A 72,089-nucleotide genomic window follows, 5' to 3' on the forward strand; every position below is an offset into this window, starting at 1 on the left:
GGTGATGATCTTCTAAAATCTACAACAAGTTTGCATGAATGGGAACTCGAAAGTAACATCCTTCTTCACTCAGATTAGCGACGACCGGGGAAAATTAAAGGGAAGAGGAAGGGTTAGCGGTGGAGCTTAGGGTTAGAGGGGAGAGTGGTAGAAAGGTTGAAGCGGAAAAGGGGAGAAGAAGAAGCAGCTTAGGGTTAGCGGGGCAAAGGGGAGAAGAAGAAGTGGCGGTGGAAATCAGGGTTAGAGGGGAAAGTGGTAGAAAGATTATAATGAAATTAGGTTTTCTTTTTTAAATAGGGTGGAAAATAAAAAGCTTGTGAAAAAAATTAGGGAGGGAAATTGACACGCTCTCAATTAATCTAATATCTAATACTTGCAATTAGAAAAGAAAAATAATTAACAAGAGGAAAATAAATAAAAAAGAGGGAAATTCGGACGAGGTATATATTTTTGAGTTTGGGCCACTGTTTGAAGTGAAAATTATAATGTCGCGGTTTTTCTTTGCAACTTAAAATATCTACAGTTTGTTAACCGTGGAAAAATACAGAAAAGACCACAGTTTTACACTCTGGATTCAATTTTTCAAAACTTATGTCTACGATTTGAAAATCCTGGCCAAAACTTGTATGTGGCCACAGTTTTTGAGTTGTGGAAAAATTTTGCGTGGCTGTAGGTCAAAAATGTTGTAGCGAGACAAAGATTTTGACGTAGGCGAAATCTTGAGAATAAAATAAAAGAAATATAATAAAGGTGCAATAACTGCAAAAAGACTTTGGCAGTGGTTGAAGTTAAAAGGACTGAAATTAAATGCAGAAAAGTAATTTAAAGGTAAAATAATTGGAATTAAATAAAATGGTGTTTGCATACATACACTGCCCTCAATCATCCTCATTTCTCATTTCACACAGATACTTTGAGTATATTGAGTTTTATAGTAAAAGTGAGTTACAAAGGATGTGATGAAACTCAACTCCTTGCAGTATAAGAGGGAGAAAAATCAATTACATTGGAAACTTGAGACAACGGTCAATAATTAGTGAATATTTAGCATTTATAGGAGCAAAGTTGAACAGTCAATAATTATTTGCAGACGAATTCCCAACACATTTTGTCTCTAATTTGCATTTTTTCTTCCATGAATCATACACACATACTAACTTATGAACAATATAATTATTACCTTAGAGGATTTTAGAATGATTTTGGTTCACATACTCTTTCCTACTACAAAAAATATACTCTTAATTGAGCTCCCAAATTGTGTTGGAACAACATGATAAGCATTTATAGACACTTCATACCTATCTTTCATGAGAAATTTTAGTGTAATAAGCTTTCAATAATCACAAGGTTTATTAGCCATCGAGTTTTGGTTTTAATCATCGACAAGGGCATTAACCAGAAATTTATTTTCACCAACAAGATCAACCTCACTTTCGTTAATGGTGACGCGTACTATCTGTCAAACTCGTTATGCTAATGCTAGCTAGCTTATGTGGAGAAGAAGATCGACAACACTCACAATGACAAGATCCTTATTTCAATATATGTACCTATTCATATGCCACCATTGTAATAATATGATACCTCCAATGTAAAGCTGTAATATGAAATAAAATGAAGCACAAAGAAAATATCTTTAGACTTAATTATGCAAAAATAATGTTCGACATGAAGCTGTAGGAATCCTGAGAAGCTGTTCAGAACTAGCAATTGGACGATATCCATGGATTCGAATGTTCAACCAATGATGCAAGAGTTGGCTTGATCGACGAGGCCGTGGTGAGTGGTCCTTAGTCTTGGAAGGAGGAGCGAGCTCGACAGCGGGCAGAATCGTTGGCGACCTTCCTGCCCTTGAGCGATTAGGCCAGGGTCATTGGGTCATCAAAGAGTAGACATGAATTTGACCGTTCCTAGTCATTGGTCCAATCCAAAACGAATATAATGAATATAAATATAAATATAAATATTTATCCATATCTCCTTTTGTGAATGTTAAATTTATAAAGATAGATATTTATTCAAATATCCATAAATGTAATGTATATTTATATATTTTTAGAATCTTTTAAATACATAATACAAGTATAAATATAGATAATTGTCCATGTAATTGTAATATATATATATATATATATATATATATATATATATATATATATATATATATATATATATATATATATATATATATTTATATATATATATATATATATATATATATATATATATATATATATATATATATATATATTTATATATATATTGAATACATTCTATATAAATGTACATAATATATTTTATACATTTAATATATATATATATATATATATATATATATATATATATATATATATATATATAAATATATATATATATATATATATTTATATATATATATATATATATATATATATATATATATATATATAAATATTTAAATTTATCCATATTTCCTTTTATGTTATTTTTATTTATATAGATAATTTTTTATATATGAACATATAGTTATATATATCCATATATTATATATAGGATATATATTATATTATATTATATTATATATATATATATATATATATATATATATTGTAACACTCGATATTATGTTTATTCAATCTTTATTAGTACTAATATGATTGGTATAAGATAAGATGGATAAATATGATATATATTTCCACTAACTAGTCTTTGAGATTAACTAAAGCTATTAGTGGCAATAAGAGGGGCATATTGGTAACTTCACCCTTAAATAGAACTTGGAACATGTTTGGTTGATCACTCTTTCTTCTTTCAAAAACCAGAATTTTGTTTTAAGAAGAAAAAGAAGAAACAAAACGTGGGAAGGGAAAGGAGGAGGAGAAAGTCCCAAACTTGGTTCAAAGCTCTTGCATGCAACAGATTCTGATCCAATCCTTGCTTCTACCTTCTAGCTTCAGCATCTTCATCATCACCATCTTCCTTCTTCTTTGAGGTGAGTCCTTTAGATAGAAACTTTGGGTTTTGCATGTGAGGGTTCTTATTTGGGGAAATTGGGAATGTGAGTAATATATATATGAATCAAATGCTAATACTTGTTGGATTCTGATTAATTCCTCATCTACTGCTGATTTTAATTGTGGTTGTGTACCCTAAATTCGTTGGAACTGAGTTGGTAGTGTAGGGATTATTTTAGAAGCTCTTTTGGGGACTGTCTTGGACTGTATAAAACTCAGAAAATGGTTCTGGTTCAGTGTAACCGGTTACGGGTTTTGGTGTAACCGGTTACGCTGTTAAAAATCAGACAATCTGGACATTTTGCGTGACCGTAACCGGTTACGGGTCCTGGTGTAACCGGTTACACTGGGCGCAGAGGGAAAAATTCAGAACTTGGGAAATTCGTAACTCCCGCTTCGTACGTCCGTTTGACGCGTACTTTATACCGTTAGATAGCTTATTAAACGTACTATCTAGGAAAATTAGCCTCAGTGTTCAAATGTTAATTTTTGGCATATCAGATGAACCTGTAGCGAAGAGCGACATGTATAATATATGGAAATATGATGCTATAGTGAATTTTTCTCTTCAAACACTGTACTATATTGTTGTATGCTATGCTGGTAGTATGAAACTCCGTCGTCTTGGTTGAACGATCGGATTGCTTGTTTTGTTTGTGATCATGACTTTATGTCATATTTTGTATGCTTGAATCGAAGTGGCCGGCAGGCTAGATAGGGACGCGCTCTGACCGTGTAGTCTACGAGCCCTCCCGGACCATGTAGTCCAATGGAATAACCCGTTCATGTGTATTGTCCGATATGGTGTGCATCTGAGCTACCGTTGCAGTGTGCTCGTGAGTTTCCGTATGGGGTTTTACTCACCTGGCATTAACACACGTGCGTGCTCGGTATGGTGGGGTTATGCGGCCAAGTAGGCTAATGCATAATGAGATAACTCACCTCTAGTATAGTCACGTAGACTAATACTAGGCTTTCGCCCGATAGGCTCAGGCGTCAAGGTGGCGGTTTGTACTCGGCGTAACTCACTAGCGTGAAGGAGGTTAACGGGATAATGACGCCAATTAGGCCAGGTCATGGTACGGCCATTTAGGCTTGTGGACCCGTTTAACCATCCTGCAGTGTGCTTGTACAAGTCCCTTGACAAATAGGCAGGAGGTTACTCATCGAGGATGCATTTATTCCATAATCCTAGCCGGGGTTATTTACACTTCTGGATTCCCCGTAAGTGGATGCGGGTTTGCATACTTGTTTGTTATACAATGTGTGATTGCTTGAGATAAGTCCAATGGTGGACAAGTCGCCTTGTTTACTCCGTATTTGTACCGGAAGCGAGAATGACCCCGAATCCATGGTGGATTCGCTTATTTTTGTATGATCCCTTTAGACCCGAGTGGACTAATAGGATAGGTGGACTCACTGAGATTTAGTAATCTCATCCCATTCCAATTATTTTATTTTCAGGTGGCTCGAGGCAAGATCGCGGTAAGGGAAAAGTGGATTAGATCTCTTGGCGATGCTTGGATGTTTCTTTTGTTCTATCGTGCTAGCTATCTTGTGTATTTTGTACTTGTACTATTATGATGTACTTATGTTTTGGCCATGATACATTCGGCTTGTATTCGTGCACTTCTACTTTCCGCTGCAAACGTTATGTAATATTGTCTTATGTACTAAATTTAATACTTTATGCATATTATTCTAGACAAATATGTGTGGGGTGTTACATATATATATATATATATATATATATATATATATATATATATATATATATATATATATATATATATATATATATATATATAGAATATTCTATTTATATATATAAATATAGATATATATATATACATACATATAATATATTTTCCGGATTTAATATTTTTATATATATATATATATATATATATATATAGATTATATTCTATAAATTTATTTAATATATTATATATAATTTTATATAGAATATATCTTGGTATTTATAAAATATATTTAAGATATTTGTATATATTATAATACCTGCCTAAATTTTTCTATATATCTATGAAATTTTATATGTAATGTATAAAACTACCCTTCTAAATTTGCATATAAATAGAGGAAAGCTTATCATTTGTAAACCAATCAATTAAATTGAATACACAATGGGTTACAAAAAAAAAGAAGATGAATTTCATGCTCCAAGGTTGGCAATTGTTGACATGCATCAATTATTGTGTTGTAAGTGATCACATTTGCCTTGATTCCTTTATCTCTCATTAGAATAAGAAACAAAATAGAAGACACTACTAAACCAATTTTGAGTAGTGTATCTTTGATTGTACATTTGATTGTCAAACGAGCAATCATAGATGCACTATTCAAAAATTGTTCTGTAGCATTTTTTATTATGTTTCTTATTGAAATGATAGTTAAAGGATTCGAGTCAAATGAAGTCACTTTTTGCTCTATTTTAGCTCTACAATTGATGTATGTCAACAATCACTAACTTTGGAATACAAAATTCCAAACCATTGAATATCAAATTAAAAAATTGTCAACTACGCTGAATGATGATTCTATTTCAGATAAATTTGGTGACAACCTTAATTTTTAAATATTCATGTTCGATATAATATTCTAAGTCTTTCTCAATGTGCCAGTCCATCACATAATTATCCAGCTCCTAGCTAGTAGATTGATTGAAGCTTTGTAGCACCAATTGATTGAATGTATGTTTGATGTCTTACATCTCCCGGTGTTCAACACCATTACATTTTTTTTAACTTATTTTTAAAATGATTTATTAATGTTAGCATATTGCATTTGATGTCCATGTTCGTGTCTGTTTTCTTGGGATACATTTCTCTTGTTACTTTCATGTATTTTCCTTTTATAGAAGAAACAGAAAAAATGTATTGAGTGATACTAGTTTGCTCCATTGATCGAGGTTCTTATTTCCATTGCACTACATTGAAATAAAGAAGCACAAGAAATCTAAGAATGTGTATATTTCAAAAATTCTTATGTTACAAGTGGACAGTGGTGTTAAAATCGAAACTTAATTTATAAAATTGTTAGAATCTACTACTAATAATTTAGCAAAATATGGGGTTTATAATGATACGACATACCAACTTTACAAAATGTCCTATAAGAATCATCACTCTTCTACTAATTGGTGCTAGCGAAAATTTATTTTTAAATAAATGATTATTTTGTTCCCACTTGTATAAATATAAAAACTTCGTCAAAATGTGTATGTGTGATTTTTTTACAAGAAAAATTCTTGCTAGTTACACAAGGGAGCAGATATTTTTAAAGTTTTACAAAACATGTTGGTAAATTTTATTTATATAATTTATTTTTATTTCTCTTAAATATGTGTCTATTATAGATAAAACATTAAATATTTAATTTTTTATTTTAAAAATTTAAGAAATTAAAAGAAAAAATTAATAGTACAAGAGATACTTGACACTTTAAAGAAAAAGATGAATGGGGGGAAGAGAAGTGAAGTGAATAAAAAATAAATTAAAAAAAATATATCAAATTCATATTCCAATAGAAAAGAGAAGAGAAATAGAAGTATAACGGGACCAAACTAAAACTACTAAGAAGAAAGCTTACATTTAGGAACGCCTGGCTTAGTAGGTTTGGTTTGGTCCCGTAATGCTCCTATTTCTCTTCTCTTTTTCTATTGGATTGTGAATTTGATTCTTTTAAAAGGAGAAGTCGTTAGTAAAGCTTTGCCGGATAGACGGGACGAGTCAAGAGTCACTTTGAAAGGTTTTTTTAAAGAAGAAGACGTTAGTAGAGCTATATTGGAAGGACTAGTATTCTTTAAAACTTTGAGTGATTTTGATAGAGGGTGGATCGAAAGACCGTTTATGGAGGAAGAGGTGAAGCTAGCGATATGGTTGTGTGATGGTAATAAAAGTGCTGGCCCGGATGGTTACTTGCTTGAATTATTTCAACAAAATTGGGAAGTTGTCAAGGAGGATGTTGTGATATTTGTCTCAGATTTCTATGATAGGTCTAGGCTTACGAAGCTTGTACTTCTTCTTTCATCACTCTCGTCCCAAAAATTAAAAATCCGCAAGCCTTAAACGATTATAGGCCTATTTGCCTTGTGGGAAGGTTTTACAAGATCCTAGCCAAACTCTTAGCTTTAAGGTTAAGATGTGTCATAAGAAAGTTGGTGTTGAAGAAATAAACGGCTTTTGTCTCGGGTAGAAGTATTGCAGACGGTGTGCTTGTAGTTAATAAAGTGCTGGATTTGGCACTACCTGAAAATTTGTCTTAAAGAAGACTACCTGAAAAGGTTCTTTAGAAAGGATAAAATTTGTCTTAAAGAAGACCACCTGGAAAGGCTTAAAGATGTCTTAAAAAAGACTACCTAAAAAGGTTCTTGGAAAAGACGATGAATGTCTTAGAAAAGACTACCTAGAAAGGTTCTTAGAAAAAGAATGTCTTAAAGAAGACTACCTGAAGAGGTTCCTGGAAAGGATGACAATTCGTCTTAAAGAAGACTACCTGAAAAGGTTCCTAGAAAGGATCGTAAGATTTGTCTTAAAGAAGACTACCTAAAAAAGGTGTGGTGTAATGTATCAACCAATGTATGTAATTGTATTTGTGTTTTGATGTACGTAATGTTTTAACTAATGTATGTAATGCGTGACTTGGGCATGGATATTGAAGTGCCGATAAAGATTTGGGCTCTACGAAGTTAGGTTTATGCTATATCAGATGAATGAAATGATATGTATGACTTGACGCAAGGGCGAAGTGCTTTGATGAATGCATGATTGAAGTATGTTTGAATGATGCCCCAATGATGGGTCGTGGATAACGAAGGCGTAGAGAGGTTACTAATGTAACAAGGTTGTTTGTCATACGATGGTAGGGTGTTATGCTAGCATGATTTCCTGATACTCGTTTTAAACTCGAAGATCATAGATGTAAGAGAGAGATTTACTGGGGATTGTAAAAAATATGAGGATAGCTTTCCCTTTTGCGGTATGTCTTGCCCCAATTTATTGGGTATTTGCAGAGATTTGTTTTGATATGAGCTTGGACGTAGTTTTTATTGTTGTATGCACTTGAGATGTCTAGCCCATTATTTTGATTTTTGAGATACTCCACGCCTTTGACTTAGAATCACTTATCATACGAATTTGATATGCATTGCCCCAACATTTGATAGTTGAAAGGCCTGCCCTCGATCTCCAGGATATGGAAGGCGTGATATCAATTCGATACGGATTGCTCTAACATTCTTGAAAATTTGTACTCGAAGTTGCTTCAAAATGGAACTCGGGTCCACCATTGAGATATGAACTGCCCCAATATTTGAATTTTGAAGGATATGCCCCTGATTGTTATTTCTTCAAGATGTGACCCAAGTTGATTGACTCTTAGAATGAATGCCCCTAGTCAATAGGATCTTTTGATTATGCGCCCTTATGATCATTGGGATTTTGCCCATGCTTAGGAGAAACTTTTCCCCTAGTTAGAAGCTTCTTGAAATGATTCACCAATGTCAAAATCTCCTTGATGCTAAGTATTGATTTGATAGTAAAGTTGTACCCTTTGAAAAGTAATTATTAGTTATGCACATGCCATTTTTGAAATTGAAGTTTGTTATGAAATAGAAATGGATGATAAGATATGGAAGATGCGAAGAATCAATATGGATAGTCATTGACAAACAATAGGAGTTAGTTTAACCAATTTTACGCCAAGTATGCTTTCATAGTTAACCTTGCTTCAATTAGGACTTTTAAAGGTTGTATCGTGGCCATGGTTCATGGTTTAAGAAATAAAGGATATATGGCTTAAAATTTATTTAGCCCACCCCATTCTCCTTGATATTCTCCAATCCTAAATCCGATTAATCCAATAAATGTATTTAGTTTGCAAGAGAGTTTTTGTTCTGATGATGAGCAGAAGCATTAGTGAAGATTCAAGCGCCAATGAAGAATGTTATTAAGATCCAAGCGTTGATGGGAAGCTTTAATGATTTAGCAGTCACAAGATTATCCTCCATTTTTTGTTTTTGTCTTTTATCCCTTATTTTTTGCATGGACCAATTCTTTTGAATTTGATCTATTGGGATGATGCCCTAACTTTTGCCTAAGTCACGTTTATTTTACTTTATGGAATTTTCCATTTGGCTTAGCGGACCCTCTTTTTCTTAAAATTGTTCTTTCGAAACTTTGCTCTTTGGATTTTGAACGTTATGACTGCCATGTTCGATCTTGATTTGTGAACTTCACCTTTGTTGCTTCCTCGATTTTGAATGCCGAATGTGATGAAGATGATGTGCTTGAACCTCTTTCTTAAATTGACTTGATTCTCTTGAGAATAGAATACACCATTGAATCAATCGAAGTCTACCCTGCCCTAGGTTAAGAATAAGGTTAATTTTGAAAAATAGAAACAACTCCAACTTCTGGCTCGAGGGGGTTGACTACGGATTATCTCCTTATTTCTCCACTGTTTAGGATTGAGACAATGCCTTACATCATCAGCTCGATTTTATATTGAAAGCATATGTTTAGCGAAAGTTAGTTAGTTGTTCTCCCTTAAGTTTGTTAATAATTAAAAATGTCAAATCGAAATGGAATCAAAGAGTGAATATGGAAATTTGTAGAAATGAAAAAGCAAATGAATTATCTCCCAAACGTGCATGACTTTTTATTGAATTACTAATCGAAAGGTACAAAATTTACACCAAATACAACTTACCAACTAGGAATTTACAATTCGAAATGATAAAAGCTATTGATCCTAGGGACAATCTCCTTTGTTGATCCAATAACTTTGTTTTACTTCTCAGTTCTCTGACTTGTAGAAGTAAAGGGTGATTTTTGATTCTCCTTGGGCATACCAATCTTATTGATAAGGCAGTTGATCTCGATGTAGGTGATCTCCAATGATAATTGAATTTAAGGCGTAAGCGCAGGCGTAGGTACGTAGCTTGTTTAGTGAAGGGTAGCCTTTTCTCCTTTTAGGACCAAGCTCATTCGAATCTCCAATGATAAATCTTCTCTCCACATTTTAGGGCTCTTTGTGAGTCTCAGGAAATCAGCTAGTGTAGTTGTTGATTGGATAAAGTCGAAGGTGGAAATGCAAATGCAAATGCATGAATGTATGACAATGCGTGGGTACGAGGAAAGACATCCCTGCAGATTATGGATTATGACACAATAAAGGAAATCCCTACAGGTTAGGGAATGCGTAGAAGAGAGCACATGGTGACCATTCAACAGTCACCAGATCCCATGGCCGTCGGGAGGCCATGTGACGTGCATTAACGAAGATGTCCTTCGTGGGAAGAACAAGATCTTCAAAAAGGAATCCTTATAGGCTAGGGATTGCAATAAACAAAGGAAATCACTACAGGCTAGAGAATGCGTGGGAAAGAACACATGATGACCGTTCAAGATGGTCACCAGATCTCATGAGCCGTTCGCTTCAAATATAATGGCACTCCGAATAGATATCCGAGGGCATAGATTCAAAGTTTAATAACGGATGACTAGGATTGAATACTGATTGAGGATGTACGGTATGCGAGCATTCAGGGATTCATCAAGAGTCTCCTCATCACGTGGCCATCAAGAGGCCATATGTTGCACATTCGGGGACAGAGGGATGTCCACTTAAACTGAAATCTGAGAGGTCTTATAGACAATGTCAGATTAAAAGGGAATCCCTAGAGGCTAGGGATCCAGGTTAAGCGAAATAATACCTTTATGAGTCTAAGGGATGATAATCGTGGGAGGTGATCCTACGTAGACTTAGCCTTACAAAATAATGTCCTTTTCGGGAAGGCTTCCCATGGAGGATGTGATGATATAATTACCTTAGTACGTAGGTTCATAAGTTCGTCCTACGTATCTTTTACCCTTCCCAAAGGTGGTTTGAATTCTAAAGGTCTCATGGTGCTCTTTCATACCCTCCAAAACTTTCTGTTTCGTCGGATTTTTTTGAAAGGGCCTTTTTGTCCATGAGGTTCGAATTTTAGGGGTAGGTTCCCAGAGAGATCAGCCAAATTCCGCATCCTACCCTCGACAAAGTCTAGCCTCGTCTAAGATATTTCTCGGAGTTCAGCCCACTCTGAGTGGAATTGTCACTAAAGCTCGTAGGCGATGCAAGTCTCCTCTTACTTAGTGACAATTCCCACACTTAAGGTTTTACAAACATTCATATAATAATTTCCCAATATATAAAAAAAATAATATAAACATAAGCAATTAATTATGAAACAAAATATAATAGAGATATATTTATTTTGCCAAATAACAATAAAATAAACCATAAAATAAATACCCTCATAAACTCAAAAAAAACAAAAAGAGACCTGCCCCAAACCTTAAGTGCTTCTCTGCCCTAAGGGTCCCCAGCAGAGTCGCCAGCTGTTACGACCGGCTTTAAATTTTAAGTTTTTAAACTTAAACTACAGAGTCGCCACCTATGTTTTATTTTATCCTAAGATAAGGGTAAACATGGGATAAAAACCTAAATAAGATTTTCTAGGTAAGTTGAGAAATTAGGGTCAAGGGAAGGTGTTAGGCACCCTTAACCCTTCCTTAAGGTTTTCTAAATGTCTCTAAGGGTTCGTAAGAGTATTATAGTAAGGTTTATAAAAGGTTATGGTTAAAAGTGCGTAGTAGGGTAGAGAATAAAATCTCAAACCTACTTAAATTTAAGGGAAGGGGAACTCGTTCTGGTTGCCCAGATGCCTACGTACCTCCTTGATGGAGGATCAGAGTCAACGTAGTTCGTCGTTTTGTTGGTGTTTTTTATGGGATTATATGCATTTATTTTTTTTTGAATTGTTATGGTGTTTTGAAATGTACGCAGTTTGTAGTTTACGTAGGTTCGTAGTTTGCGTAGGTTCGTAGTTAATAAAATAAATTCATTCGCATATAACCCCTTTTTTATATTTTTTTGTTAAATAATATTAGTGCTTTAATAAATGGAATTTTGAATTATGTTAAAAAGTTTGAATTGTTGGTTAGTTGTTTTAGGTTGGTTTTGAATCGTTGAATGAGAATTGTGATCTTCATTAGAATTAAGTCGCGCTAAGCGGCGAAATAATTGATTCAATTGAGTCTTGATAAAGAATTTAAATCTTTATCAGAATTAATTCGTTCGAGGCGAAAAAATTTGACTTTGTTCATTTATCGCTTTGAGCGATAGCGTTTGATTATTGCTCTAGGCATACACCAAATTTCGCATGAATTTTAATCGTTTCGAATTGAATAATAAATCGACAAGGTGTTAAGCCGACCTATTAGTTACCCGTGGAGGTGGTGGAATATCTGTTTATTCTATTATTTGCGAGGAATTATAGTAACTAATAGAATTATATAAAAAAAAATGAATAAGGTTTGTAAGTGTTTATAAAATAAGGTTAGAGATTTTGAAATTTAATTATTATTATAAATATCATTCAAGTAATTATAATATGCCATCTATTTAATTATTATATACTTCATTATCTATTTTTGATATTTTTTATTTACAAAACTAGATAACTATAGGAAAAAAAATTAACCTAATAAATTAGATAAGAGCTAATTGAATTAAACCAAAAAAAATGGTGCATATGGTACAGTACGTGAAAGAATATGAGAAAGTCATGCATACATCTCTATCTTTTTCCCTTTTTTATCTAATGGTATCAAACAGCCACACGCATAGTGACACGTGGCGGTGTTTTAGCTTTAAATAAAAACAATAAATAAATAAAAAAACATGGCAACATATCATTATCAGGAAACAGAGAGAAAAAACAAACTTAGACTCAAAATACTCTCACTTATCCTCTTTTCTCTCCAATCTCTTTTTCAGTTCAAACAACAAAATAAAAGACAACAGATCCATGAATATATGTGCATCACCAAAATCACATCAAAAGAAATATAACTACATACCGATCTTGGAGATGGCAACCAGATGACGGTATCGAGAGGTCCCCGACGGTGCACTGTTGGGGGCGTTCGTCGCCTGTGCGGAGAGCCGCTGACGGTGCAGCGACGTGATGCATCAGCGGCCAAAATATTCATGGGTGGCACGACGTTGGGTTGTTCACGGCGGCTTTCGGCATCAGAGTCGGAGGTGGAAGGGCCCGTTGATGCGTCTTGTCGGATTCGTGCGGCTGTGCGGTTGAGGGGTTTCTATTTCATTGTTTTTTTTTCTGCTTTTTGATTGTTAGATTTTTTGCTGTGTTGTAACTGTGATGTTGTTGTTGTTGTTTATGGTGTAGGACAGTGTATTATATGAGCATCGATTTTGGATGAATATTCTAATGTTGTGTTTCTCGATCTCCCCCCTTTTCCTTGTGAATTCGACTAGTTTTTATAGTGAAAAATTAGGGTGGAATCTTGTTAATGTGAATTGATGTTGAAGATCGAAATTTGATTTGGGATTTTGTTTTGTGACCAAGTAAGAATGTAACAATAAATTGATATGAGTGGAGATTGAATTTTCTTGATTTTGTGACAGTTTTGGAGATGATTTGGATAAACTTTGCAGATTTGAAATTGATGAGTATTGAAACGTGTAATTGATGAGTATTGAATTTTCTTAGAATTTATGTTTTTGCTGAGAAAATATTGATTCGGTCCTTCAATGGTTGATTCGTATGTTTTCTTTGAAAAGGAAATTATTTTGTTTTTATTATTTTTTTTAAGTAACAATTATAATAACTATTCAAACTAATATAAAAATTAGTGTTAAAAACTAATAAAGAAATAACATCTAATAAATATTTTTTGATTAAATATTGTAAATAATAAGATTAGAACTAAAGATTAATATTAATACTTAAGAACTAAATATAATGATAAAAAAAAAATCAAAAGGAATTAAGAATCTGAAATTAATAATAATAAAATTAAAATAGTAAAAATAAATAAATAGAAAAATTTTTATAAAGAAAAGAGATAAAACATCAAAAAAGGAACGGTGGGATTTGAACTTGCAACCTTATACATGCAAAGCTTATCTCCTTACCAATTGTACTAATTCATTTATTCAAAATTAAATGACACTTGAAAACATATGAAGGAACAAACAAATATTTATTTAAAGTAAACTATATATTTTTAAATAAACCAAATAAATTAATATCAACATGTTAGTAAAATTGAATAAAAACTTATAAAAATCATAATTAAAAATTATTTAAAGGTTAGAATTAAGGCGGGCAAATTTTGGGGTATGACACGCTCCTTGAGTAGAAGTCGAAACATGCGTAGAATTTTCCGCTCCTGTTCCTGACCCTTGTGGGGGATCTTGATCTCCCCCTGCACTGGTCGTAACGACCATTTTCTTGTTGTACCTTCGTTTGAGAATCGGTTGTGCACTGTTTGTTAATTTACCGTTCCTAAGATTCATACAAGGTCTTGATATTTTCTAGACAAAACAAAACAATCGATTAATAACAATCTGCTTGACACTGTCCCACTGGGCGTGCCAATTTGTTTACGGTGATTTCCGGTAAACAACTGCTAGTCTTCCAAACTATAATAAATATGATTTGGTTACTCGCAGGATCGACTAGATTGATCCTAGGACATAGTCAAAAAGGTTGTTATTCCTGATAGTTCGAATTATGTCTATGGTTGGTGTGTCTCGAAATAAGAAATACTTTAAATCAAAGAAATAAGGATTAGCAATCACTTTGTTAAACACGTAAATATAACATCAGCGAAGGGTAAGTTAAAGATAAAATATAAGACAAAACTGTAAAAGTGCAAGAATCTTAAAGTGCAGAAAAGTTAAATGCTTCGAAGATAAATAACATGAAAATAAAGAGTGCAGGAATGTAAATGGCAGAAAGTAAATGGAATGCAGTAATATCGAAAGATACTTGAATAAAGGAAAATACACATGTATTTAAAATGGTGTTGGTGTCATACGTACATTTCTCAGCGAACTCGTTCTCTTAACACTTGATACTTGAGTAATATGTGAGTGATTTGTACAAAATGAACACACGGAATCCTAATACTAAGACCCTTATTTATACTAAATTTGACCCTAACGGTCCTACACTAATCTGATGCCAAGTTACTTTTTGAGAATCCCTGGGATGCCATCTGTCTTTGTGCAGTTATATAAACTACTTAATCAGAATCGAGAATGCCACGAAAACAAGCTAAGCTTCAATACTTCGCATATTTCGCAAAAACGTCTAAGTCCCAAAGAACACTCTTTTCGAATTTAGCTTCGGCGCTCACTATCTTTGTTCCAACTTAAACATCATTCTCGAAGCATGGCCATCAGTAGCCATTTTCTATCTTCAAAGATGGTCATTAGTAACCATCTCCTTCGAATTTCAGACCTTCGAAGGACATTCTTCCCAAACGAAATCTTCAGCTAACAATGTAATGATAATATATTTATATAGAATATATTTAATTAATATATATTATATAATATATATATATATATATATATATATATATATATATATTGAATATATATATATATATATATATATAATATATATATATATATATATATATATATAATATATATATATATATATATATATATATATATAGGGATAGGATCAAATGACACCAAGGTGTCAAATTTTAATTTGACACCAAAATTTCAACCGTTAGATCAATTCTTTTAACGGTTGAGATTTTGGTGTCAAATCAAACTTTGACACCTTGGTGTCATTTGATCATATCCCATATATATATATATATATATATATATATATATATATATATATATATATATATATATATATTTCGGATTTATTATATTATATATAAGATTATATTCTATAAATTTATTGAATATATTATATATAATTTTATATAGAATATATCTTGGTATTTATAATATATATTTAAGATATTTGTATATATTATAATACCTGCCTAAAATTTTCTATATATCTAAGAAATTTTATATATAAAATATAAAACTACCCTTCTAAATTTTCATATAAATAGAGGCAAACTTATCATTTGTAAACCAATCAATTAAATTGAATACACAATGGGTTACAAAAAAAAGAAGATGAATTTCATACTCTAAGGTTGGCAATTGTTGACATGCATCAATTATTGTGTTGTAAGTGATCACATTTGGCTTAATTTCTTTACCTCTCATTGGAATAAGAAACAAAATAGAAGACACTACTAAACCAATTTTTAGTAGTGTATCTGTGATTGTACATTTGTTTGTCAAACGAGCAATCATAGATGCACTATTCAAAATTTCTTCAGTAGAATCTTTTATTATGTTTCTTATTGAAATGAGAGTTAAAGGATTCGAGTCAAATGATGTCACTTTTTGCTCTATTTTAGCTCTATAATTGATGTATGTCAACAATCACTAACTTTGGAATACAAAATTCCAAACTATTGAATATCAAATTCAAAAATTGTCAACTACGCTGAATGATGGTTCTATTTCAGATAAATTGGGTGACAACCTTAATTTTTAAATATTCATGTTCGATATAATATTCTAAGTCTTTCTCAATGTATCAGTCCATAACATAATTATCCATCTCCCAACTAGTAGATTGATTGAAGCTTTGTAGCACCAATTGATTGAATGTATGTTTGATGTCTTACATCTCCCGGTGTTCAACACCATTACATTTATTTTTTTAACTTATTTTTCAAATGATTTATTAATGTTAGCATATTGCATTTGATGTCCATGTCCGTGTCTGTTTTCTTGGGATACATTTCTCTTGTTACTTTCAAGTATTTTCCTTTTATTAAAGAAACGGAAAAAATGTATTGAATGATATTAGTTTGCTCCATTGATCGAGGTTCTTATTTCCATTGCACTACATTGAAATAAAGAAGCACAAGAAAGCTAAGAGTGTGTTTCTTTCAAAGTTTCTAACATTACAAGTGGACAGTGGTGTTTAAATCGAAACTTAATTTATAAAATTGTTAGAATCTACTACTAATAATTTAGCAAAATATGGGGTTTATAATGATGGCGCATACCAACTTTACAAAATGTCCTATAAGAATCATCACTCTTCTACTAATTGGTGCTAACGAAAATTTATTTTTAAATAATGATTTTTTTTGTTCCCACTTGTATAAATATAAAAACTTCGTCAAAATGTGTATGTCTGATTTTTTTTACAAGAAAAAAAATTCTTGCTAGTTACACAAGGGAGCAGATATTTTTAATGTTTTACAAAATATGTTGGGAAATTTTATTTATATAATTTATTTTTATTTCTCTTAAATATGTGTCTATTATAGATAAAACATTAAATATTTAATTTTTTATTTTAAAAATTTAAGAAATTAAAAGAAAAAAAATTAATAGTACAAGAGATACTTGACACTTTAAAGAAAAAGATGAATGGGGGAGAAGAGAAGTGAAGTGAATAAAAATTAAATTAAAAAAATATATCAAATTCATAATCCAATAGAAAAAGAGAAGAGAAATAGAAGTATAACGGGACCAAACTAAACCCACTAAGAAGAAGCTTACATTTAGGAACACCTGACTTAGTAGGTTTGGTTTGGTCCCGTAATGCTCCTATTTCTCTTCTCTTTTTCTATTGTATTATGAATTTGATTCTTTTAAAATGAGAAGTCGTTAGTAAAGCTTTGTCGGATAGACGGGAACAGTCAAGAGTCACTTTGAAAGGTTTTTTAAAGAATAAGACATTAGTAGAGCTAGATTGAAAGGACTAGTCTTTAAAATTTTGAGTTATTTTGATAGAGGGTGGATCGAAAGACCGTTTATGGAGGAGGAGGTGAAGCTAGTGATATGGTTGTGTGATGGTAATAGAAGTGCCGACCCGGATGGTTACTTTCTTGAATTATTTCAACAAAATTGGGAAGTAGTCAAGGAGGATGTTGTGATATTTGTCTCAGATTTTTATGATAGGTCTAGGCTTACGAAGCTTGTACTTCTTCTTTCATCACTCTCGTCCCAAAAATTAAAAATCCGCAAGCCTTAAACAATTACAGGCCTATTTGCATTGTGGGAAGTTTTTACAAGATCCTAGCCAAACTCTTAGCTTTAAGGTTAAGATGTGTAATAATAAAGTTGGTGTTGAAGAATCAAACGACTTTTGTCTCGGGTAGAAGTATTGCAGACGGTGTGCTCGTAGTCAATGAAGTGATGGACTTTGCAAAAAGAGCCAAAAGCAGTTGTGTCGTTTTGAAAGTGGACTTTGAAAAAGCCTATGATAATGTTAGCTGGAACTTTTTGAAGTTTGTTTTAACCAAGATGGGATTCAGTGTTAGATGGTTGAGAAAGATGGAAGGGCGTATTTTCATTGGTAATATGTCTGTTATTGTTAACGGAAGTACTTCGAAGCATTTTAAGGTGGAGAAAGGTCTTCGTCAAGGTGATCCCATCTCTCTGTTTTTGTTCGTACTGGCAACGGAGGTTCTCAAAGGTCTTATGAAAAAGGCCATCGAGACTGGTTATTTTAACGGGTTCAAGATCAATGAAGATGTGGAAGTGAACATGCTCCAATTTGCGGATGACACAATTATAATAAAGGAGGGAAATACCGCGAAACTTTGGAGTGTAAAATTCATTCTATGGGGTTTCGAAATGATGTCCGGATTAAAAATTAATTTCCATAATAGCAATCTTTACGGAGTTAATGTAAGACGTTGGTTTTTAGAAGCGGCATATTCTTTTATCTCTTGCAAAGTTGAGAAAGGTATCCATGTGGAAGTATTTAATCACCCATCCATTCTTAATGTTGCGGGTCGGGTGGTGTTGATTAATTATGTGCTTAATGTTATTCCCATCTATTCTTTGTCCTTCTATAAAGCACTGAGAATAGTGTTAAATGAGATTCGTACCATCCAAAGAAATTTTCTTTGGAATGGTTGTAATTTAAAAAGGTTGATTCATCAGGTTTGTTGGGATACCGTTTGAAACCTCAAGAGGAAGGTGGGCTTGGTGTAAAAAATATAAAGATTTTGAACGCGGAACTGTTAAACAAAATGGAAATGGAGGATTTTGATGGAAAAGGATGCGGTGTGGAGTGGCATCCTTAATTATAGATACGGTAACCCAGCATTAAAAGTTCTTATTGGTGATAACAGTATTGTGAACAATACTGATTCTATTTGGTGGAGGGATCTATTTTTGTCGGGTAATTATATCTTATTGTCAGAGAACAATTTTGCAGGGGTTGACAATTGTCGTGTGGGAAACGCTTTGAACATACTGTTTTGGTCTATCCCGTGCTATTTGTCGGAGCTGTTGCGGATAATGTGGTTGTAGAAGATGCGGGGTTATACACGATTTCTGGCTGGGAGTGGCAGCTCCGTAAACTATTCCAAGACTGTGAGATATTGGATCGAACTCTAGTATTGTCGAAGGGTAGCTTCTTGGTTCGACAGTTCGACATAGTTAAGCATGGAGTCGAAGGATTGTTCACATGCTGGTGTCGAAGTGTGCATGCTGTAGTCGAAGATGGGTCTAGCATGCAGATGTCGAAGATGCTAGAGTTGTTAGCATGTTAAATTAGGTTTTAGTGTTTAAACCCTAATTTGTTAAGTTAGCTTGTTTATTAAGTTGGCTTGTGTAATGGGCCTTGCTGAAAAAGCCCATTAGTTAGTATGTTAGGTTTTATTATAAATAGCATACTAGTCTCTCATCATTGCCAAGCTGCAAATCCTAATTTAGGGTGAGAGAGGTTATTTGTTATTCTTGTAAACTTGTAATCTTGTTTTAAGAGAAAGTGAAAGAATAGCAGTTATAACCAATTCTTGTGTTCTTATTCTCTTCCCTAATTCCCTATTATACTTTGTTATTGGTATCGTTTTTCACAACAAACTGGTGCGGTGAGCGTGGAGAAGATGCCTTCAACAAAGTATGAGATTGAAAAGTTCACCGGAGTGAATGATTTCGGTCTGTGGCGCTTGAAGATGAAAGCCCTACTGGTTCAGCAGGGTTGTTTGGAAGCGTTGAAGGGAGAGGCAGCCATGAATGCAGAATTGACGGCAGCGGAGAAGACGAATATGATCGAGAAAGCACACAGCGCAATTTTGTTGAGCCTTGGTGATAAGGTTCTCCGACAGGTATCAAAGGAGACGACGGCATCAGGGTTATGGGTGAAACTTGAAAGTTTGTATATGACCAAATCGCTGGTAAATCGACTCTACCTGAAGCAAGCTTTGTATTCATTCAAGATGATTGAAGACAAAGTATTGGCTGAGCAGTTGGATATGTTCAACAAGCTGATTCTTGATCTTGAAAATATTGATGTGAAGATCGATGATGAAGATCAAGCGCTGTTACTATTGTGTTCTTTGCCTCGATCACATGCTCACTTCAAAGAAACTCTCTTGTATGGAAGGGAGTCCCTGACGTTTGAAGAAGTTCAATCAGCCTTGTACTCTAAGGACTTGAATGAACGAAAGGAGCATAAACCTTCGACTGTTGGCGAAGGTTTGGCCGTTAAAGGAAAACTCTTACGAAAGAATGGTAAGTTCGACAAGAAGGGCAAAAGCCAGTCGAAGTCTTACAGTGGCGAAGCATCTGGCATTCGATGCTACCATTGTAAAAAGGAGGGTCACACAAGAAAGGTGTGCCCTGAACGCTTGAAATATCATGGAGGTAAGGATAATGGCAACGCTGCCATTGTTCAAGATGATTTCGAATCATCGGATGTTCTTGTGGTTTCAAGCAGTGACTCTAAGAAGGAGTGGATTATGGATTCAGGTTGCACTTGGCACATGACTCCAAACAAAGACTTGTTCGAGGAATTATGTGATCAAGATGGTGGATCAGTATTGCTGGGAAACAACAAGGCTTGCAAGATTGCAGGTGTTGGATCTGTGAGATTCAAGCTCCATGATGAGTCAATAAGGTTGTTGACTGAAGTCAGGTATGTTCCTGATTTGAAGAGAAATCTGCTTTCTCTTGGTGAATTCGACAAGAAAGGATATGTTTTCCAAGGAGAGAAAAGTATCCTAAGAGTCATGAAGGGTTCGAAGGAAGTCTTGAGAGGCGTGAAGAAACAAGGCTTGTATACCCTTGAGGCTGAAGTTGTAAGTGGTTCGACAAATGTTGCATCCACGAAATCTTTGTCGAAAACAGAAATCTGGCACATGAGATTGGGCCATGTCAGTGAAAGGGGTCTGGTCGAATTAGGGAAACAAAATCTGCTTGGTGGAGACAAAGTCGAAAAGCTGAAGTTTTGTGAACCCTGTGTACTTGGAAAATCTTGCAGAGTGAAGTTCAACAAAGGCAAACAAAGAACACATGGATCCCTTGATTACATCCATGCTGATCTTTGGGGGCCTGCAAGGTGTCCATCACATTCAGGAGCAAGGTATTTTCTATCCATAGTAGATGATTATTCCAGAAAATTATGGGTATTCATCCAGAAGACTAAGGATGAAACTTTGGAGAATTTCAAAAGTTGGAAGACTCTGGTTGAAAATCAGACTGGCAGAAAGGTCAAGAGGTTGAGAACCGACAATGGCCTTGAATTTTGCAATGAGGCATTCGACAGTTTTTGTGCTGCCTCTGGTATTGCAAGGCATAGAACTACTGCAGGTACTCCACAGCAAAATGGTTTGGCTGAAAGGTTTAATCGAACTATTTTGGAGAGAGTCAGATGCATGTTGACTAGTGCGGGGTTAACAAAGGTGTTCTGGGCTGAGGCTGTTTCGATAGCAACATATCTGATAAACAGATGTCCTTCGACAGCGTTAGATATGAAGACACCTGAAGAAGTTTGGTCGGGACATCCACCAGATCTCGACAAACTGAGAGTATTTGGCTGCGTAGCCTATGCTCACATTAGGCAAGACAAGGTCGAACCTAGAGCTCTGAAATGCATGTTCATGGGATACCCTGAAGGAGTCAAAGCTTATAGGCTATGGTGCCTAGAGCTAGGTCACAGGAGGTGTATCACCAGTCGAGATGTAGTTTTCAATGAAGCTGAAATGGCTTTTAAGAAAACTGATGATGTTGGTCGAAGTACAGAAACATCTGACGAAGAGCTGGAACAGGTAGAGATTCCTGTTGAGGTGGAGCATGTTGATGCTGAATTGCATATCCCAGATGAAGTCGAAGAAGAAGCAGAAGATGATGAAGTTGAGGAAACTGACGATGACTACCTATTGTCGAGAGATAGGTCGAGAAGAGTCATCAAGCCACCTCAGAGACTTGGATATGCAGATCTTATAGCTTATGCCTTAATCTCTGCAAGTGAGGTTCTAGACGAAGAACCTAGAGACTATAAGGAAGTTATGAGGAGTCGAAATAAGACTGAATGGCTGAAGGCCATGGATGATGAGATGAAATCTCTTCATGATAATCATACTTGGGAACTGATCAAGAAACCTGTTGGGGCAAGGTTAGTCAGCTGTAAATGGATTTTCAAAGTTAAGGAAGGAATTGAAGGAGTGACGTCGAAAAGATACAAGGCAAGGTTAGTTGCAAGGGGTTTCACTCAGAAAGAAGGTGTCGACTTCAATGATGTGTTTTCTCCTGTTGTGAAGCATAGGTCCATTCGAATGTTGCTTGCCATGGTGGCACAGTTCGATCTTGAACTGGAACAGATGGATGTGAAGACTGCGTTCTTGTATGGTGATCTAGATGAAACGATCCTGATGAGGCAACCTGAAGGGTATGTCGAAAAGGGGAAGGAAGATTATGTGTGCAAGTTAAAGAGATCTTTGTATGGGCTGAAACAATCTCCTCGACAGTGGAATAGGAGATTCGACAAGTTCATGGCACGCATAAGTTTCATTAGAAGTCAGTTCGACCACTGCGTTTACTTCAGATTTCGACCTGGTAATTCATTTGTTATTTTGTTGCTTTATGTGGATGATATTCTCATAGCAAGCAACAATGTTGAAGATGTGATGAGGGTGAAGGCTGAACTCATTAAGGAGTTCGATATGAAGGATCTGGGAGCTGCTTCCAGGATTCTTGGAATTGACATTCGGAGAGATAGAAAGAAGTCGAAGTTATGCCTATCTCAAGAGGCATATCTACGGAAGATTCTTGAAAAGTTTGGTATGTCGAATTCGAAGCCAGTTGTGACTCCAACAAACCCTCAATTCAAGCTGAGTATTGATCAGTGTCCCAGTACTGATGTGGAAAGAGCCTATATGAATAGCATCCCATATGCTAATATAGTTGGTTCTTTGATGTATGCTATGGTTTGTACTAGACCCGACATAGCATACGCAGTAAGTCTTGTAAGCAGGTACATGGCGAATCCTGGAAAGGCTCACTGGCAAGCATTGAAGTGGATTTTAAGGTACATAAATGGGTCTCTGAATAGAGTCCTAATTTATGGTGGAGCCTTGGGTGAAGATAGTAAAGCAGTAATAGAAGGATATGTCGACTCTGATTATGCAGGTTGTATGGATTCCAGAAAATCTATTTCTGGATATGTTTTCACTATGTTTGGCACTGCAATTAGTTGGAAAGCAACACTTCAGAAGGTTGTTGCTCTATCAACCACTGAAGCGGAGTATATTGCCCTAACTGAAGCTGTGAAAGAAGCATTGTGGCTTGAAGGTTTTGCGAAGGAGCTAAAACTTCAAAGTCGAGGTATCACTGTTAAATGTGATAGTCAAAGTGCAATACACCTGTCGAAGAATTCAGCCTATCATGAGCGAACTAAGCACATTGATGTGAGGCTGCATTTCGTCAGAGGAGTAATCGAGCGTGGAGAAGTCCAAGTGCTGAAGGTTTCGACTGAAGACAATGCTGCTGATATGATCACCAAGACATTGCCGAGTTGCAAGTTTTTCCACTGTATGCAGTTGATAAAACTGCATGAAGAAAGCTAGTCTATTCCTTGACGTTGTAGAGTTAGGTCCAAGGTGGAGATTTGTGAGATATTGGATCGAACTCTAGTATTGTCGAAGGGTAGCTTCTTGGTTCGACAGTTCGACATAGTTAAGCATGGAGTCGAAGGATTGTTCACATGCTGGTGTCGAAGTGTGCATGCTGTAGTCGAAGATGGGTCTAGCATGCAGATGTCGAAGATGCTAGAGTTGTTAGCATGTTAAATTAGGTTTTAGTGTTTAAACCCTAATTTGTTAAGTTAGCTTGTTTATTAAGTTGACTTGTGTAATGGGCCTTGCTGAAAAAGCCCATTAGTTAGTATGTTAGGTTTTATTATAAATAGCATACTAGTCTCTCATCATTGCCAAGCTGCAAATCCTAATTTAGGGTGAGAGAGGTTATTTGTTATTCTTGTAAACTTGTAATCTTGTTTTAAGAGAAAGTGAAAGAATAGCAGTTATAACCAATTCTTGTGTTCTTATTCTCTTCCCTAATTCCCTATTATACTTTGTTATTGGTATCGTTTTTCACAACAAAGACAATAGTAGAATTCTACATGTGTTGTTGCAGGAATTTATAAAGGCGGTGCAACAAGTGTTATTGCTATTTAAAAAAATAGCAATAACATGGTAGTAGTAAATAAATATATATTTTTTATCTCGTCAATATTTTTGATTTAAAGGTTTAGCAAACAAATAGGGTAGAAAGTTGAAAATAAATAAAGGCAATATAAACAAGACCTCAAATCCTCTATTTAAATTTAAACAAAAGTAAATAATATAGTAACCAAAATTTCCGTTATAAATTAAAATTTATATTTTGAATATTGAATGAATTATGATTTATTTATTAATTAATTACTACATATATTCACTATTTATAATCTTAATCAATTAAATAAAGTAAAATTTGTAACTTTGAAAATGGCATTCTCTATATTAGTTGAACTATACCTCTTTTGTGGACGGATGACAAAACGGGCCGGTTGGTTGGACTTGTCTGTTTTGTTAGCTTTTTTTTTTTCGAAACGATCTTAAGTTTTAAGTCTAAACTCCCTAGTATTCCCACTCCAGTGTCTTCCTCTTTTGGCAAAATGATGTTGATGCGTTAACAGACCTGTTTCATCTCGCCCATAACCCCTTATTTATAAGAATCACATGTCCTTTTATGAAGACTCATGTTTATAATTTCATGCCCTACCACGAAGATTCATGATTATAAGTTTTCTTATTCCAATTTTACGATCACAAAATAGAAATAAGACTTTTAGTATTTACACAATATGTTTTCTGACAATTACATCCTTAGCCATAAACCTTACAATAAATAAATCATTTTAATTATGTTAATTAAATACTGGTCCTAACACATTAATTTTTTACATGTATGACCCAATTGTTTTTTAGACGTATTTAACTCAGTTTTGGACAATTTGCACTAAGGCTTCAATACAATATGCAAAAATGAATCACAAAGGATATGGTGAAATTGAACTCCGTATACGAGGGAGAAAACTGAATAACATTGAATATTTGAGAGAATATTTCATGCAATGCAATATACAGGGAAAAAAATAGGGTGAGTAAACATTGTATCTCTAGGGTGTAAGGATATAAATTGAGTTGTGTGTTGTTCATGAGAGATTTCTCCCTTACAATTGTTATTGATACGCATTACTTTCAATTCCAATAGTTTTTTTCCCAATATGTAATGATTTCATTAAAAGCCACATGATTAATTACAAGCAGTAAACCAATCTTCTACTCACCTCTTTATGCATCTCTTCTACTCACCTCTTTATGCATCTCAGAGGTAGGATATTCCAAACATGAAAATTATAGTATACAGAAGAAACATTAATAGACCTAAACTATTTCCAAGACACAAAAATGATCGACGTATTACAATCATCAAAATTGAAAATTTTACCGTTAAACATTATCACATTCCTCATCAACCAAATGTTAAAAATTACCGCTAACCAAATTACCTCAACTGTTAATATTTCATCTGAGTCTTTAATCTTATAGTTGTAATATAAGTACGACCGTAATTATTTCGCCTTTATGTTCATGCCTCCTCCGATCCAATCTTCTACCCTTTCCCAAATTATTCTTTTTATCAAACAAGAATCGAAAAAAGTGACTAGAATTCTTGTCTTCCCTAAAGCAAAACACACAACATTTATCCCTGTCATTCACCAGAATTCCTATTTTCCATATTTGATCTCTTTCCGATTTCAATATTGAATTCTGACTTTTTTGGTTGGAGAGTAAAATGAGATTTTGATGGTATGTAAAGTTGTAATATGAAATAAAATGAAGCATAAAGAAAATATCTTTAGACTTATGCGAAAATAATGAATTCTTAGTAATCAAGGTATATTATCAAATATCAAATACCAATATATCTTCCTTACACAAAAAATAAAATATCAATTTCCAATATTCAAATTTAAGTTTTACAACTATTTACTCTGACTTATGCGAGTATTGTGCAATATCCAAGAATTTGTCAAAGTTATGCCCTCTTTGTTTGCTCCATGTTATGAAGAGTTCTTCAATATTTAGTTTAGTCAGCACTAGCGGTAAGCTATATACAATTCCTTGAAGTTTTTTCTAGCCCGATTGCTTTTTGATTGAAATTAGTTTTTCCCTGATGTAATTCCCCTTAAAAAAATAGCTTACTTTAAAGTATTATTTTAATCTTGTTGTTTTTTTTAAGCAAGGATATATTGATAGGAGAATCCAAGTTCTCAATAACTTCATACAAAAACTCGAGCAAAAGCTCAAAAAGAGAAATTACATGCCAAATGAAACTTACCATAAATAAAATATAGGGTTTCTACTAAATTTGTAAAAGTTACATTTGGGTTGAATAATTTCTCATATAAAAGCCCATCTCCAAACCATAGCTTTAACATCCCAAACCATATCAGAGATATTCCATGAGTCCCCTCTAAAAACGGTTTCATTCCTGCTCAACCATATAGTCACTAGTGCAAAAAGAACAATATAATTTTAAAATTTACACCCGATATATTAAAAACGGGTGTAATTAAAAAATACGGTGGCAATTTTGTAAATAATAGATTATTTTAAGTATTAATATGTGTCAATTTACACCCTATTTTTTAAAAACGGGTGTAAATTAAAAATATTTTTATAATCAAATCTCAATTACTCCCATTAAATTTAAAACGGGTGTAAATTTAACTAAACTAAAAAAAAGTTATTAATTTTATAACTTAAAATATTAATCATTAATATAGACACATTTAAAAACCACAATCTATTTTATTAAGGACTTATGTAATCTATTTTATTAAGGATTTATGTAATCTATTTTATTAAGTTTACAACTTAATAATATTCAATAATAAAAACATCAAGAAATTAAAAACACAATGTCTTCGAAACCCATTTTTCAATTGTATGAACCTTTCTCTTCGAAACATGTCACATCGCCTGAAAGAGTGCAAACACGTCGGAGAATTGGGAGAGACTGAGAAGCAACCATTTTCTAAACTCCTTCCTCGCATTTCCATTGCGTATTTCGGATTTTTCGATTCACCTAATGACTCCGTCATCAGAAACTTCCGTTCGTACAAAACACGATTCCTTCATTTCTTTACGGTTCTTCACCTAAAACCCTATCGATTATTCACCAGATCATCAACTACGGCCCCGGTTCTTCTGCCGTTGCGACGTCTTCATTGACCGAAACTAGAAAGATCGGTTGGGCTTTGAAGCTTCTCCGAAGGAATCCAGTAAGATGGAGATGTACTTTGGATTTGACACAACTCATGTTGCTGCTAGGTGAATCGTTGAACTTATTTCATTTTTTGGATAATTCATTTTTCTAATTGTTGAATTGACTTAGAGTTTTCGATATAGAGGCTTTGAAGCTTTGATCTTTAGAATGTTCATTCACTGTTTGATGAATTGATTCAGAGAGATTATGATTGTGTTTTGTCTCCGAGTGGGACTTCTACTGCCTCTTTAATTCATGGAAAGTTCCTAATGGTTACGATTCGACGATTTCGACGAATTACTCGAAGAATTTGAGTTCTGGTTTTGGTTCTAGAGGTGGTTTGAGATGCAGGTTCCTTCAATTACTGCTTCTTCTACCTTTGTTTATGTGGAGAGAAAAGTTTATGCAAAGACTTCTGAGTTGTTCACAAGAGATGATAGTTATGTGAGCAAGGTTCTTGGTGCTTGGTGCTTGGCAGCTACACCAGTTAACAAAGACCTGTAGTTGTTGCTTTCTACAAAGGGTGCCAAAATTCCAAGGTATGTACCGAGTTGGATTCTCACACCGGAACCGGTGACAAGGTTCTAGCAGAGTTTAGAGTTGAACCCGACATACTTTAGTTAACTCGATTGAGGAAATCGAATATGTACTTGTTATTTAATAATTTCAATGAATTTTATAAAAGTTATCTTAATATTGAGGAATAAAGTATCTTAGATTTACCATTTCGAGGAACAAGTGACTCGCTGAAACTCACAAGTGACGGACTGCGGTGACGGCAGCAAAACAATTGAGGAACACTGTCCAGAAGCAATTAGTCAGATTCTCATTCAGTCATTCTAGGGTTCTTCTTCTGCTACATTGGTCCTTTGTGCAGGAAGGAATCATCGATGGAAAACAGTAGCTCGGAGCAAACTCTGCAAGATGGCAAACTCTTCAGACACCTCAATTCTCTCATCGTCGCTCATCTTCGTCACAGCAATCTTACTCAGGCTGCTACTGCTGTTGCTTCTGCAACTATGACACCATTGAATGTAGAAGCCCCTTCCAACAAGCTTCTTCAATTGCTTGCTAAGGTTCTTACTCCTCTCTTTTGTGTAATATATAAACTCTCCCTTTAATGCGAGCATGAAGAAGCATTTTGTTCTAAAGAAATAACAGGGTCTTGCAGCGGAAAAGGATGACGTGTCAAGAGGGACTTCATCTTCTCCTTTTCAAGATTTGGGTGCATCATTGCCCTTGCCTCGTCCCGGTGCAACAGCCGTTGATTTCAGGCAAGAATAACACTCATTCTCTATTATTATTAATTAAAGCAAATATTTGATCTAATGAAAGTAGGACTACATATTTCATATTTGAGCCCATTTTTAGATTAACAAATACTTCCAAAATGATCATATTCATTATCGTATCGAACATGATTTGTTATCTTTTATTTTGGTTTCGTGTTACTTGGAATACTACTTTTAAGTTCCTTCATTTTAATATAGAAAATAGGATAGGGGAAACATTTTAATCCTTGAAAATTGTGTTTTGGTGTAATAGTTCTTCGGCAGATTTAAAAGGTTCGTCAAAGAGTTTCCCGAATAGTTTTGGTGTAATCGAGTTAATCTGATTAATTATGAGGATAACTTTCATATCCATTCAATAATGTCTGAGCACCTTGACTTCAGGACCAGTGAAGCGCAAAAGGATGCGTCCTGCTAATCAGAAGAGAACAACAGCATCTGAGATGTCTGCCTCAGCATAACTCGTGTTAGATGCAACAGGGAGCAGGTGCAGCCGGAAAAAAGTCCTATTTGGTTTACTTTAGTTGCTTCAGAAGACCAGTAAGTTACCTTTCTATATGCAATCTCTATTCTATTGATCTTATAAATCATAAGTTATTTTACTTCTATGGATCCTATGCATTGCATTTACCTTGTTATTCAGGAATGGAGAAATTTCCTTGCCACAGATCTCGGCTTGCTATTTAAGAATAAAGTAAATTTTTCAACTCATGTACTCTTTCTGCTTCTCTGTTTCATTCTCACCATTTTTTTTCTTGAAATTTAGCAAGCAAATTAACATGTGAATCGACATGACAGAAATCACCCCTTTCCCCATTTTTTCAGTTTGTGCTAGATGTTTATAAAATAATATATATGAAAATGTGGTTTTGTATGCGTAATTGGCGCCGGAATTATGTCTCTTCCGGCGACTCTGAAGGTTCTCGGTGTGATTCCGGCGTTCGTTTTGATTCTGGTGATAGCTTTACTGGCTGAAATTTCAGTTGAGTTTTTAATGAGGTTTACACGTGCGGGTCAAACGACGACGTATTCTGGTGTCATGAGAGAAGCTTTTGGTCCTTTAGGAGCTGCAGCAACTCGACTTTGTGTGGTGATTACTAATATGGGATGTTTAATTATGTACCTAATTATTATGGGTAAGTAACCATGCATTTTTTGAATTCAAGATCATCAGTAGTTTAATAAAAAAAATTGGAAGATAATTCACTAATTTAGTTCAGTTGGTAGCTACACAGAAACATCTAATTGTGAGTCGCAGCTTTGAATCTGCGAGATCTAATTTCATCTTTAAGAAGTAGAAATCTGGTCATTAAGCTATTAGAAAAAAAAAATAATAAATGGAATAACAAACATGAAAAAATGTAGAGGACTGAACATTAAGGTAAATTTTATTTAAAATTTTGAATTTTGAATTTTGAATTTGGATATTTGTTTTATATGCTTTTCATATCATGTTGACATTTCCTCTCCTCAATTTCTCATTGAGAACCACCGTTGATGAATTTCTCTTCCCTAAAAGATCTTTGTTAGCCATGGATAACAAGAGATTTATGATCTTGACACTCGCTCTGTTGGTTCTTAGTTACATTGCTGCGGTAGCAATTCCGGATATTTGGTACATTTTTCAGTTCATGGGATCAACCTCTGCTGTTTGTCTTTCCTTTGTTTTCCCTGGTTCTATTGTTTTAAGGTAATTAATTTTGTTTTGTTCATAATACTCATTTTAATCTATAAGAAAAATCATTAACCATGTTTTTGTGTTGTTAAAAAATGACAGGGATATTCATGGTATATCAACGAGAAAGGACAAGATTATAGCACTTGTTATGGTTATACTAGCTGTAGGAACAAGTGTGATTGCTATCTCCAACAACATATAATGAATCACATGTAGTAATTAGTTAAAATTTAGCAGGGTGAATAGTAAACCAGGTTTGGATAACGCCAAGAGCAAATGCCAGAGAATAAAGAAGAGTTGCTTCACTGGTCGATCATCTGAGCAAGAGAGACTGGTAATTTGTCATTCAATAACCGAACAACGACTCACCCTTAATTCAACTAATACGTTTTCGATTATCAGAATTATTTTTAGTTATAATCTTATACCAATATGGCCCTTGATGACAACTAAGCTGATATTGTAAGCATAACCAAATATATTAAGCAGGTTCTTCTTTCTCTGCCACACTCGTTCAAGATTCGCTTAGATTAGCTAAGGATGTTATTAGTAACTACTCTTTTGGAAGCATTAATTCTATCTCTGGTGCTTCGATTCCGGCCCAAGGGCTTTTGGTGTCATTGAGTTTGTTATCGCCAATCAAAACCTCATCAATTATCGTCCACAACTCGATCATCTCTCCAATGCTCTTGAGGTTTGTAGTTTCTCAATTAATTGCATTAGTACTAGTTTAATAATATTACCGTAATTTAAACCCTGTGATTGATGGATCTATCTATCTTTGGTGCAGGCTGTTGATTTTAGAAGTAGCCACAACATGAATATTCCACCAGCAGTAAAGGTAAGGATGCATTCCATCATTCATCAAATCAATACTAGATTCAATTCTTGACCTAATTGTTTTACATATGATGATGAATAATTAGGTTTTTGAGGAGTTGTACGAAGCAGCGGTGAATGAGATCGTAGAGGTGTTGGCGTCTGTATGCAAGACTCACAATTTGGCACTAGCGCTAACATGGGCTCCTTGCATACAACAACAAGGAGGAGGAAAAGGTACTACCGGTGGTGGTGGATGCAGTGTTTCGATTACAGTTCCAACGGATCAGATGAACAATAATAATCATATGATGATGAGTTGCATATCGACTGTTGATTCAGCTTGTTATGTTGGTGACATGGAGATGTTAAGATTTCAAGATCAAATGCAAATGGTTGAAGAGGATAAAAACATAGAAATGTTGCCAAAACAAAAACAAAAGAAGAAAACTTATATATGAAGAAAGTGTTATGACTTAGTTAAAATATGATTTTTATGTGTGTATGATTTTATAGTACTTGAAATATTATGATTGCACATGATTTTGTATACTTTTTGGTTAATATTAAAAATATTTTGACTTAGTTAAAATATGATTTTTATGTGTATGATTTTATAGTATTTGCAATATTATGACTAAAAATGAAATATAACTAAATGGTGTATATGAAATAGGGTGTAAATAGATTTAAATATAATATAATTGTTCATTCATAAATGGCGTATTTACACCTAATTTTTATTAAAATAGAGTGTAATTAAGAACGTATTTACACCCGATTTTTATTAAAATAGGGTGTAATTAAAACGTAATTACGCTCAATTACACCCGATTTTTATTAAAACAGGGTGTAATTAAAACATAATTATGTTCAATTACACCCGATTTTTATTAAAATAGGGTGTAATTAAAACGTTATTACGCTCAATTACACCCAATTTTTATTAAAACAGGGTGTAATTAAAAACGTAATTACGCCCAATTACACCCGATTTTTATTAAAACAGGGTGTAATTAAAAACGTAATTACGCCCAATTACACCCGATTTTTGTTAAAATAGGGTGTAACGTAGAACGTATTTACACCCGATATTTTTAAAATAGGGAGTAATTACGAACGTATTTACACCCGTTTTAAACGGGTATAAAACGGGTGTAAATGCGTTAGACATTTCTCACCCTGTGGATATACACCCGATTTTTATTAAAAATAATGGGTGTAAATGTAATAAAAAACGGGTGTAAATTAACATTTTTGCACTAGTGAGTCCAACAAGTAGCCAACAACACCACGCCCTTCTTACCGTTTCTAACTTTCTCACCTTTACTAAACGAGAACCATTTAATAAAGTTTTCCTTAAAAGTATCCGCCTTATGGTTTATCAAACCAATTCACTCGGCTATTTCCCTCCACACCAAATTAACGTTATAGCAAATCAACAAAGAATAAACCGACATTTCTACTTCACCAGAACAAAAAATGCACAAAGATTTGAAGATGAAATGATACCTCTATTAGCAAGAGCATCTTTCGTAGCCACTGTGTTGATAAAACACTGCCATCCGAAAACCTTCACCTTTAACGTTGTGGCATCCGGTTGTAGTAGATATGTGAGACCCCTTATTAGTAAATTGTTTTCATTATATTTTTATGGCTTGTGTTTTATTCTCTTTGATCTTCTCTTCTTCTTGCACCTCAGCACCTTAGGTTTAGATGGGATACACAACACATTAGGAATGAATACGTTGTTTATCCTAAAAACATAGTGGAGAAGCTGAGTTGTTAATCCATATTTGTTGTCAATTGCGTAAATATATAAACAACCTTACAAAAATAAACCTTAATCAACAACAAAAGAATGAATCATAAAATTCATTTTTTGGCTATACAAAACATTGCAAATGCAAGAATAACATTGACGCTTTACAAAATCTATTTTTCATCAAAAGTTTAAATCTTCGCTTTTTATCTTATCACTTTTATAAAAATTAAATAGCAGAGTAGCTTCAATTTTTTATATACTCTCTCATTATGAATTATAAATTGATTTTAGTTTCATTGGCATGACTATGTTTTCATCAGCATGGGCAATGCTCTCGAGCCTTGCACATTATCCCAACTTAACTTTTTATTGACATGGTCTATTGATGCACCAACAATCCAACCAAGTTGGTTTAAAGCCAAAGGCATGATCAGCATATCCCAGACTAATGAAAATATAGCTAATTCCAACGAAAATAAAATCAGTTTCTAATCCATAATAACGAATAATAGTAGAGTATATAACATTAAGTGAAACTACAACGTTATTTAATTTTTACCAAACATAATATTTATGAAATGGAACAAACGACTTAGCAATGTGATTATTTAAAAATAAAAAAAAAATTGTACATTTGATAAAACAATGGCATAACCATTCTGTTATATTCTAAACAAACAACCATTATGTGGATGTGGGTATGATTTATTTTGAGTTTCTTTTCTTAATCAAAATCCATTTACTAATAATGTCTACATGATAATAAAATACAGACACAACCATTATGTTATATTCTATACAAACAACAGATATAGTAACTATGATATGTCTCCAAATTATCCTTGAAGAATTCCTAACACAATATTATATCATGCCGACATGATAAAACTTTGTACCTTGCTTAAAAAAATTAACTACTGGTGACTGCTTAACTAAACTTTGTACCTTTCATTTCCTTCCACAAGTCTTTGTTGATTGAGATGCAAATATAGATACATACAAAAACCAATTTGCTATACGTGAAGAGAAAGAGAGAGGTTTGTAGAGTGATGAAGTAAAAGATAGTTACTATGGAAAGCTATATTGCTCTAAAACGAAACGAGAGTGTGGGGTTATATTATTGTTGAACTGTTTTCAAGTTAGAGATTTTCATGTGTGATTTGTTGACCGAGTTTTGTGTTAAAGGAGCTGACCAGGAATACTCTCAACCACATTTACACTCTCCTAGTTTACTTCTTTATCACCATGCAAAAGGGAGAAATTTTCTACAATTCGTGGAAGTTTTCTATATAAAACTCTTTAATATTTTTTGAAGATAAATGATGTTATTGTTTTTTTCTAAAATGAATTTTAAAATTTTGAGAAATTTTTTGACAAAAAATATTAATTAAAACTTTTCATTTAAATAGAACACTTAAAAAAAACTTAAAAAATATTAAAATAAAACTACTTTATTTAAGGTCCTTTAAAGAATCGTTTAAACTTTGTTCGTAAAATATATTATTTTTATCATGATAAAAATTTAATAATTAATATCAAATTGCTAAATATAAATATTATATTAATAATAAATGGATTTGCAAAAATTTATGTTATTTTTGAAAAAAAAAATTATAAAATTATTTTTTGAATAATAAAATTAAAATGATGGTTTTTCAAAATTAATAACAAATTGACTTAAAATGTGTATGTGTGATTTTTTACAACAATAAGTTATGTTTGTTATACAATGGAGCTATTATATTTAATGTTTTGTAAAAAAAATTGTATATTTTATTTATGACACACTGTCAATATGTAATCTAATTTTACACCATTATTCAATATAATTATAACATTTTATCATGTCATATTAGTATTTAATGCATCTTTTGGTTCTTTAACTTAATTTAAATTTTAGTTTTGGTCCTTCAAAACATACTCTATTAGTCAATTTAGTCTCTTCCGTTAACTTTTTTTGACTTTAAATATCTTAGGTGAGACTTTATTGTTGAGTGTCATATTATGAAGAGTTCTTCATTCTTTTGTATAATCAGCACTAGCGGTAAGCTATATACAATTCATTGAAGTTTTTTCTTGCCCGAATGCTTTTTGATTAAAAATAGTTTTTCCCCTGATGTAATTCCCCTTATAAAAATTAGCTTATTATAAAGTATTATTTCCATCTGGTTGTTTTTTTTTTTAAGCAAGGATATATTGATAGGAGAACCCAAGTTCTCAATAACTTCATACAAGAAACCCGAGCAAAAGCTCAAAAAGAGAAATTACACGCCAAATGAAACTTACCATAAATAAAATAGAGGGTTACTACTAATTTCGTAAAAATTACATTTGGGTTGAATAATTTTTCCTATAATAGCCCATCTCCAAACCATAGCTTTAACATCCCAAACCATATCAGAGATATTCCATGAGTCCCTTCTAAAAACGGTCTCATTCCTGCTCAACCATATAGTCCAACAAGTAGCCAACCACACCACGCCCTTCTTACGTTTTCTAACTTTCTCACCTTTACTAAACGAGAACCATTTGATAAAGCTTTCCTTAAAAGTCTCCTCCTTATGATCTATCAAACCAATTCACTCGAATATTTCCCGCCATACCAAGTTAACGTTATAGAAAATCAACAAAGAATAAACCGACGTTTCCACTTCACCAGAACAAAAAACGCACATAGAATTTGAAGATGAAATGATACCTCTATTAGGGAGAGCGTGTTTAGTAGCCACTTTGTTGATAAAACACCGACATCCGAAAACCATCACCTTTAAAGGAACCTCCATCCTCCATAAAATTTCAAAAGCCAAATCTCAAAAATCCTTCGGGCCATATGGTATATTAATTCAGTTACTAATAATGTTGTGGCATCCGGTTGTAGTAGATATGTGAGCCCCTTTATTAGTAAATTTGTTTTACTTACATTTTTATGGCTTGTGTTTTATTCTCTTTGATCTTCTCTTCTCCTTGCACCTCAGCACCTTAGGTTTAGATGGGTACACAACACATTAGGAATAAATAGATTGTTTATGCTAAAAAAATAGTGGAGAAGCTGAGTTATTAATCCATATTTGTTGTCAATTGCCTAAATATATAAACAACCTTACAAAATAAACCTCAATCAACAACAAAAGAATGAATAATAAATTTCATTTTTCGGCTTTACAAAGTTATCCAATGGTTATATAGAACCAGCAGTTTTTGATATTAAGCAAGATATTAAGCAACATGCTCTTGAAAATTAAGCAAGATATTAAGCAACATGCTCTTGAAAATTAAATGTGCTTTGGAAGATCACATGTAGTTTTTGATGATAACAACCATAGACTTATAATATTACACCATCATCCAATAGAATTATAATATTATGAACATTTTTTTATTCTTTAACTTAATTTAAATTTTTCTTTGGTCCTTTGTATAATAAATGTTATATTGTAGTCCTTCAAAACCTATTTACTTAATCAATTTAGTCTCTTCCGTTAACTTTTAATTTTAAATATCTTAGGCGATACATTATTGTTGAGTGTCCACCATAGACTTTATTTTATTTTTTTATTTTAACCATTGGATAACTTTATTCTATTTTCTTTTTTTTAATTTTAACCACTAGATAACTTCATTCTATTACATTTTTACAATAAATTGTTCACTCAGGCGCAAGAGGGTGAACTTTCATACTTTAAAATTTCAAGATTTGTCTGGTTAATCAATCTTATAGACACTTGTTTGAATTCTTATTGGAGATGAGGCTTGAAATTTGCTTGCAACTATAACTGCTTGCTATACTTGCACTTTAGTTGTTATCATCAAAAACTACATGTGATCTTCCAAAGCACATTTAATTTTCAAGAGCATGTTGCTTAATATCTTGCTTACCCGCCAAAAAAAACATTCTATTGTTTATATAGAACCAGCACTACGAAAAACCACAAAACATGCTTTGATTAATTACATTAGTTAACTCTTTCTAATAGCTAATACAATCACCTCATTTATTTGAATGTATAGGTCTCTGTCAAGGTCCCCATCATTCCAATGAATATTGTGATGATGTGTAATTGCCTCGAGATTTAAGATCCTGCAACGATAAATGATTAATATAAAATTTTCATAATGTGGTAGGACCATAATCCAAATTACTGAGATATGTCAAAGATTAGAATCAATAATAAATTTGAACAAACAAACAATTGAAATAATCAAGTAACAAAACTGGTCATTTTGGTATGGACACTATAAGAAATTTTGTGATTAGCTACGACATAAAACAAAGCTAATTTGAAGTTAGTCTCAGTAAAGTACAATCAATGTTATGTTATGTCGTAGTATGAATTAAGCGGCTAATTATCCTGACCAAACGAAATTCAAACTAGTATTTTAAAATCTTTAGGTAAACCATAACTAAGATATAGCAAAAAATTATATTTAACAAGTAAACAATTACAATATTGCCTCAACAATATCAAATTAAATCTCAATCTAGTTTAGGCTAGTTCATTTTTTAAATAATTATCTAGACAGACTTTCTCTAAAATTCATTACAAATAAGTTTGTTAAATGACTAAGAAATTCTAGAGACAATTGGTGAGTATACAATTGATAAAGAAAAGTTAAAAAGAATATTAAAATACTTAAACGTTGGAAGATATTCTTTTGTAGAAGTTATATTGGATATACCATGGTTTGAAATTGCGGACCGCAACACATGTTGCGGCCGCAATATTGCGGTTGCGGGCAGCAACGCATCGGCAATAGACCGCAATTGCGAAGTAAATGAAAATCACACGCAACAGCCGCATCACCACCGCAACAGAACGGTAAATAACGCTTTATAACGGTGTTTCAACCGCATCAGGCCGCAACGGACCGCAACATACATTTATTCGGTTTAAAATTACTCTTAATAAAACCAAAGCAAGAGAATAAGAATATTAAGTACAAACTGAAAAGTATCTAAAAACTTACAGAAGAATCTTAGAAAAATAGAATAAGAATCTCTGATACATACCTTTATGTCATTTATCAGCTTTTCTTAGATTCCAAATGAATATTATACCAGTTAATAACTTCATATATATCAGCTTTTCTTAACTTCATTTGCTGAGCTCAATAATTTTCTTTCACCACTGCATAACTTCAATGAATATAATACCAGTTCCGAATCTCAAACTTCATTTCACTTCAAACTTCCATCAATAAGTTTCTCCCTTTTCTCTCAAATTTCATTGTAAGTTTCTCTCATTTCACTTATATATTGGAATAGTTTCTCTTTACTTCACCATATGCTTTATTTTTTATTTCAATTTAAGAAAAAAACATGGTTATTATTGTTGTAGTTTACTGGAAAAATTAGAGGAGAAATAAGAAAATATGGGTTGTTCGTTGTTGTTTTAACGCAAGAACAGTAGGTAGAATAGAGAGAAGAACATAAAAAATATTTTCTATCATATGTTAATTTATTTATGATTTAAGATATGTAGGCCCATGTTGATCATTTATTTCCTGGAACATGATAAGCCATGTATGGTTTTTCTTAGCCACAAATATGAAATGTGATATAAATGTCATAGTTTAAATTTTATTTATTTATTTATTTAAATTTTGGTTAAAATTTAGGAGGGAATTTATAGAGGGAGAATATGGTGTGTGTAGAAAATAAGTCAAAAAAAATATCTTGTGAAGTTAAGATAATTTTAATTTTTAAATAGTTTATTGCTTTTTTATATTTAGTTAATCATGTTAATATTAAAAACATTTTTAAAAAATTGTTAAATTTTAGTCACCTAAAACTTAAATTTTTTAATATTAAAAAAAACTATTTTATATTTTTGACAAACAATTTTTGAATAATTTACTTCTTTTTTTATATTTAGTTAATGTTAAAAATATTTTTTTTAAATTGTTAAATTTTAATCATCTAACACTTATGAAAGGACAAGTTGCAGGTTGTGCTAGAGTAACAACTATGAAAATATGATGAAACTTCTACTTGATTCAAAAGCAAAGAGAAATGATTCAAAAAGAAGAAAAGAAGAATTTGAAGAACGTTTAAGAGGAGATGTTGAAGATGAAGATGAAGATGTGAATACTCTTATTGATGATCGATTGAGATATGCAACACAACAAAGCCTTAGATCACATCAAGAATGGGAAAATATGCAACAGTTCAGACGAGAAACAACAGGTTCTGAAAATGTATATGAACATGGCGGAAGCTCTCGTGTCAGTGTTAGTGGGGCTGAAAGGCCAGAAGATATCTATTTTTCTTTGAGATCTACTAATATTGATCTTGTTAGGAGCAAAAGCATAAGGCAACCAAGAGCTAGTAAAGGGTTTTTGAAGACATGGAGGAAAAGGCTTGGAGAGGCTGTAAGCAAATTTATAATTTATGAACGTTTGCCTATGAATTTATCTAACTCTCCTTGGTTACATAATTTGCTTTATACTGCTTCTGAGGTTGGAAAAGCCAAATGTCCAACTCCTTATGAAATCTCAAATGTTTACTTAGAAGCTGAATATAAGGAAACGTTGGAGTGGATAAATGGTATGAAAAAAATTTGGCAAGAAAGAGGAGCAACAATAATGTGTGATGGTTGGACAGACAGCATCAACCATACTCATATTATGAATTTCTTGGTATATTGTCACAAAGGTACTGTGTTTTGGAAGTCTGTTGATGCCTCTGATGTTGATAGTAGAAACACTGAATACTATTTTCATTAATTGTTGGATAAAATTGTGGAAGAAGTGGGTGAAGAGTATGTAGTTCAAGTGGTAACAGACAATAAAGCCGCATTAAAAGCGGCTGGTCAAAAGCTTATGGAGAAGAGACCCCATTTATATTGGTCTTCTTGTGCTGCTCATTGTTTAGATCTGTGCTTGGAGGATATAGGAAAAAAGAAAAGCATACAAAACTTATTAAGTGAAGCAAAAATGGTGACAACCATCATCTATAACCATACGTATATTGTGAGTCTCATGAAAAAATATATTGGCGATAGAGATATTGTCCGTCCTGGTGTTACCCGATTTGCAACACAATTTCTACAACTTCAAGCAATTGTTAGACAAAGGGAAGGTCTTGAAAACATGTTCAATTCTGAAGAATTTAGAAAAACAAAATATGGTAAAGAGAAGAAAGGACCGGGATATGAAGCAAGAAAAATTGTTATGAGTAGGGACTTTTGGAGTAAGGCCAATGACATTTTGAAAGTATTTGAGCCTATTGTAAAAGTTTTGAGACTAGTGGATGGTGACGAGAAACCAACAATGGGTTTCATATATGAAGCCATTGATCGAGCAAAACAAGCAATTCAACAGAATTCTCGTTATCATTCCAAATACAATGATATCATTGACAAACGTTGGAAATTCATGCACTCTGATCTTCATTCTGCTGGTATGTCAATATACTTTATAATTTTAATTTTGTCATGCAATTTAAATTTATAACATCATAACCTCAATAATTGATTTTGATTTCTAGGTTATTTTTTTAATCCACAATTTCAATATGGAATCGAGCATGGAAAAGTTGTTTACAAAGAAACATTTAATGGAACAAAGAAGTAATCATGAAGCTAGAAAGAAACATGGATGATCAAATCAAAGCTCTAAACCAAGTAAGTAGTGGATATTATATTCTCATATAATAAATTATTTATTAAGAAATCTATTTATGTATTGATATGTTTTGTTATATTACCTAGCTAACACTTTTTAGAGAAAAGAGTGAAACGTTTGGTACACCTCTAGCTCAAAAATCTTGGTCTAAGATGGATGCAGGTAAAATATTAGTTTTTTTTATAAGTTTTTATAAATATACTTTATTTTTTAAATATAACTAATAATTTTTTTTTACTTAAAAAGCTCAATGGTGGGAATATCATGGTTCATGTGCTCCTGAACTTCAACATTTGGCTATGATAGTTCTCAGTCAAACAACCTCTGCCACAAACTGTGAGAGAAATTGGAGTACATTTAGCTATATTCACACAAAGACAAGAAATAGATTGAAGTACAAAAAATTGCATAAGCTTGTCTTCACACATTACAACATGAAGTTGAGAATGAGAGATAAATTAAGGAAGAGCCGGGAAGAAATAGAAGCAAGTTTTGATCCGATAAATCTTGACTATATATTTCAAGAAGATCCGTTATCTCAATGGATAGGAGAGAGGGAAAATCCATTATTGGATGGAGTTCAAAATGCAGAATGGTTACCAATAGTTGATACAGATGATGAAAATGTTGATGATAATAGTGAATCTAATGATAGTGGTGGCTTAAGTCCACCAAGCGGTAATAGTGGTGATGGGGGTGGTAATGAAGTGGATAACGAAGGTGAAAATGAAGGTGGAAGTGGGGGTGGTGATGATGAAGGAGAATATGAAGAGCAATTACAACTTGATCCATATCATGAAATACCACCTGTATATAGGCGTTATAGGAACTTGAATGATATAGATCGTTCTGACAACTCACTACTTGACACGAGAGGAAATGTGTCACAATCTGGAAGAAAGGGGAAAAGAAAAAAAATGCTCCACTTGAAGATTCCTCCTCTTCTAGTATTGCTCATAGTTTTAGTGACTTTGGGATTGGTGATTCTTCACAAAGTAGTCAACAATCGTATCCTTCTGTTTATCAGTATCCTTATTTCAACTCCTATAACCAATATCATAGTGATCAAGCTTCTTCGTACTACCAACAATCAATGAATTATCACAATCCTTATCATCAACAATCAAATGGTAGTTTTTTTGGTTATGTCTTTCGACAGGATGCTACACAAGATGATAGTCAGAGTGAAAGTACAAGTTATGCTCCTTCACGTCATTCCACTATGTGGTAGCAAGAGTCATGTAAGTTACATTTTCAAACATTGAATTTATATTTAGTAAAATATATGTGATGAAAAGTTTTAATATTAGATGTAATTTAAAGGTACTAATTAGGAGTTTCATCTTCTTCTTGTCTTTTTTTCTTTTTTTTTTTTGCAGTGAAGACATCAACATGGCAACAAAGGATATTAATATAATATTTGTGTCTCTAGATCTTTTATTTAAAATAAATTGTAACTTATTTGTATTATTACTTGTATTATGTACTTTAAAATTACTTTCAAGGTTATGTTTATTTAAATAACTTACAAGAATGATTATGATAATGCTTGTTTTATTAGAATTCACTTTAAATTATACATAAATACCATATAATAGACTAAAAGTGAATTAAAACTAATGTAAAATTATAAATACAAGAAAGATAATTAATTACAATAATTTTAAATTTTTTTAAAAATTTAATGCGTGTATAAAATTATTTCACGCCGCAACGGCCGCAATGCGCAACGCAGTGACCGCATTGACTGCAATCGCAATATCCGCAACCGCAGCCGCAACCGCAATTTAAAACCATGGGATATACTCTTTTTTTCAGATATCACGGATATCACCGTCAGTTTCGGTTTTCTTGTTCTAGTTAAGGATCTAACTACTTGGTACAAAATAAAAAACTCATTTCATTTTAGCCGAGAAACAAGAAAACAAAGAATTATATCAAAGTTCTCTCACTCTATGAAAGGAGATTAAAATTCCTAATGGCTGAGATACCCTGGACCGAGGTTAGACACAAAGCAAACAAATGACGTAGTAACAATGGATCATTTTGGATGGCTGGCAGGGAAAAGGAGGAAATGACTGAACATATTTCAAAAAATTTCTTCACGGAGTTTTCAGAGGAGATTGGAGCGAAGGATCTGTATGAGATATTTAAGGAGTATTGTCTGGTGGTGGAGGTGGTGATACCTCCAAAAAGAGAAAAGAGATGGATGAGGTATGGTTTTGTAAGATTCTAAAAGTCTAGCAATGATGCTCTGTTAGCCACAAAGTTGGATAACATATACATTAAAGGGAGGAACAAGAAAAAGGTGAGATCAAATCAATAATCGAGGAAGCTATAGGAGTGGGTAGGTTAGTGGTTCTCTGATATCCATCCTTGATCTCTGGCGGATGTAGACAACGAGAGGCTCATGTTGATGAAATACTTTGGACTTCCATGTCATTCGTGGAATTCCAAGTGTTATGCTTTGGACTTCCAATGCCCTTTCACGAAGAGTCATGTTTAGAATCTCATGCCCTTCCATAAAGAATCATGATTATTCAAGTTTTTTTATTCCAATTTTACCCATCATAAAATAGAAATAAAACTTTTGGTACCTACACAATATTAATTATGAAAATTACATCCTTAGCCATAATTCCTATATTGAATAGATCACTTTAATTTAGCTAAGTAAATAATAGTCCTAAGAGATTAATTTATTACATGTATGACACAATTTTTTTAACATATTTACCTCATTTTTGGATTATTTGCACCAAGGCTTCAATACAGTATATGCAAAAATGAATTACAAAGGATGTGATAAAATTCAACTCCTTGCAGTATAGGAGGGAGAAAAATCAATTACATTGAAAACTTGAGAGATTACTTCATGCAATACTATATACAAGTGAATACTTAGCACTTACAGGAGCATAGTTGAACTGTGAATAATTAATTGCAGACAGATTCCCAGCACATTTAGTCTCTTATTTGCATTTTTTCTTCCATTAATGATACACACATACTAACTTATGAACAACATCATTATTACCTTAAAGGATTTTAGAATGATTTTGGTTCACATACTCTTTTCTACTATCCAAAATATACTCTTAATTGAGCTCCCAAATTGTGTTGGAACAACATGATAAGCATTTATAGACACTTCACACGTATCTTTCATGAGAAATTTTAACGTAACAAATTTACAATAACCACAAGGTTTATTAGCCATCGAATTTTGGTTTCAATCATCGACAAGGGCAATAGCCAGAAAATTATTTCACCGACAATATCAACCTCACTTCCGTTAATGGTGACGCGTACTATTTGTCAATCATTTTCAACAACCCATGCTAATTCTAGCTAGCTTATGTGGAGGAGCAGATCGACAACACTCATAATAAAGCTCCTTATTTCAATATATGTACCTATGCATTTGTCACCATTGTAATAATATGATACCTCCAATGAATAATTAATAAAGTTCAACACTTGCTATAATTTTATCCAATCCGCACAATCCAACGTAAATATTATCCTATATGCCTAAAAAGAAATAACGGTGATATTAAGACAGTCTAATTTCAACATAGACAAAACAAATAGGAAAATCCTTATGTTCCCTTTTAATAATTCTTCGATCACAATTTCTAAAAACAAAACATTCGTAAATGACAAACATAAAGAAAAAATAGCATACAAAATTTTTCAGCAACAAGCTGTTGTCTCTTCAAATTATGTAAAATTGAAATGTACGAGGCATTTCAGAAAAGGGTTAAAAGATTCAAACATGTGTTCAGTTAAAAAAAAAGGGAATCACAATTAAGGAATCAACATAATCGAGTAACTAATTTTATTATGGATTATAAATTAATTTTCTTTTTCAGTTGCATTGTCTATGTTGTTATCGGTCTGAGCTATATTATTCATTTCTCGGGCATTATCCTAATTTGGCTAGATTGTTGGTCCATCATCAGTCATTTTTTATTGATTGAGTACTTATTAAACCTTTAATTTTATCTTCATTTGTTGTGCTAATAAAAACCACAATTATAATAATGCTGTAAGAGAACATCTTACTAGCTCTAAATTAAATATTTATAAAAAATTAAATATGTTAATCACTTTTGATACCAGAGAATCTTAGTAGATCCAAAGCAATTATCATACTTAAATTTTTTATAAATTTTTACATTAGAGCTACTAAGATGCCTTCTTATAGCTTTATTGTGATTGTGGGTTTCATTAACACAATAAAAAAATAGAAGATTAAATGTGTCATAAGTAACCATTGAGAAAAAACGGATGGTAGATGAACCAAGAATATAGTCAAGTTGCACTAATTAATAAGCATACTCATTAGTATATCTACATGATCTCCATTTATTATCAATCATTGGTAAACCATAATCATCTACCTTTTAAAGAGAGTAGCATGTTAGTGTTTAAACTTCGTATTATTTATTTGAACATTCTCAAACAGTGTGTGGTAAGTAGTGATTCATAAGACTATGGTGTATATTCTCAAACACTGCCTATACTTTCAATCTTTTTGGAATATATACTCTAAAAGAAAACACAAAAAAAATTGAAAAATAAAGGTATTATACAAGTTTTAGCAATATCACATGTTCAAGAAACGTAAAAGAGCAAACACATTACATAGACTTTATCTTAACTTGGCTGGATTGTTGGCCTATCAACAATCATTTTTTTAATGGATATTTATTACACCTCAAATATTATCTTCAGTTGTCTTGCTAATAAAAATCAAAAATACATTAATGTTGTATCTCAGTAGCTTTAAAGAGAAGATTGTTTTTTAATATGTTAATCACTTTGAATCTATCAAAGAGGATCTTGGTTGATCCAAAGCAATTATCATATTTACAAGTTTTATAATTTTGTATCTTAAAACAGCTCTAAGATTATCTCTTACAACATTAATTTATGTAATTGTGAGTTTTAGTAACAAAACAAATGAAGAGAAGATTAAATATGTAATAAGTAATCATTGAAAAAGAAGTATTGTTGATGGACCAATAATCTAGTCAAGTTAGACTAAATAGCTCAGGCGGATAAAAATAAAAAGTTTAGAAGCAACATTAAAATACACAAAAATTAGAAGCAAACAAACAACATAGTACCTATGTTCGAGTCCTCCACATTTGAATCACCATCATCTTCTAATAAGGAGAAAGGTTTAACATCAACATATGTAATGAATATGCAATATGTTAAACAAGAATAGAACACTAGATTACAATTACCAAATAACACCACCACTCTGACCTAAATGTTGAGCAACATTCAACACAAGCCGTCTTCTTTATAGAGAAAAATTATGAAGTATAGTATTCAGCCCGTGAATATGGGTTTTGAAGATATTGACTTTGACAAAGTTTTTGTGTTCAACGAAATGACATGGCACTACTCTCAACCACATTTACACTTTCCTAACTATGGCTAGTTTTACTTATTTATCTCCACGCAAAAGGGATAAATTTTCTCTAATCCGTGGGAATTTTTTTACTTAAAATTTTGAATTCTATAATATTATAAGTATAAAATACTTTTGTTAAAACAAATTAAAATATTAAAAAAGTAATATAAATTTAAACATTTCTTTTATCCATAATACTTTTAAATGATAAAATTTCAAAAACATTTGAAATAAAAACTACTTTATTAAAATTCTCAAAAAAATTGTTCAAACTTTTTTTTCATAAAAATATATAATGTTAACGTAAAAATTCTAATATAGAATTTCAAAATCCTAAATATCAATATTACTCTTTTGAATAATTATTTTAAAATTATAAAATTTAAATTAAGGCTTCTTAAAATTAATAACAAACTGACTTAGGTTCACACAGTCACGCTTTACCGATATTATTAAAATACTCTTCATGCTGAGTTGATGACACTATTTCATGGTTTGCGTATAGTTTGAAAACCTTACATCAAAGGCTTGATGAATAACCCGTATTATATATATATATATATATATATATATATATATATATATATATATATATATATATATATATATATATAAAGAGAGAGAGAGAATAATACTTATGCGCTCACAGTGTAAAATTATTTTCACATGCATCCAAACAAATCATGACAAAGAGACATGTGAGGCTATATTTTAAGAAGAAACCTATAAAAGTGGCACTATGATGCGATTTCATTGGATGCATGTGTAAAACCATTTGGTGAATTTCTATAATATTATGTCTCGACTGACTCGATGGAGGCAGTCGCGGTAGCAGACTTGCAAGGTCTTTTATAGCATGTCTCTCCGACTACAAGTTTGAAGGATTTTGTGGCTTAGAGGTCGATTGCGTCAGGATCTTTTTCGATAACGAGTTGTTACATATTGATCAGTAGTAGGTTTTATCCTCAAGGCTGAAGGATAGAAAAACACTTAGAAGGGGGGGGGGGGTTGAATAAGTGTAGCTTTAAAACTTGTAAGATAAAAACAATTTGCACAATGATTTTTATCCTGGTTCATTGTTAACTAAACTACTCCAGTCCACCCCCTTGGAGTGATTTACCTCACCTGAGGATTTAATCCACTAATCACACAAGATTACAATGGTTTTCCACTTAGATAACCTCTAAGTCTTCTAGAGTATTCTGATCACAACCTGATCACTCTAGGAACTCAATGCTTAGATACCCTCTAAGACTTTCTAGAGAATCCGATCACAAGTTGATCTCCTCTAGTTCTTACAAATGAATGTAAACAAATTCTTATAAGAGTTACAATGCTTCTTAATAAGCTATTATCACAACTGTGATTTTTCTCTTAAGTTTAAGCTTAATCTCACTAAAATATTACAACAGTAATCAAGTAAGGTTGAAGATGATGTTTGAGAGCTTTTAGAATTTGACAGCGTTTCTGTATGTTTGCGCAAAGTGTTGTATTCAGCTTCTCATCAGAACTTCTATTTATAGGCGTTTGAGAAGATGACCGTTGGGAGCATTTAATGCGTTGCGTGATCCGTACAGCCTTACATTTAATGTTTCACTCTTTTGTCAACTACCTCGAGCCTTACTTTTGCTGTGTCTACTGACTTGCCTTTAAAAGCTTCTAACGTTCTTTTAGTCAGTCAGCGTAGCCTGCCATCTTGTACTTGCTTCTGATCTGATGTTTGTGTAAACAACGTTTGAATATCATCAGAGTCAAAAAGTTTGGTGCAGAGCATCTTCTTGTCTTCTGACCTAAATGTTAAACAAGAATAGAACACTAGATTACAATTACCAAATAACACCACCACTCTGACCTAAATGTTGAGCAACATCCAACACAAGCCGTGTTTTTTATAAAGAAAAATTATGAAGTATAATATTCGGCCCGTGAATATGGGTTTTGAAGATATTGACTTTGACAAAGTTTTTGTGTTCAACGAAATGACATGGTACTACTTTCAACCACATTTACACTTTCCTAACTATGGCTAGTTTTACTTATTTATCTCCACGCAAAAGGGATAAATTTTCTCTAATCCGTGGGAATTTTTTTACTTAAAATTTTGAATTCTATAATATTATAAGTATAAAATACTTTTGTTAAAACAAATTAAAATATTAAAAAAGTAATATAAATTTAAACATTTCTTTTATCCATAATACTTTTAAATGATAAAATTTCAAAAACATTTGAAATAAAAACTACTTTATTAAAATTCTCAAAAAAAATTGTTCAAACTTTTTTTTCATAAAAATATATAATGTTAACGTAAAAATTCTAATATAGAATTTCAAAATCCTAAATATCAATATTACTCTTTTGAATAATTATTTTAAAATTATAAAATTTAAATTAAGGCTTCTTAAAATTAATAACAAACTCACTTAGGTTCACACAGTCACGCTTTACCGATATTATTAAAATACTCTTCATGCTGAGTTAATGACACTATTTCATGGTTTGCGTATAGTTTGAAAACCTTACATCAAAGGCTTGATGAATAACCCGTATTATATATATATATATATATATATATATATATATATAAAGAGAGAGAGAGAATAATACTTATGCGCTCACAGTGTAAAATTATTTTCACATGCGTCCAAACAAATCATGACAAAGAGACATGTGAGGCTATATTTTAAGAAGAAACCTATAAAAGTGGCACTATGATGCGATTTCATTGGATGCATGTGTAAAACCATTTGGTGAATTTCTATAATATTATGTCTCGACTGACTCGATGGAGGCAGTCGCGGTAGCAGACTTGCAAGGTCTTTTATAGCATGTCTTTCCGACTGCAAGTTTGAAGGATTTTGTGGCTTAGAGGTCGATTGCGTCAGGATCTTTTTCGATAACGAGTTGTTACATATTGATCAATAGTAGGTTTTATCCTCAAGGCTGAAGGATAGAAAAACACTTAGAAAGGGGGGGGGGGGGTTGAATAAGTGTAGCTTTAAAACTTGTAAGATAAAAACAATTTGCACAATGATTTTTATCCTGGTTCATTGTTAACTAAACTACTCCAGTCCACCCCCTTGGAGTGATTTACCTCACCTGAGGATTTAATCCACTAATCACACAAGATTACAATGGTTTTCCACTTAGATAACCTCTAAGTCTTCTAGAGTATTCTGATCACAACCTGATCACTCTAGGAACTCAATGCTTAGATACCCTCTAAGACTTTCTAGAGAATCCGATCACAACTTGATCTCCTCTAGTTCTTACAAATGAATGTAAATAAATTCTTATAAGAGTTACAATGCTTCTTAATAAGCTATTATCACAACTGTGATTTTTCTCTTAAGTTTAAGCTTAATCTCACTAAAATATTACAACAGTAATCAAGTAAGGTTGAAGATGATGTTTGAGAGCTTTTAGAATTTGACAGCGTTTCTGTATGTTTGCGCAAAGTGTTGTATTCAGCTTCTCATCAGAACTTCTATTTATAGGCGTTTGAGAAGATGACCGTTGGGAGCATTTAATGCGTTGCGTGATCCGTACAGCCTTACATTTAATGTTTCACTCTTTTGTCAACTACCTCGAGCCTTACTTTTGCTGTGTCTACTGACTTGCCTTTAAAAGCTTCTAACGTTCTTTTAGTCAGTCAGCGTAGCCTGCCATCTTGTACTTGCTTCTGATCTGATGTTTGTGTAAACAACGTTTGAATATCATCAGAGTCAAAAAGTTTGGTGCAGAGCATCTTCTTGTCTTCTGACCTAAATGTTAAACAAGAATAGAACACTAGATTACAATTACCAAATAACACCACCACTCTGACCTAAATGTTGAGCAACATCCAACACAAGCCGTGTTTTTTATAAAGAAAAATTATGAAGTATAATATTCGGCCCGTGAATATGGGTTTTGAAGATATTGACTTTGACAAAGTTTTTGTTTTCAACGAAATGACATGGCACTACTCTCAACCACATTTACACTTTCCTAACTATGGCTAGTTTTACTTATTTATCTCCACGCAAAAGGGAGAAATTTTCTCTAATCCGTGGGAATTTTTTACTTAAAATTTTGAATTCTATAATATCATAAGTATAAATATACTTTTGTTAAAACAAATTAAAAAAATATTATAAATTTAAACATTTTTTTATCCATAATAATTTTAAATGATAAAATTTCAAAAACATTTAAAATAAAAACTACTTTATTAAAGTTATCAAAAAAATTGTTCAAACTTTTTTTTCATAAAAATATATAATGTTTCTTAACGTATAAATAAAAATATAGAATTTCAAATTCCTAAATATCAATATTACTCTTTTGAATAATTATAAAATTATAAAATTTAAATTAAGGCTTCTTAAAATTAATAACAAATTGACTTAGGTTCACGCTTTACCGATAATATTAAAATACTCTTCATGTTGAGTTGATGACACTATTTCATGGTTTGCGTATAGCTTGAAAACCTGACATCAAAGGCTTGGTGAATAACCCATATTTTATATATATATATATATATATATATATATATATATATATATATATATATATATATATATATATATAAATATATATATATATGGGATAGGATCAAATGACACCAAGGTGTCAAAGTTTAATTTGACACCAAAATCTCAACCGTTAAAAGAATTGATCTAACTGTGATGATAAATAAAATAAAATAATAATAAAAAAATCCATAGCATATTTTTCTCCTAAAAAATAGGCTATTTAGCATCACCGTTTGATCAATTATTTTAATGGTTGAGATTTGGTATCAAATTAAACTTTGACACCTTGGTGTCATTTGATCCTATATATATATATATATATATATATATATATATATATATATATATATATATATATGTATATATATATATATATGAGAGAGAGAGAGTAATACTTATGAACTCACAGTGTAAAATTATTTTCACATGCATCCAAACAAATCATGACAGATAGACATGTGAGGCTATGTTTTAAGAAGAAACCTATAAAAGTGGCACTATGATGTGATTTCATTGGATGCATGTGTAAAAACATTTGGTGAATTTCTATAATATTATGTCTCAACTGACTCCATGGATGCAGTCGCGGTAGCAGACCTGCATGGTCTTTTATAGCATGTCTCTCCGACTGCAAATTTGAGGGATTTCGTGGCTTAGAGGTCGATTGCGTCAGGATCTTTTTCGAGAACAAGTTGTTACGTAATGATCAGTAGTAGGTTTTATCCTCAAGGCCCTCTTAATTGGTTTGATGGGATCCTTGTTTCGATTTGGAAATTGGAAGATCTGTATAAAATAAAAGCTTTTGGGTGGAGATGTTTCATAAATAGATTATCGACGAAAGATTTATTGGCTTTTAGAGGTATTTATTCTTCTTCTAACATTCTTTCTTGTGGTTTTTTTGATGGGCATGGTGAATCTTCGGTTCATTCCCTTTTTTTGTCGGAGTGTTGATTTTGTTTGGAAGGAAATGACTGATTTGATTTGTTTAATAGATTATAAACAGGTGATTTTAAAGAAAGTTATTGGAAGTGGAACTCTTTTTGCAACTTTAGGAAGATAAAAAGAGGTAAGGAATGTTGTGTGGGGTTGACTACTTGTTGGAGGTTGTGGTTGGTTAGGAATGAAATTATTTTTAAAAATGACGATTGGAATGTTAGAGATGTGATTTGGGGGTTGTAAAGCCTTGATTTGGAGATGATCCTTTATAGGGATAGTTATTTGTCCCAATTGTAACTTCCATGAATTTAGCAAAAACCATTTATTTGATTTAAGTTATATTTCAATTGGGATTAATTTTCCTCTAATTTTTGTAATCTTGTTAGAGAACTTTTGTTTTCCTATCAATATAACTTTTGTTCTCTTTCACATCAAGAATTTTCGATAATCCTATTTGTGATAAGTTCTAAATCATTCTCAATTTGGTGGCCCATCACATAATTGTCCTAATATAAGTTATTAGATCCACATGTGTTTTTTTTCCACCAATTGATTGAATTTGTGTCAACTATTTGAGATTTCTAAGTTTTAATTTAGCTTAAGAGTTATATATATATATATATATATATATATATATATATATATATATATATATATATATATATATATATATATATATATATATATATATATATATATATATATATATATAAATGTTTCTAAGCTTATTTAAAAATAAAATTTAAATAAAATAAATAAAATTTAATTTATAAATTGAATTTATTTATATATAAATATATATAATTTTCCATTTGTTAAAATTATTCTAAAATATATATATATATATATATATATATATATATATATATATATATATATAATTCGAAAAATGGTTAAAATGGATTTTGATTTTAATTTAAGAAAATTTCACTTAAAACGAGGAATTTGTTAAAAATGGATATATGCAAGTATCAGTGGAACAAAACATAGGCGTACATAGCAGTTAAGGAAAATAGGGTTTTGGGAGAAAGAGGCGAGAACAAAGAAATTGTAGAAGATTGCTAGAGAACGAAGGTTTTTGCAGAAAAATTGAACTGATCGTTGATTTTGGGAAAAGGCAAAGGCTTGCACTCGATCGAATATTAGAGGCGATCTCCAATCCATGTAAGCGTGGGGTTCAAATCTTATAACTGGGATAATGATAATTAGTATGTGGGATTGAGATTTATATAAATTTTCTGTTGTTGTTCATGTTAATGTTGTGATCGATTTGATAATCATTTGGTCATTATCGATGAACTTGTTGTGTTGAATTTAATGTGGTTATTTCTGGTAGTATCATGTTGTGAAATTGAGATTTTAACGTAGCCTGAGTAGAAGTGAAATTTAGCCCGTACGAGAAAAGTAGGTGTATCTAAGTTGCAGATGAAAAAAGGGTGAAGCAATGGAGATGGGGCCACCAATTGGAGGTGGGCACCCTTTAGAAGTTGGAGATGGGCGTCTTCCTTGGAGATGGGGAGTGAGACGGGCGCCTCCATGGGCCCTTGGTGATGACACAGATGCCTCCTAGGGGGGTCGGTCCCATGCAACTTTCTTATTCCCATGTTTTATAGGTTTATGGGCGGCTCAGTAAATAGCAGTAACTTTATGGCATTGTATTTTAGTATAATCAAATAGTGAGCATATATATATATATATATATATATATATATATAGGTGTGAGCGTATACGTTTAAGTATTGTAATAAGGTAATCAGTAAGTGACAAATGTTAATTTATATCAGGATAACATATTTAACTAGGCAACAACACGTAGTATATTTGAGAGGAGATAATTGATGTAGCATATATAACTGGTAGCTGTCAATATAATACGATTATATATATAGTTGTAAGCCTAAGATGGATTTATATCATCTGATGTATGGCAGGAAGTAATCAATGTCTAATTTTCTCAAATTGAACAACCCAATTGTTTATTCTTCATTATGGTTGAAGAACTCAGAACACCCCACAAAATAGTAACATATTACGAGGGATATCCTTGTGTTAGAATTTTAAGTGTAATTTTATGATACGAGATATGATCTAGCTTGCTAAGAGGTCTGTAGCTATCCTAAGAAGTAAGAACTAAGAAGGTCTTGATCAGATAAATGTCATTCGTGGAATCCCAAGTGTTATGCTTTGGACTTCCAATGCCCTTTCATGAAGAGTCATGTTTAGAATCTCATGCCCTTCCATAAAGAATCATGATTATTCAAGTTTTTTTATTCCAATTTTACCCATCATAAAATAGAAATAAAACTTTTGGTACCTACACAATATTAATTATGAAAATTACATCCTTAGCCATAATTCCTATATTGAATAGATCACTTTAATTTAGCTAAGTAAATAATAGTCCTAAGAGATTAATTTATTACATGTATGACACAATTTTTTAAACATATTTACCTCATTTTTGGATTATTTGCACTAAGGCTTCAATACAGTATATGCAAAAATGAATTACAAAGGATGTGATAAAATTCAACTCCTTGCAGTATAGGAGGGAGAAAAATCAATTACATTGAAAACTTGAGAGATTACTTCATGCAATACTATATACAAGTGAATACTTAGCACTTACAGGAGCATAGTTGAACTGTGAATAATTAATTGCAGACAGATTTCCAGCACATTTAGTCTCTTATTTGCATTTTTGCTTCCATTAATGATACACACATACTAACTTATGAACAACATCATTATTACCTTAAAGGATTTTAGAATGATTTTGGTTCACGTACTCTTTCCTACTATCCAAAATATACTCTTAATTGAGCTCCCAAATTGTGTTGGAAAAACATGATAAGCATTTATAGACACTTCACACGTATCTTTCATGAGAAATTTTAACGTAACAAATTTACAATAACCACAAGGTTTATTAGCCATCGAATTTTGGTTTCAATCATCGACAAGGGCAATAGCCAAAAAATTATTTCACCGACAATATCAACCTCACTTCCGTTAATGGTGACGCGTACTATTTGTCAATCATTTTCAACAACCCATGCTAATTCTAGCTAGCTTATGTGGAGGAGCAGATCGACAACACTCATAATAAAGCTCCTTATTTCAATATATGTACCTATGCATTTGTCACCATTGTAATAATATGATACCTCCAATGAATAATTAATAAAGTTCAACACTTGCTATAATTTTATCCAATCCGCACAATCCAACGTAAATATTATCCTATATGCCTAAAAAGAAATAACGGTGATATTAAGATAGTCTAATTTCAACATAGACAAAACAAATAGGAAAATCCTTATGTTCCCTTTTAATAATTCTTCGATCACAATTTCTAAAAACAAAACATTCGTAAATGACAAACATAAAGAAAAAATAGCATACAAAATTTTTCAGCAACAAGCTGTTGTCTCTTCAAATTATGTAAAATTGAAATGTACGAGGCATTTCAGAAAAGGGTTAAAAGATTCAAACATGTGTTCAGTTAAAAAAAAAGGAATCACAATTAAGGAATCAACATAATCGAGTAACTAATTTTATTATGGATTATAAATTAATTTTCTTTTTCAGTTGCATTGTCTATGTTGTTATCGGTCTGAGCTATGTTATTCATTTCTCGGGCATTATCCTAATTTGGCTAGATTGTTGGTCCATCATCAGTCATTTTTTATTGATTGAGTACTTATTAAACCTTTAATTTTATCTTCATTTGTTGTGCTAATAAAAACCACAATTATAATAATGCTGTAAGAGAACATCTTACTAGCTCTAAATTAAATATTTATAAAAAATTAAATATGTTAATCACTTTTGATACCAGAGAATCTTAGTAGATCCAAAGCAATTATCATACTTAAATTTTTTATAAATTTTTACATTAGAGCTACTAAGATGCCTTCTTATAGCTTTATTGTGATTGTGGGTTTCATTAACACAATAAAAAAATAGAAGATTAAATGTGTCATAAGTAACCATTGAGAAAAAACGGATGGTAGATGAACCAAGAATATAGTCAAGTTGCACTAATTAATAAGCATACTCATTAGTATATCTACATGATCTCCATTTATTATCAATCATTGGTAAACCATAATCATCTACCTTTTAAAGAGAGTAGCATGTTAGTGTTTAAACTTCGTATTATTTATTTGAACATTCTCAAACAGTGTGTGGTAAGTAGTGATTCATAAGACTATGGTGTATATTCTCAAACACTGCCTATACTTTCAATCTTTTTGGAATAAATACTCTAAAAGAAAACACAAACAAAAATTGAAAAATAAAGGTATTATACAAGTTTTAGCAATATCACATGTTCAAGAAACGTAAAAGAGCAAACACATTACATAGACTTTATCTTAACTTGGCTGGATTGTTGGCCTATCAACAATCATTTTTTTAATGGATATTTATTACACCTCAAATATTATCTTCAGTTGTCTTGCTAATAAAAATCAAAACTACATTAATGTTGTATCTCAGTAGCTTTAAAGAGACGATTGTTTTTTAATATGTTAATCACTTTGAATCTATCAAAGAGGATCTTGGTTGATCCAAAGCAATGATCATATTTACAAATTTTATAATTTTGTATCTTAAAACAGCTCTAAGATTATCTCTTACAACATTAATTTATGTAATTGTGAGTTTTAGTAACAAAACAAATGAAGAGAAGATTAAATATGTAATAAGTAATCATTGAAAAAGAAGTATTGTTGATGGACCAATAATCTAGTCAAGTTGGACTAAATAGCTCAGGCGGATAAAAATAAAAAGTTTAGAAGCAACATTAAAATACACAAAAATTAGAAGCAAACAAACAACATAGTACCTATGTTCGAGTCCTCCACATTGAATCACCATCATCTTCTAATAAGGAGAAAGGTTTAACATCAACATATGTAATGAATATGCAATATGTTAAACAAGAATAGAACACTAGATTACGATTACCAAATAACACCACCACTCTGACCTAAATGTTGAGCAACATTCAACACAAGCCGTCTTTTTTATAGAGAAAAATTATGAAGTATAGTATTCGGCCCGTGAATATGGGTTTTGAAGATATTGACTTTGACAAAGTTTTTGTTTTCAACGAAATGACATGGCACTACTCTCAACCACATTTACACTTTCCTAACTATGGCTAGTTTTACTTATTTATCTCCACGCAAAAGGGAGAAATTTTCTCTAATCCGTGGGAATCTTTTACTTAAAATTTGGAATTCTATAATGTTATAAGTATAAATATACTTTTGTTAAAACAAATTAAAAAATTAAAAATAATATAAATTTAAACATTTCTTTTATCCATAATACTTTTAAATGGTAAAATTTCAAAAACATTTAAAATAAAAACTACTTTATTAAAATTCTCAAAAAAATTGTTCAAACTTTTTTTTCATACAAATATATAATGTTTCTTAACGTAAAAATTCTAATATAGAATTTCAAATTCCTAAATATCAATATTACTCTTTTGAATAATTATTTTAAAATTATAAAATTTAAATTAGGTTCACGCTTTACCGATAATATTAAAATACTTTTCATGCTGAGTTGATGACACTACTAGTCATGGTTAAAATGGAATTTGATTTTAACTTGAAAATTTCACTAAAAATGGGGAATTTGCTAAAAATGGAATTTACTTAAAATTTATGTGTATATAATTATAAATTTGTGTAAAAATATAATTTAATTTAATAAAGAAAATATTCTAAATTATATATAATATTAAATATATTTAATAATAGAATTTTATTTTATTAAAGGGAAGTAAATTTTAAAAAAGTGAAATATATATACAAATTATATATATATATATATATATATATATATATATATATATATATATATATATATATATATATATATATATAAATTTGAAGAAAAGGGAGTTTAATTTCAAAAATAGAAATTGTTTAACAAGGGAATTTATTAACAATTTATATATATATATATATATATATATATATATATATATATATATATATATATATAACTCCTAGTTGGTTATGTGATCAATACAAAATCTTTCGATTATCCCTCCTTTTAGCTAAATTGAAATACCCATTTTCACGCCATCCCAAGCCATCGAATTGAAAGTGACCACATTTGGCTTGATTTGTTTCTCTATCATTGCCATAGGTACGTAATAGAAGACTTCACTAAACCGTTTTTGCATAGTGCATCTACGATTCCACATATTTCCATATCTCTGCACTTATTTTTAGCTTCATAAAAATAGACGTTGTAACATATAATGCTCTGCTATACGGGTAAGTTAGGAATGGTATGCTATCGAGAATTTAATATCCCGCGATTGGAAGTCGATGTTGTCTTTTAAAGTTCAATTGTAGATGCACTGTGCATAAATGGCTTAGTATAGTCGACTATTATGTTTTTTATACATAGAGAAAGGAATCAAACCAGATATGGCCACTTTCAACTCCACAATTGACTCGTGTTATCAAGAGCCAACATCGGAGTAAGAAAGTCACCGTATTTCATAAAGCATTGATTATCAAATTAAACAATTGTCTGCTACGTTGATAGAAGTTCTTTTTAGACTAAGTCGACTGAGTATCAAGAATTTTCGATAATCCTATTTGTAATATGTTCTAAATCATTCTCAATCTAGTGGCCCATCACATAATTCTCCTACTATTAGTTATTAGATCGATATATGTTTTTTTACCACCAATTGATTGAATTTTTGTCAATTATTTGAGATTTCTCAGTTTTAATTTAAATTTAGAGTTTTATATATATATATATATATATATATATATATATATATAATTTTCCATTTGTTAAAAAATGTTATTAAATTTTCCAAAAAAGGTATTTATTATTGATCCGCTGTCGCGCGCGGATCAAGAACTAGTTGGTTTGAACAAAACCGTAGAAACCGACAAGTGACTCGCGTATCGTATCACAAGGATTCTCGTTGATTATTAACCAAAGGTAAATCGATTTAGGGGAGGGTTGTTTTAGATTTTGATTAAACAAAATAGTGAAAATAAGTGACTATCAAAATAAGCTGAAACGATTAATCTACTGTTTTGGCTTCCTAACTTATCATCGATCCAAATAATTTCCAACTCACAAGCAGATTCTATTCCCTTTTCGATTATAACAACAACTATACAAGCGCAATTCATATTATATGATGTATGTTCCTAATTCCCGCATTAAGCAAACGGATTATATATAGCAATCGTGAATTAAGTAAACACGACAAACATACGCGGATTAAGCAAACGCGATTAAAGTATAGGAACACGCAACCATCGAAATAAATCAATTTAACCTTGGATATTATCGAATTAAGCAAACAACATATCAAAGATTAGAATTGAAAGAAAATAGATTAATTGAAAAATATAAGAACCTCAAAGTATCGGCGGAAACCATTTACAGCAGATTAACCTCTAAGAATTAGTTCTTCATGATCAAACATACAACCTCTCAATCGTGAATAGTAAAATCGTGAATAGTGAATGGTGAACATTGTTTCGTGGCTGCTAGACCTATTAGGAATCAGCAAAAAAATGTTTATGACCCAACTGGGTCGAATTACAAAACCCGACCCCCTACTAGCGACCCAAAATTGAAAATATAAAGTGCTGCAGCTTCAAACGCAAAACTGGGAATTATAGGCTCCGAATCAGACTTTGACTCCAACATGAAGTTGGGCTAAAACCTAAGGTTGGGACAAAATAGCTCAGGCAGATTAAAACATGGTTCGTGTCTGAAAATAAAATTAGTTTATAATATATAGTAAAAGAGTATATAAATAATTGAGGGTTCTCCACTATTTAGTTTTTATCAAACAAAACATATGCTCTCAACAAAGTGATTACTTCAAAGAAAACAAAATTTGATTTTCAATGGAAAAGGGATTGTGTATTATTCTAGCTTTTTTCTATTTGCTAAGCCAATTTTTTTCTTGCTTTTATAACCTTATTTATACATAACTAAAACTTTTCTATTTAGGCGATTTCCAACAAATTAAAAGAGGTGTAGGGAGAAGAAATGATAAAAGAGAATAAAACACAACAATCCACCAAAATAAAAGTAAGACACCGGCATATATTAAACAGAATAAGCTTATTATATCTTTTTTTCGATAAGCATGCTTATTATATTTTATTAAATCTAAAAAAACCGGTATGCATTTAAAATAATTCAATACATAACATAACCACTAATTAATAAATATAGTCACACTGGCTTGTTTACTTATTATAATAAAAAACTACTTTTTTAAAATCCTCATAAAGACTTGTTTAAACTTTCTTATAAAATTATATAATTTGTATTATTGTAAATATCAAATTGGTAATTATGAATATTATTCTTTTAACTTATTTATAATATTAATTTGAAATAAATTATGATATTTTTTACTTGTTCAAATACTTCATACATAAGAGAGAATGAATTGTGTGTTTGAGAAAAATCATATTTTAAAAAAAATTTATAATTATTTTCAGAGTTTATAAATATTTTGAAATTTTTTTGAATAAATTCGAGGCGGAAAGATAAGTATGCAAAAAATTAAGAGTATAGGATAAAAGAGATAACACTAAGAATTATAGAGGTTCTGTCGAAAATAATTGACATAATCCTCTCTCCGAGATTTGACTTATGTATGGAATTTTAAAAAAATCACGGTGTAAATTCACGATTTGCGAAAAGCTACAACTTGAAGCTTCTCAGAATCACGGTATATGTGGCTCTGGACGTACGGTAGCGTTATCCTACTAGATTACCAAACAAAGAGTTAATGTTGAGAGTATCCAATAATTCTCAAGAGTTTTTAGTATGTTGAACTCTCAGACCCTCTTATACAAGAAAAAAATGAAGATTCTTGATAAATTCCAACCAAACAACAAACACCAGAGAGAACCAGTTATTCTTCCTTCTCAACAGGGGATTTACGCGATTAGTCTTCTTTTCATACAACAACTTGAAGAGGTTCGTCCCGAGGTAAACAGAGATTTTACACAAGCTTATCTCAAACCAAAGAGAGCTTTTGAACCATATTTAACGTGTCAATTGATTGGCATCATACACCAATCAATTAGAAGGCCTCTAAATAAATGTTTAGGCTATTTTAAAACCAATGACATGATATATAGTCGTTTTTCGTTATTTAAGACATTGTACTAAATATTTCAAGACTGTTTTTGCACCATCCAAATCCATTGGGTATAAGTGTCAATCAATTGGACAATATTATTTTTGTCTAAAAATATTCAGACCGTTCCTAATTTATCGTACATGTATTTCAAAATACTTTTTGAAATGTTTATTTGAGAAAAATAACTTTTAAAGCTTGTTTGTGTGTGTGTGATTTAGTCGTATAATTTTACAAAAAATCTATTATATTTTTACAACAAATAGTTCACTCAGACGCAAGAGGGTGAACTTTCATACTTTGAAATTTCAAGATTTGTTTGGTTAATCAGTCTTACAGACACTTGTTTGAATTCTTATTGGAGATGAGGCTTAAAATTTTTCTTTGAGTGCCATCATAAGAGGACTTTTGCAAAAATCATTAAAACCTCACTTTATTTACTTGCATCTTTAACTGCTTGCTATACTTGCACTTTAGTTGTTATCATCAAAAACTAGATGTCAACTTCCAAAGCACATTTAATTTTCAAGAGCATGTTGCTCAATCTAGTTTAGGCTAGTTTGTTTTTTAAATAATTATCCAGAGAAACTTTCCCTAAAATTCATTACAAATAAGTTTCTTAAATGACTAAGCAATTCTAGAGACAATTGGTGAGTATACAATTGATAAAGAAAAGTTCAAAAGAATATTAAAATACTTAAAAGTTGGAGGCTATTCTTTTCTAGAAGTTATATTGGATAGACTCTTCTTTTCGGATATCACCATCAGTTTCGGTTTCCATGCTCTAGTCAAGGATCTAACTACTTGGTACAAAACAAAAAACTCATTTCTTTTTAGTCGAGAAATAAGAGAACAAACAATTATATCAAAGTTCTCTCACTCTATGAAAGGAGATTAAAATTCCTAATGGCTGAGATACCATGGGCCGAGGTTAGACACAAAGCAAACAAAAGACGTAGCAACAATGGATCATTTTGGATGGCTAGCAAGGGAAAGGAGGAAATTACTGAACATATTTCAAACTTTTTCTTCATGGAATTTTTAGAGGAGATTGGAGCGAAGGATCTGTATGAGATTTTTAAGGAGTATGGTCTGGTGGTGGAGGTGGTGATACCTCCAAAAAGGGACAAGAGAGGGAGGAGGTATGGTTTTGTAAGATTCAGAAAGTCTAGAAACGATGCTCTATTAGCCACAAAGTTGAATAACATATACATTAAGGGGAGGAAGCTACATGCTAACATCCCTAGGTTTAGTAGGGTGAGGGTAGAGGATCGATCTAGAGGAAGTAAGGTATTGCAGTTTCCCAAGAATATTCATAGCAACGATAAAGGTAATGAGAAAAGATACCAGGAATTTCGGGGGTGGTAGAACATATGCCAATGTGGTGTCTGAAGCGCCGGAGGGAGCGAAGAATGCAGTGATAAATAAGCAGGTAGGGTGGTCGGTGGAAAGACCAAAAACCGAAGTTTGCACATATTTAGTTTAACATCAAGGAGGCTGATATGGTTAGGCTTGAAAAGGCATTTGTTGGGATTGTGGAAACTGCTTGCATGACCTATAACATTCAAAAAGCTTTCAACGCTGAAGGCTATTTCAAAATCAAAGCTACTCCTCTTGGCGCAAACCTATGTTTGTTAGAAGAACAAGAAGAAGGTGAGATCAAATCAATAATCTAGGAAGCTAAGGAGTGGGTAGGTTAGTGGTTCTCTGATATCCATCCTTGGTCTCCGACGGATGTAAACGACGAGAGGCTCACGTGGATGAAATGCTTTGGACTTCCATGTCATTTGTGGAATCCCAAGTGTTATGCTTCAGACTTCCAACGCCCTTTCACGAAGAGTTGTGTTTAGAATCTCATGCCCTTCTATAAAGAATCATGATTATTCAAGTTTTCTTATTTCAATTTTACCCATCATAAAATAGAAATAATTTTTTTGGTATCTACACAATATTAATTATGAAAATAACATCATTAGCCATAATCCCTATGTTGAATAGATCACTTTAATTTAGCTAAGTAAATAATAGCCCTAAGACATTAATTTATTACATGTATGACACAATTTTTTAAACATATTTACCTTATTTTTGGATTATTTCCACTAAGGCTTCAATACAATATATGCAAAAATGAATTACAAAGGATGTGATAAAATTCAACTCCTTGCAGTATAGGAGGGAGAAAAATCAATTACATTGAAAACTTGAGAGATTACTTCATGCAATACAATGTACCAGTGAATATTTAGCACTTACATGAGGATAGTTGAATTGTCAATAATTAATTGCAGACGGATTCCCAACACATTTAGTTTCTTATTTGCATTTTTTCTTCCATTAATGATACACACATACTAACTTATGAACAACATCATTATTACCTTAGAGGATTTTAGAATGATTTTGGTTCACATACTCTTTCCTACTATCCAAAATATACTCTTAATTGAGATCCCAAATTGTGTTGGAACAACATGATAAGCATTTATAGACACTTCACACGTATCTTTCATGAGAAATTTTAGTGTAAGAAACTTACAATAATCACAAGGTTTATTAGCCATCGAGTTTTGGTTTCAATCATCGACTAGGGCAATAACCAGAAAATTATTTCACCGACAAGATCAACCTCACTTCCGTTAACGGTGACGCGTACTATTTGTCAATCATTTTCAACAACCCATGCTAATGCTAGCTAGCTTATGTGGAGGAGCATATCGACAACACTCACAATGACAAGCTCCTTATTTCAATATATGTACCTACTCATTTGTCACCATTGTAATAATATGATACCTCCAATGAATAATTAATAAAGTTCAACACTTGCTATAATTTTATCCAATCCGTACATTCCAACGTAAATATTATCCTATATGCCTAAAAAGAAATAACGGTGATATTAAGACGGTCTAATTTCAACATAGACAAAACAAATAGGAAAATCCTTATTTTCCTTTTTACTAATTCTTCGATCACAAATTCTAAAAATAAAACATTGGTAAATGACAAATATAAAGAAAAAATAGCATACAAAAATTTTCACCAACAAGGTGTTGTATCTTCAAATTATGTAAAATTGAAATGTAGGAGGCATTTCAGAAAAGGGTTAAAAATTTCACATATGTGTTCAGCTAAAAAAAAAGAGAATCATAATTAAGGAATCAACATAATCAAGTAACTAATTTTATTATGGATTATAAATTAATTTTATTTTTCAGTTGCATTGTCTATGTTGTTATCGGTCTAAGCCATGTTATTCATTTCTTGTGCATTATCCTAATTTGGCTGGATTGCTGGTCCATCATCAATCAATTAATTTTATCTTCATTTGTTGTGCTAATAAAAACCACAATTATATTAATGCTGTAAGAGAGCATCTTACTAGCTCTAAATTGAATATTTATAAAAAATTAAATATGTTAATCACTTTTGATATTAGAGAATCTTGGTAGATCCAAAGCAATTATCATATTTAAATTTTTTATAAATTTTTACATTAAAAAGCTACTAAGATGCCTTCTTATAACTTTAATTTGATTGTGGGTTTCATTAACACAATAAAAAAAAAGATTAAATGTGTCATAAGTAACCATTGAAAAGAAAGGATGGTAGATGAACCACGAATCTAGCCAAGTTGCACTAATTAATAAGCATACTCATTAGTATATCTACATGATCTCCATTTATTATCAATTATTGGTAAACCATAGTCATCTACCTCTTAAAGATTGGTTTCGACAATTATTGTGCAGTATCGTTTAAGGAAGGATTTATGAAATGGTCTTCATTCTAAAGTTGAAAAAAATCAAAGAAACGATAGGAGGGGGTAGTGTGATTAGCGGCGGTTTGGACTTTTTGGTTGATTAAAAACGGTATCATTTTCAAGAACGAAATGTGGAATGTTTTGGATATGGTTTGGGAGATTAAGTATTTGGTGTGGAGATGGGCTCACATAGGAAAAATTAATCATCCCAATTGCGATTTCTATGAATTTACCGGAAAAGTAACCATTAAAATACATTGTATAGTTGATAAAGAAAAATTTTAAAAAAACATTAAAATACACAAAAATTAGAAGCAAACAAACAACATAGTTCCTATGTTCGAGTCCTCCACATTTGAATCACCATCATATTCTAATAAGGAGAAAGGTTTAACATCAAAATATGTAATGAATATGCAATATGTTAAACAAGAATAGAACACTAGATTACAATTACCAAATAACACCACCACCCTGACCTAAATGTTGAGCAACATTCAACACAAGCCGTCTTTTTTATAGAGAAAAATTATGAAGTATAGTATTCGGCCCGTGAATATGGGTTTTGAAGATATTGTCTTTGACAAAGTTTTTGTGTTCAACGAAATGACATGGCACTACTCTCAACCACATTTACACTTTTCTAACTAGGGCTAGTTTTACTTATTTATCTCCACGCAAAAGGGAGATATTTTCTCTAATCCTTGGGAATTTTTTACTTAAAATTTTGAATTCTATAATATTATATGTATAATATACTTTTGTTAAAACAAATTAAAAAAATTAAAAAAATAATATAAATTTACACATTTCTTTTATCCATAATACTTTTTAATGATAAAATTTCAAAAACATTTAAAATAAAAACTACTTCATTAAAATTCTCAAATAAATTGTTCAAACTTTTTTTTCATAAAAATATATAATGTTTCTTAACGTAAAAATTCTAATATAGAATTTCAAATTTCTAAATATCAATATTACTCTTTTGAATAATTATTTTAAAATTATAAAATTTAAATTAAGGCTTCTTAAAATTAATAACAAACTGACTTAGGTTTACGATTTACCGATAATATTAAAATACTTTTCATGCTGAGTTGATGACACTGTTTCTTGGTTTACGTATAGCTTGATGAATAACCCATATTATATATATATATATATATATATATATATATATATATATATATATATATATATATATATATATATATATATATATATGGATTTGCTAACGTAGACCCATTTGATTTTATGAAGGTCTATTTTAGCAACATGCACCTTAGGGTGTATTTAATGATTTTGTAGTTAATGCTTGCTAAAACACACCTTCATAAGAATAAGTGGGTGTATTTTAGCAAACCCCACAAGGATTTGCCAAAATACACCGACTTATTTTTATGAAGGTGTGTTTTAGCAACATGCACCTTAAGGTGCATTTAACCATTTTGTAGTTAATGCTTGCTATAATAATAATAATAATAATAATAATAATAATAATAATAATAATAATAATAATAATAATAATAATAATAATAATACTTATCATAGTGTAAAAATATTTTCACATGCATCCAAACAAATCATGACAAATAGACATGTGGGGCTATATTTTAAGAAGAAACCTATAAAAATGGCACTATGATGTGATTTCACTGGATGCATGTGTAAAAACATTTGGTGAATTTCTATAATATTATGTCTCAACTGACTCGATGGAGGCAGTCGCGGTAGCAGACCTGCAGGGTCTTTTATAGCATGTCTCTCCGACTGCAAGTTTGAGGGATTTCGTGGCTTAGAGGTCGATTGCGTCAGGATCTTTTTCGATAACAAGTTGTTACATATTGATCAGTAGTAGGTTTTATCCTCAAGGCCCTCTTAATTGGTTTGATGGGATCCTTGTTTCGATTTGGAAATTGGAAGTTCTGTATAAAATAAAAGCTTTTGGGTGGAGATGTTTCATAAATAGATTATCAATGAAAGATTTATTGGCTTTTAGAGGTATTTCTTCTTCTTCTAACAATCTTTCTGGTGGTTTTTGTGATGGGCATGGTGAATCTTCGGTTCATTCCCTTTTTTTTGTCGGAGTGTTGATTTGGTTTGGAAGGAAATGACTAATTTGATTGGTTTAATAGATTATAAACATGTGATTTTAAAGAAAGTTATTGGAAGTGGAACTCTTTTTGCAACTTTATGAAGATAAAAAGAGATAAAGAATGTTGTGTGTGGTTGACTACTTGCTGGAGGTTGTGGTTGGTTAGAAATGAAATTATTTTAAAAATGACGATTGGAATGTTAGAGATGTGATTTGGGGTTGTAAAGCCTTGATTTGGAGATGATCCTTTATAGGGATAGTTATTCGTCCCCATTGTAACTTCCATGAATTTAGCAAAAACCATTTATTTTATTTAAGTTATATTTCAATTGGGGTAATTTTCCTCTATTTTTTGTAATCTTGTTTGAGAACTTTTTTTTTCATATCAATATAACTTTTGTTCTCTTTCACATCGAGAATTTTTTATAATCCTATTTGCGACATGTTCTAAATCATTCTCAATCTGGTGGCTCATCACATAATTGTCCTAATATAAGTTATTAGCTCGACATGTGTTTTTTTCAATTTGTGTCAACTATATATATATATATATATATATATATATATATATATATATATATATATATATATATATATATATATATATATATATATATATATATATATATATAAAGAAATATTTCTAAGCTTATTTAAAAATAAATTTTAACTAAAATAAATAATATTTAATTTATAAATTGAATTTACTTATATATAAATAATATAATTTTCCATTTGTTAAAAAATATCATTATATATATATATATATATATATATATATATATATATATATATATATAATTCTAAAAATGGTTAAAATGGATTTTAATTTTAATTTAAGAAAATTTCACTTAAAACGGAGAATTTATTTGTATATAATTATAAATTTGTGTAAAAATAGAATTTAATTTTAAAAAGAAATTTTTCTAAATTATATATAATATTAAATATATTTAATAATAGAATTTATTTTTATTAAAGGGAAGTAAATTTAAAAAAACATGAAATTTATTAACAAATTATATATATGATTATAAAATTTGTTGAAAAAGTAAAGATATTTTAAAAAGGGAATTTGTTATTTATATATATATATATATATATATATATATATATATATATATATATATATATATTTAATAGAATTAAAAATATTATTTTATTTTGAAGAAAAGGGAGTTTAATTTCAAAAATAGAAATTGTTTAACAAGGGAATTTATTAACAATTTATATATATATATATATATATATATATATATATATATATATATATATATATATATATATATATATATATATATATCCTAGTTGGTTAAAGAATAGATTCTTCATCATGTGATCAATTCAAAATCTTTCGGTTATCCCTCCTTTTAGCTAAATTGAAATACTCATTTTCACGTTATCCCAAGTCATCGAATTGAAAGTGATCACATTTGGCTTGATTTGTTTCTCTATCATTGCCTTAAGGTACGTAATAGAAGACTTCACTAAACCGTTTTTGCATAGTGCATCTACGATTCAACATATTTCCATTTCCCTGCACTTATTTTTAGCTCCATCAAAATAGACGTTGTAACTTACAATGTTGCGCTATACGGGTAAGTTAGGAATGACATGTTATCGAGAACTCAACATCTCGCGATTGGAAGTCGATATTGTCTTTTAAAGTTCAATTGTAGTTGCACTGTGCATAAATGGTTTAGTATAGTCTACTACTATGATTCTTATACAAAGAGAAAGAAATCAATCCAGATATGGCCACTTCAAACTCCACAGTTGACTCGTGTTATCAATAGCCAAAATTAGAGTAAGAAAGTCACCGTATTTCGTAAACCATTGATTATTAAATTAAACAATTGTCTGTTACGTTGATTGAAGTTCTTTTTAGACTAAGTCACTTGAGTATCAAGAATTTTCGATAATCCTATATATATATATATATATATATATAGGTGTGAGCATATACATTTAAGTATTGTAATAAGGTAATCAGTAAGATTCAAATGTTAATTTATATCAGGATAACATATTTAATTATGCAACAACACGTAGTATATTTGAGAGGAGATAGTTGATGTAATATATATAACTGGTAGTTGTTAATATAATACGATTATATATATAGTTGTAAATTAAAGCAGAAATTCAATATTACCTATGAGTAGCAGTACTAGTACTCTTTTAGCAGAAAAACTCAATCTAGCAGTATATTGGAAATTAAGAGAGACTGAGAATTTAACGGAGGATTCTAGCAGCAGAGACTAAAATAATAACAGAAGGGGTAGAACTAGTTAACAGTAGCATGATAGGGTGGTAGTAGTAGTAGAATTGGACAGAGGCAATATCGATAGCCAATTTAAGCGGTATTTTTAGTTTCCTGGAATCGAACTAGAATGGTCGGGGTCGGTCAGGTATTATTTGTAGATATTTCTGGTTAATTTGTTTTCTTTAATTATGTTGAATAAGTTGATTTGCAGGTGTGGTCGAATTGTCCCAATTTATGGACATGTTTAAGTTATAGGTTTGATGACCAATGTTGATTTAAGTTGATGCATGTTTAAGTTGTTGTTGTTTTTGTTGTTGTTGTTGTTGTTGTATGTTGATGTTGTTGTCGCATTGTTGTGTATTTGTTTTCGAAGTTGAAGTCGCATGACATACACTGCATGATTAAGTTGGCCTTGATGGCATGATTAAGTTAGCCTTGATGGCATTGATTAAGTTGGCCTCGATGGCACCCTGTTCAAGTTGTTGAAATGCCTCGATAACCTGGCATCTGTTTAAGTTGGGAGTTCTACTCCAATGGATCCACATGCATATGCACAGTTGAGTCACACCCAAGTTTTATATGTGTAGTTATTGTTGTATCCTGTTGTTAATAGAAATCAGTTGTTGTTGTTATTAATCTTGTTGTTGTTGTTGCTATGTTGTTATGATTATCAAGTTGTTGTTTGTTGCCATTACTAAGTTAATGTAACTATTCATTCGTTATATTTTCGTTGTTGTGAAGCGGTGAATAATTGTATGATTCTTATCTAATACATATTAATTATCATTCTTCTGTTTATAATTTTCGATATCTCACCCCTTCTGCTGATGTTTCCCCTACCATGGGAAATGGACAGGTACTCAAGATTAGCTATGGATGTTCGAAGTATTCTTAAGAAGTCTTTATGTTGCGTATGATAAGTCGAGAGGGTCTTGCTCAGATATGTAACACTCGGGATGGGATTATGAATTACTCTATGTTATTATTACTAATTTAGTTGTTAAATAATTATAAAGTTGACGTTGTGAAGTTATAGTTGTTCTAAAAAGTTGTTAGTTGAATATTAATAATTATAAGTTGTTTTTCAGTGTAATAAAGTATGATTTTATGATTCCACTGTGTGGTATTAAGAGTTGACTTAATTTAAAGAAAATTACGTATTGTATTCTAAGTTGAAATCTGACATCCCTTGCGTTGTTTGTGAAATTTTTTATACTCTGGTTTTAATATAGTTGTTGGGTAGATTTGGGGTGTTACATTAGTTAGGGGGTGCGTGAGAGTAAACATGGGGTGACCGTTCAAGACAGTCACTAGATCTCATGGCTATCGAGAGGCCAATCGACGTGTACTTAATGAGGATGCCCTTCAGGGGAAGGACGAAGTCATTGTAAAAACACATGGACATAAAGGAAAATCCCTACAGGCTAGGGAGTACGTAGGAGCAAGCACGGGGTGACCGTTCAAGACAGTCACTGGATCTCATGGCCATCGAGAGGCCAATTGACGTAGGCTAACGAAGATGTCCTTCGTGCGAAGGATGCGATTTTAGAAATAGAATCCCTACAGGCTAGGGAATGCGTAGACGTAGGCACATGGTGACTATTCAAGACATTCACCAGGTCTCATGGCCATCGAGAGGCCAATCGACGTGCATTAATAAAGATGTCCTTCGTGGGAAGGACAAGACTTTAAAAATAGAATTCCTACTAACTAGGGAGTGCGTAGATGTAGGCACAGGGTGACTGTTCAAGACAGTTACTATGTCTCATGGCCATCGAGAGGCCAATTGACGTGCGTAATAAAGATGTCCTTCATGGGAAGGACGCGATTTCAAAAATAGGATCCCTACCGGCTAGGAAGTGCGTAGATGTAGGCGCAGGGTGACCGTTTAAGACAGCCACTAGGTCTCATGGCCATCGAGGGGCCAATTGACGTGTGCATAAATGGAGATGTCCTTCGTGGGAAGGACATGGTCTTGGAAATAGAGTCCCTGCAGGCCAGGAAACGCGTAGGAATACCTACAAAATTAAAACGCAATACATTCGCAGTATATAAATTGCAAACATATAATAAGCACCTAATCACAAAAGCCCTAAGTTCATAGGTTCGGTATGACGGCTTAAGGGGTCTACCCTTCCCATTGATATGTTGAAATTGCAAATATTAGTTTTTTGAACTTGTGATTGAAGAATTGTTAAAAAGGAACTGAAGGATTTTTCTATTTATTTTGTTTATGTTGAAATTATACCGTCTTAATATCATCGTTCTTGCTTTTTAGGCATATATGATAATATTAGCATTGGAATGTGTGGATTGTATAAAATTATAACAATTGTTGAACCTAATTAATTATTCATTTGAGGTATCACAATATTACAATGGTGTTATATGAACAGACACATTTATGGAAATAAGGAGCTTGTCACTGTGATTGTTGTCAATTCACTCCTCCACAAAAGGTAGCTACAATAGCATGAGACTTTGAACATGATTATTAATTTTTTAATAGCAGCATCGGAGGTTTCATCATAGTAGTCCAACGATGCGTGGAATGTCAACGATATCGTGTGGAGTTCTAAGATCTTGGCTTGGAGATGGTTAGTCATAGGAAAAATTAGTCAAACCAATTGTAGCTTTTATAATTTTAGCAAAGAACGTATGCTATTTTTATTGTAAGTGTCAATTGGTGGGTAATTTTTCTTCGGGGTGTTTTGTTTTCCCGCCCCTTTTTGGTAAGTTCGGTTGAGAACTTGGGTTCTCTTTAATCAATGAAATCTTGCTTAAAGAAAAAAATAGTAGTCCAATTTTGCAATGTACTCAATATCATAGAGTCGTTCTCTTTAGTCATTCAACATATTTCGGTGCATGTCTGATGGGATGTATTAATAGTACATGTAGCGAGGTTGATCTTATTGGTGAAAAGATATTTTTCTATTACTGCCCTTGTCGGTAATTGAAACAAAATAGTGACGCGCAAGAAACCTTGTGATTTTAGTAAGTTTATTGGTGTTATTTATGTGTATTAGTTTTGTTACAAAGTATTATGTTTCATTTATTCATTGATGATTGCGTTCGAATTACACTAAAATTTCTCATGAAAGACAAGTCTTAAGTGAATGTCTGTAAATGCTTATCATATTATTCCAACACAATTTGACAGTTAAATTAAAAGTGTATTTTGGATAGTGGG

The 72,089-nt window shown here is 31.8% G+C and overlaps 2 protein-coding genes and 1 long non-coding RNA gene across 3 annotated transcripts; all 3 read left to right on the forward strand.

Moving 5' to 3' along the window:
- Positions 1 to 28,276: 28,276 nt before the first annotated feature.
- Positions 28,277 to 29,286, forward strand: LOC131613244 (cleavage stimulation factor subunit 50-like). Its single transcript, XM_058884931.1, has 4 exons — positions 28,277 to 28,612; positions 28,698 to 28,810; positions 29,082 to 29,101; positions 29,210 to 29,286. The coding sequence occupies exons 1-4, from the start codon at positions 28,427 to 28,429 to the stop codon at positions 29,284 to 29,286; spliced, it is 396 nt and encodes a 131-aa protein (XP_058740914.1). The 5' UTR covers positions 28,277 to 28,426.
- A 981-nt stretch (positions 29,287 to 30,267) lies between these two features.
- LOC131613245 (amino acid transporter AVT6C-like) lies at positions 30,268 to 30,705 on the forward strand. Its single transcript, XM_058884932.1, has 2 exons — positions 30,268 to 30,515; positions 30,603 to 30,705. Exons 1-2 carry the CDS (start codon positions 30,277 to 30,279, stop codon positions 30,703 to 30,705), a joined length of 342 nt encoding a protein of 113 aa, XP_058740915.1. The 5' UTR covers positions 30,268 to 30,276.
- Positions 30,706 to 31,133: 428 nt separating this feature from the next.
- Positions 31,134 to 31,507, forward strand: LOC131615260 (uncharacterized). Its single transcript, XR_009287688.1, has 3 exons — positions 31,134 to 31,197; positions 31,294 to 31,344; positions 31,430 to 31,507. It is a non-coding gene; the product is annotated as an uncharacterized LOC131615260 (long non-coding RNA).
- The last annotated feature ends 40,582 nt before the right edge of the window (positions 31,508 to 72,089 follow it).

The sequence above is a fragment of the Vicia villosa genome, linkage group LG6 (assembly GCF_029867415.1).
Source record: "Vicia villosa cultivar HV-30 ecotype Madison, WI linkage group LG6, Vvil1.0, whole genome shotgun sequence".
Taxonomy (NCBI): Eukaryota; Viridiplantae; Streptophyta; class Magnoliopsida; order Fabales; family Fabaceae; genus Vicia; species Vicia villosa.

Excerpts from the sequence above, each read along its gene's own strand:
- LOC131613244 (XM_058884931.1), top strand. The coding sequence starts at position 28,427 with ATGGAAAACAGTAGCTCGGAGCAAACTCTGCAAGATGGCAAACTCTTC. Across the intron at positions 28,613-28,697 it reads TTCTTCAATTGCTTGCTAAG|GGTCTTGCAGCGGAAAAGGA; the intron begins GTTCTTACTCCT and ends AAGAAATAACAG. Across the intron at positions 28,811-29,081 it reads GCAACAGCCGTTGATTTCAG|TTCTTCGGCAGATTTAAAAG; the intron begins GCAAGAATAACA and ends TTGGTGTAATAG.
- LOC131613245 (XM_058884932.1), top strand. The coding sequence starts at position 30,277 with ATGTTGACATTTCCTCTCCTCAATTTCTCATTGAGAACCACCGTTGAT. Across the intron at positions 30,516-30,602 it reads CCTGGTTCTATTGTTTTAAG|GGATATTCATGGTATATCAA; the intron begins GTAATTAATTTT and ends AAAAAATGACAG.